General features: G+C 44.2%; 1 protein-coding gene and 1 long non-coding RNA gene across 3 annotated transcripts; both read right to left on the bottom strand.

Moving 5' to 3' along the window:
• Positions 1-12,853: 12,853 nt before the first annotated feature.
• On the bottom strand, positions 12,854-50,857 carry LOC136620519 (class I histocompatibility antigen, F10 alpha chain-like). Of its 2 annotated transcripts, XM_066595353.1 has the most exons (8): positions 50,726-50,857; positions 40,837-41,097; positions 29,748-30,026; positions 20,471-20,743; positions 18,104-18,196; positions 16,496-16,525; positions 15,033-15,078; positions 12,854-14,595 (listed from the first exon to the last, which is right to left on the bottom strand). In XM_066595353.1, exons 1-7 carry the CDS (start codon positions 50,781-50,783, stop codon positions 15,035-15,037), a joined length of 1,038 nt encoding a protein of 345 aa, XP_066451450.1. In that variant the 5' UTR covers positions 50,784-50,857; the 3' UTR covers positions 12,854-14,595; positions 15,033-15,034. The 2 variants fall into 2 exon arrangements, with proteins under 2 accessions (XP_066451450.1, XP_066451449.1); XM_066595352.1 differs by lacking the exon at positions 15,033-15,078.
• Positions 50,858-60,843: 9,986 nt separating this feature from the next.
• On the bottom strand, positions 60,844-64,689 carry LOC136619711 (uncharacterized). The gene is made up of 3 exons (XR_010791004.1): positions 64,658-64,689; positions 64,384-64,510; positions 60,844-61,022 (listed from the first exon to the last, which is right to left on the bottom strand). It is a non-coding gene; the product is annotated as an uncharacterized lncRNA (long non-coding RNA).
• Positions 64,690-72,089: the final 7,400 nt, after the last annotated feature.

Genomic DNA, 72,089 nt, shown 5'->3' with positions numbered 1-72,089 from the left:
ATGCTGTATTACCAGTAATTCAGAAACAGAACGCTGTAATTAAATGTGCCGCTTATTGGCCTGTGGTTGGAGGCTGACTTCGCTTACGGAACGCCAGGAAATTATTTGGCGCAAGCCTGCTGTAACACTTAGCTGGCTGCGTATGATTTTGTAGAACTACTACACCCAGCACACACAGACACAGAACACTGAGCACAGTGACCGGCAGGCCAAATAGATTTTTTGGCCAAATTTTTTTAGCAAAGGCCCACTGCCTATATTGAATGAATATGTCTTCTGTCCCTGCCTCCACACTTCTGTCCCTGGAGTGTGTCACAGAACTGCAGAGTGTTGCACTATGAACTGCAATACAGCGGTGATTTCAGAGCCCAGACAGAGCCAGGAAATTATTTGGCGCAAGCCTGCTGTAACACTTAGCTGGCTGCGTATGATTTTGTAGAACTACTACACCCAGCACGCACAGACCCAGAACACTGAGCACAGTGACAGGCAGGCCAAATAGATTTTTTGGCCAAATTTTTTTAGCAAAGGCCCACTGCCTATATTCAATCAATAATATTAATATGTCTTCTGTCCCTGCCTAACCAGCACTTCTGTCTCTGGAGTATTACTGCAGGGCGCAATGCTCTGCACGGCCGATATACCAAAAAAAAAAAATGTGCACCACTGCAAAAAGCAGCCTCCACACTACTGCACACGGTTAGATGTGGCCCTAAGAAGGACCGTTGGGGTTCTTGAAGCCTACAATAACTCCTAACACTCTCCCAATAGCAGCTCCAACACGATAGCACTTTCCCTCAGCTATGTCAGACCGCATCTGTGGCGAGCCGCGGGAGGGGACGATTTTTATACTCGGGTGACACCTGATCTCGCCAGCCACTCACTGCAGGGGGGTGGTATAGGGCTGGAACATCACAGGAGGAAGCTGTAATGCCTTCCCTGTCTTTCAATTGGCCAGAAAAGCGCGCTAACGTCTCAGAGATGAAAGTGAACGAGTAACGAGCATCCCGAACACGCTAATACTCGATCGAGCATCAAGCTCGGACGAGTACGTTCGCTCATCTCTAAATAAAACCCTTAGCTTTTCACCAACAGAGACCAAGATAAAGTGAGCAATAGAGCAAGAGAGAGAGAGTGAGTGCGAGGGAGAAAGAATGCAACAGAGAGAGCAATAGAGAGAGAATGTGAGAGAGAGCAAGAGAGAGTGAGCATGAAATGGCTAAAGAGAGAGAGCAAGACAGAGCGAGACAGAGAGAGCAAAGAGGGAAGAGAAGATAGCAAGAGTGGATGTGCAAAAAAGAGAAAGAGAGAGAGTGAGAGTGAGAAAGCGAGAAAGAAAGAGAAGTCAGAGAGGGAGAGGGAGAGCGAGAAAATGAGAAAGAGAAGCAAAATACCAAGAGAGAGACAGCGACAGAATGAGCGAGAAAGAGAGAGAGAGAGCATGCGAGAGTGCAAGAATGAGGGAGCGAGAGAGTGAGAACAAGACAGAGCGAGAAAGAGCGTGTGAGAGAGAGTGAGAGTAAAAGTGGGCGTGCAATAGCGATTTATAGAGAGAGCAAGAGTGCAAAGGAGCAAGAGCAAGAGAGAATAAGAAAGGCCTGAGAAAGAGATCAAGAGTGAGAGAGCAAGAGACAGAGAGCGAGAGGGAGCACAAAAAAAAAAAGAGCACGCACGCAAGAGTGAGAGAAAGAATGTGAAAGAGAAAGCAAAAGAGAGAGCATGCAAGAGTGCAGAAAAGAACAAGAGAGAGTGAGAAAGAGAGAGACTGACAGGGAGCAAGACCGAAAGCAAGCGAGAGAAAGAGAAAGTGATAGAGAGCAAGAGAGCAAAGGAGACAGAGAGAGCGAGAAACAGTGTAAAAGAACGAGATAGAGTGAGATAAAGCAAGCGAGACAGAGTGTGAGAGAAAAAGAGCGAGAAAGAGTGAGAGAGCAAGAGTTAGCGTTATAGAAAGAGCGAGAGAGAGTGAGAGCAAAAGTTAAAGCAAGAGAGAGCAAGAAAGACCAAAAGCAAGCAAGATAGAGAGCAAGTGAGAGAGAGTGAGAGATAGAGAGACCAAGAGAGAGAGATTACAAGAGAGAAAGACAGAGAGCGCGAGAGAGTGAGAGAGCGAGATAGAGCAAACAGGAGAGCAAGAGAAAAAGAGTGAGAAAGACAGCAAGAGAGCGAGAGAGCTAGAGAGCGAGAGAGTGAGAGAGAAAGAATGCGAAACGGAGAGCACTAGAGAGAGAAAGCATGCAAGAGAACCGTAGAGAAAAAGCACAAAAGAAAGCAAGAGAAAGCAAGATAGAGAGTGAGAGAGAGAGACCAGAAGTTAGCAAGAGAGCGAGATAGAGGTAGCGAGAGTGCAGGAAAAAGAGTGAGAGAGACAGCGAGAGAGCAAGAGAGAAAGGGAGAGAGAGCAAGATTGGAAGCGAGAGAGCAAGATAAAGCAAGAGAAAAAGAGCAAAAGAGAGAGTGAGAGAGAAAGAGTACAAAAGAGAGAGCAATAGAGAGACAGAGAATTCTAGAGTGTGAGAGAGAGCAAGAAACAAAGTGAGAGAGTGCTACTGAAAGCAAGAGAGAGCGAGAGAGAAAGCAAGAGAGATAGAGCAATAGAGAGAAAGCGAGAGAGAGCACAAGAGAAAGAAAGAGAATGAGAGTGAGATAAAAAAAAGAGAAAGCAGAGAGGGAGAGCAAAAGAATAAAAAAGAATAAGCAAGAGACCAAGAGAGAAAAAGTGAGATAGTCAAAAAGAGAGAGTGAGAAAAAAGAAGCAGCAAGAGTCAAAAGAGAGAACGAGAGTGAGAGCGACAACGAGAGAACAAGAGAGTGTGAGGGAGCATTAAAGAGTGAGACAGAAAGCAAGAGAGAGGGTGAAAGAGAGAACTAGTAAGAAAAAGAGAGAATGTAAGAGAGTGCATGCGAGAGTACAAGAGAGACAGAGCGAGAATGAGAGACCAAGAGAGAAAGTGAGAGCAAGACAGAGCGAGAAAGTGAGCAAGACAGAGCGAGAAAGAGAGTGCGAGTGAGAGCAAGACAGAGCGAGATAGAGAGTGAGAAAGTGAGCAAGAGAGAGCAAGAAAGAGAGTGTGAGAGCAAGCGAGAGAACAAGAGAGCAAAAGCGAAAGAGTGCAGAAGATTTTGAGAACAAAAGTGCGCGTGCAAGAGTGATCTATAGAGAGTGCAAGAGAGAAAGGCCAAGAAAGAAGGAGAGAGAGCAAGAGAAAGCAAAAGAGAGTGAAAGATAGCAAGAGAGAGAGAGCAAGATTGAGAGAGTGAGAACGAAAGAGAGTGAGAAAGAGAGCATGAGTGAGAGAGCAAGGTGAAGAGAGAAAGACCAAGAGAATGAGGGAGATAAAGCGAGAAAGAGAGACTGCGAGAGGGCAAGAGTGCAAGAGAGAGAGAAAAAGAATGAGAAAGCGGAGTAAGAGAATGAAGACTCCTTCTAGTCTTAGAATCTAGTCTTACATCTTCTGTCTTAGAAGATGTAGTCAATGTGGACCCTGTGGTCCTGAATTTAAAAGAAAGTGGAAAGTCACTCATGCAACAGAGCCTCAAGAGAGACAGAGAAGCTGCTTTCAAAGAAACCGTTCAGAGTGAACAGAAATTTACAGAAATGCAGATACGTCCAAGAGTTAGAGTTGATGTGTTGCCAGTTAGAAAGAGCTTCTACAGATGCACGTAATCAAACTACAAATTTGCCTAATCAAGTTGCAGAGTTGAAAATGTAGTTAGCAAAGAAAGATGAAGTATACAAAGCCCAGATTAAGGAGCTTGTAAGAGGGAAATATATGTGTATGTAGGTAGAAGATATGGATATGTATATATTGCTATATGTATTTCCTTTTTTATATGTGTGCTAATACTATGCAATACTATAATGCAAAAACTTAATATGGACCTTAATGATAATTGAGTCAATATTACATCAGAGTTTTGCAAGGCAGAGAGATGTAACCTGAAGCTAATAGAAGAACAGGATGCTTGACTACGTGACTTCTTGCAAAAAGACTGGAAACTGGAAGTGCCTCATCTGGATAATGATTAACTGCCTATATGATTAACCTTGCCTCAGGTGGAACTGTGGACATTACATATATGGATATGCGGTGGATTTGAGCCAATAAGACAGTCACACATTCCTAGTGACACAGCAAGATTTATAAAACAGCATATAACCTGCAATAAAGTGCGCAGTTACTCCCTGTGTGAGGAACTATACCAGACCTCCGTGTGTGGTGTTCTTTGCTTTACTGCCGGAAACGTGGCAATTGGGGTGGGCCTGATTGGTGCTGTACACAGAATTACCCTGACAACTGGCGCCTGAACGTGGGGCGGCAAAACCGGAGCCATACAGCCCAGACCGCCAGGAACCACGCCACAAGGAGGCCGTCATGCTGCAACCAAGCCTGATCAACTCACAGAACTCAAGGTAAGACTGGCATATTTTCTTATGTTGAGTCTTACGCTTAGAGTCTTGCAGCAGGAGGGACTATCTGTGCTTTGTGACCGGACGGGTTCGGTTAAGAGTTCTACACGGTAACTTGTGGGCTTTGGGGTTGCCGCCATGGACCACTGACCGTGATAAGCACACCAATCCCCACCAAGGGACTAGTCTATAGTCTATTTGTACTCTGAAGCCTGTAGCGTTTCAGCAGTAGCAGGGGTTGTTTGTTGTATCTGCAGAAGTTTTTGTCTCACAGAGGAAGGGACCCTCGGTTGTTTTGCCATACATAAGGGGCTGACAATTTGGATTAGGGGGATGCACTCTGTGAAACGGGTTCCATAGAAGAGGCCTTCGGTTGTTTTGCCATACATAAGGGGAAGATAATTTGGATTAGAAGGATACACTCTGTGGAACGTGTTGTTGTTTTAATATGCTTAAGACCTTATTAAAGAAGGCGGAACCCCTTAAGGGCCGCCGCCGAGCGAATGAACTAGTGTCGGAGAGACAAGGGTCTCAATTTGTGAAGCGTAGACACAGTAGATTACAGTATAGTGACTGGGTGGAGGTTCTTAGGACCAAGAAGGGCGCCTTGAAAGACAAACGTTTACTAGAAAGTGCTGAAATGTGGGGGAAAACGGCAGCTGCAATTGCTAAAGAGGGATGGATAGAAGAAGAACAAAGGGACAGTCAGGGAAAGTTGAGTATGTACATGTATTATTTGCCTAAGAAAGTATCTGCAAGTAAAATGTTTGAAAGTACAGTTTGTGATATATTGTGGCCGGTATCGGGAGAGTGTCTACTGAACGTTACATTGATGGTCAAGTAGTTAGAGGGATATGGGGAACAAGCATAGTGGAGAGAGAGAAAGGTTACAAGGCATATGATTTGGTGGCAGAGAGAGAGGATCAATATGTGACTGTGTCACCTATAGATATATAGGAAAAGGTGTATAATACTAGGCAGATAGATATGGATGTATGTGTACGTGTATAAATATATATATATATATATATATATATATATATATACACACAAATGGTTAACTGAGCTTGCTTTTAGTGAGAGAAAGATTGTTTGCTTGAAGCTGTGAGGTGAGACAAGCCCCCCCCCCCCCCCCTCGCCTCTGTCTTCTTCTTCTTCTTCTTCTTCTTCAAGGCCAAGAGATAAGACCAGAGAGAGATTGGGATACTTGGAAAGTAGCTTTGTTTGCTTTAATGGAATAGAAGCTTGTAATGAATCTAATGAATTATACTGTCTTAGAAGGCAGGAAAGAGGAATTTTAAGGTACATTCTTGCTTGTGTCTGAGGTCACAAATGGACACATCTTGGTCTCTTTCATACAAGTGTAAGAAAGTTATACTCCACTCACATCCTGTGGGAGCTTTTAAAAATACAGGGGTTGAAAATGCAGAACATGTTGTGTTGTCAGAAACTCCTAGCATATGTATTCTTTATAAGTTTAAATGCAGGGAATAGTTAAACTAAAACAACTTTGTTCTGTCTGTGTTTCATATTCACAGAGAGGTAACAGTCAGTTATTTTGCAAAGGTGGGGGCTGTCATTCTCAGACTTCACTCTTTGCTCAGGGTCACAGACAGAGAAGGAAAGAAAGCTGAAAGGAGCTGAAAGATACCCACGCATTCTAAAAGACACCAGCATTTAATATAGCATATAACAGCTTTAGTAAATAAGGAAGACGAAATAATCCAAGACGTACAACAAAGATTATATTACATGACATCAAGACAAACAGTGGTGGTTGTTTGTCACATGGTTGTCTGCAGATTCTCCCTGGGCTTGCTTCCTCTTCTACCGCTAATATCTCAGTCACTCAGCAAACTTTTGCACACTAATTGTCAAAAAAAGCACTCATTCACAACCTCATCTCAATAGAATCATGTACTTTGTAACATTATAACACTCACCTCAATGTTTTGCAACTGATGTATGTTTGTTTGTAACACTCCTTTTCTGTGTATTTCTATGCACTGGTACACCTTCAAATGGGGAGGGGGGGGGGGGGGTGACAGGGCAGACTTGACCGCATGGATGGATGAGAGTTGATGACCCGTGTTCAGACTGTGATGAATGTAACATGTGTGATGCAGATATTGACAGGGGATAAACGTTTCCCCCACCCTGCATAAGACTTTACTTGTTTGTGATGTGAATTTGAAGACTGTAAATTTCGAATGAACACATAAGGGGTGGAGCTAGATGATGTAAAAGTACGTAATGGGTCATCCCTCTCTTGTCCACAAGGAGGGGGTGAGAATCTTGGGCAGCAAGAAAAAGTTTTTTCTTGTCTCAAACTTGATGAGACATTGCAGGCAGATTAATAATGAATTTGTTTAAAGGATATCACATTTCAAATATGGATAGATGTTTGTAGATTATTCTACCCTGATGTAACTCATGTCTCTATTATTGGGGCTGACATCTTACAAGCCTTATCTGCATCCATCAAATTCTCACCGGATGGATCAGTACACATTGAGTCCTCAGGTGCTAGTTCAGAAGAATTTTGTAAACTAACTGTTCTCTTGGTGGATCCGGCTCATGTGTTTGTCCTGACAGCCGCTGCAGAAACTCAGTTTTCCGCAGGTCCTGACAAATTGTTGGCCACCTCCAGGACATAGGGAAATTGAATGTACCCCCTATGATGGTATATTTGAAACCAGGATACACACCCATGGGTCAAACAATATCCCTTTAGTTTCCCACAAGAAATGTTGGAGATTTGTGGGATACTTGATTCCAATGGGGTTTAGTGCGAGATACGTCCTCCAGCAAACACCCCTCTTTTTCAGTCAAGAAAAGACACAAAGAGGTGTCTATGTGGACACCTACCGCATGGTCCATGACTTCTGCGAGGGGAGCAAGGTTACAGTCCTGGACTACCCCCAAGTGGTCCTCAATCCTCATGACATCCAGAGCATATGCACACAAGTGCAACCCAAGCACTTAATCTCTGGCCTGTCAGATCCAGCCCTCTTCATGCCTCATAGCATCTTTTTCCAACATTGTACCACTTTTCCAATTGAGTATCCTGGTTCAAAGGGGGGAGGAGAAGAAATACGTGATCTAGGTATTACAGATCAGCTATTTTTAAATATTTTGCAACAAGATTCTGATGTATGTGAAATAGAATATCAGCATGATTGTCTAGCATTGATGCAACAAGAAAATTCAGGTTTTAAAAATAGTTACTGGAACCCCTCTTGACAATGCATATTTTGAGCTTTTTGTAGATGGCACCAGGGTGAGGATTGATGACGCCACACCGAATATGCAGTGGTCACACAACAAGATGTCCTAAAAGCATAAGCTCTGCCTCCGCATGTCTCAGCACAAGAAGCGGAACTGAAGGCCCTCACTGAGGCATGTAGAGTGGCAGAAGGTAAGACAGCAAACATTTACACTGATTCCCGGTATGCATTTGGTATAGCTCATGATTACGGCCCAATATGGAAGGCCAGACAGTTTCTTACCTCAGTAGGACAGCCAATTAGGAATGGTGCAGCGGTGCAGAGTCTCATGGAGGCCCTACTTCTACCTGAAAAAGTGGAGAGCTCACACCAATTCCTACACTGGAGAAGCAAGAGGCAACACCCTCACAGATCACACAGCAAAGGCAGCGGCCCTCAAGCCGTGGAAGAAAAGAAGAAATTGACAAAAACTTTGGACGTTGACAAAACTTTGGACATTGATATGCTAAGAACTTTACAGTTACAGGCCAGCAAGGAAAAAAAGGAAAAATGGACTAAAAATGGGAGCAGCAGAACAGGACAGCATATGGCGAACAGTCACAGAACTTGCCTACCACGGTCCCTGTGCCCCGTGATGGCCCAGCTGATGCACGGAAAGACGCACCTATCAAAGTAGCAATGATGTCGGCACTTGATCGAGGACAGGTGGCTCCTGGGTTCTCTGTAGCTGCTGCATGCTTTGTCCAGTCTTGCTTGATTTGTGTCATAAGCAACAGGGCAGAAGTAAATTTGCCATGCAACACTTGTCGGGGCCACTCTAATGATTTCAGGGATTGCAAATTGACTACATTCAGCTCCCACTTGTTTGGAAGTATGAATATGTGCTTGTTGTTGTTGAGGTCTTTTCAGGATGGAGGCCTACCCTGTTACCAAGGTAAAGGAGCAGGTAACCACACAGAAGCTCATGAACGAGGTAATCTGCAGAGACAGGGCATCGGAAGTGATTGAGTCAAACAAAGGTACACACTTCAAAGCTGAAAGAATGCAACATATCATGTCTGCTCTTGGTATATCCCAGGCTTTTCACACACCCTACTATCGACGGAGTAGGGGGAAAGTAGAAAAGGATGGACGGTACCCTGAAATTTGAGATACAAAAGGCAATGGAGGAAACAAGCAAATCTTGGCTTGAGTGCCTTTCATTAGTTTTTTTTTCTCAGGAGGGTACATACCACAGTAGCTGAGCTTGCGAAATGATTCTTTTGTTAATTTTGTCATAGGCCTCTCCAGGAAATTGTCAGCAAAACATTCTGCAGTCACAGCTTCTCTCCCAGGTCCTACAGTCGAGTGTCACGATCTAAAACCAGAATATGTATGTGTGGCAGCATATATGAGTGCAATCAGTTATTCAAAAAAGAAAGAACTTTATTGATCCATGTAGCCAATGCAGGCAATGTTTCGGCCACACATCGGCCTTTATCAAGCCATCTGACCAGGCAAAGAGTCCATGCTGATCTAAAACCAGGGGACCGGGTCTATGTGAAAAAGTTTGAGTGAGAAGGACTGAAAACCTGGTTTGAAGGTCCCTATCAGGTGTTACTCACCACCCCAACTGCAGTCAAGCTTGAAAGGAATCCCACTTGGATCCACGCTTTGCACTGCAAAGAGGCCCTTGGTCCCAGAACACAGAGCTCATGATCCTGCATATCCTTTCCATGCTATGGGCAGGGTGGGGGGCCTGGGCAGAAGTGGCTGTCACACGGTCAGGGACAGGAAAGGAGGGAAACTGGAACCCCTGGTCCGGGGAATATAAAGGGGAGGTGACATTGTGGTACAATTCATCTAACACACACATAGCCACATACACCTTTGACTACTGCACTCTAGCCCCCTGTTTCAGGAATCGGCACAAGCTCACACAATCAAATAGGCAATATGAATTCTATACTCAAGGAGAAATGTATATATGTGTCCCAGATGATTACTGGGGGACAGAATGCAAGAATTGGGGGGCAGTAGGTTGGAACACCAGGAAGGATTGGGGATATAATAGAAAATAATTAATAAGCAAATGACATTGCTTCGGCGAGAAAAGAGTTATAGAAATGGGGACCATGGGCATAATATGCCACTGACATTGACCATTGAGAGCCCGAGACCAGGAGATGCAGATAACTACTTAATAGGGGTGTGTACGCATGGTCCTTTAGGAAAATTTAAACTTGCAGACATAAAAGCAGACCCTAGATGGGTACAGTCATCAAAACCTGAAGGTTCAACGAATCCTCTTTCCCCCAAATTGAAAATAGAGGGCGGAGTTATGGTGATAGCTAATCCTACCTTTGAAGATACCATGGCTATAGAGACAGGTTTTTCTGACCGAAATCTGTGGCTGGAATGGATGAAATACAATGCAGACACCCATAATCAGACTGACTGTTATATTTGCGGAAGTGCTAGGCCCCAACTGGGCACGGTCCCCCTGAAGTTATCTGAAAATCATGAGACTTGTTTTATTAGTCTATATAACAATACCACCACCAAAAAGACAAAGCGTGAGAGCTGGAAGAAGGAATATCCCATCGTCACTAAGGTGCCCCGATCCGGGGAAGGTATTACAATATACCCTGGAAATTACACTTGTTTTGTTAATTATGGTATTGGCAGATTTGGGGGAAATTTTACTGATGGGTATTGCGCAAGCAGGAAGGATGGTGCCCAGGCACAGAGACAGGTCCAGTCTTTGGGAGATGTTTTCTGGATATGTGGAGACAGCAAGATATGTACCAGGTTTGTCAGAGACTGGAATGGGGAGTGTGTCTTAGCCAAAGCCTTAATGCCCTTGCACATATTACGGACAGAGTACACTGAGGGTAAGAATCCCACACCACATTGTACTAAGAGAGAAATTGACGCTCCAGGTGGCAGTTTTGATCCACATGTATACATAAATGCAATAGGAGTGCCAAGAGGGGTGCCAGATGAATTCAAGGCCAGAGATCAGGTTAAAGCAGGCTTTGAATCCCTATTTGCTATTGTCACTGTTAACAAGAATGTAGACTGGATAAATTATATCTATTACAATCAGCAGAGGTTTATAAATTACACCAGAGATGCTTTACAAGGGTTAGCTGACCAGTTAGGGCCCACTGCATCTATGACGTTCCAGAAAGGAATGGCCCTGGATATGATTTTAGCAGAAAGAGGTGGAGTATGTAAGATGATTGGTGAAACTTTCTGCACCTACATTCCTGACAAAACCAGACCGACAGGTAAAGTGACTATCGCCATCAAAAAATTGACCAGCCTGTCTGAAGAACTTAAGAGGAATTCAGGGATCACAGACCCCTGGGAAGAATACTTCTTATGGCTGAAGGGATGGCAGAAAGTCTTGATCCAAGTAGGTTTAATCCTTGGCATCGTTTTGTTAGTTCTGCTGATTTCCTGTGCTTGTATTAACCCCTTGATCAAAAAGAGTATGAGTAAGGGACTGGACAATGTGACACCAACGTTTCCCTTGTTTGAACGAGATGAAGAGCCAGTCCCGATAATGCCAACTACAGTACGTTACCAAATAAATGGAGAGATGGACTAGGACTGCGCCTGCCCCGGTCTCCTAGATGGATTGTCAGCAGATTTCCCATCTGCCCAGGGATAGTGTAGAAGGCCATAGGTTGCACTTTTTGTAAAACAGAACTATTTCTCATTAAAAAAAAGCAAAAAACATTGACGTCGATGGGGAACAAACCAGAAACCTTTAATTCCATTTTCATTTTCATTTCTCTACTCCTCAAAATGGAACAGAGAAACGGAAGTTGTTAACTGAAGCTAATGCCAGTTTGAACAAGTCCTTAAACCTCATTTGCCACTTTTATGCCCAAGCTTCCATCATATCCAGATCCATTTGCAAGAATACTCAGTCCTCTCTTGTGTTAATTACTTTACATAGTTTTGTATCATCCTCACATATTACGATTTTTCCTGTATAGTCTGTCCACAAGGTTATTAATATATTTAAAAGAATAGAGCCCAATACTGCCCCCTATGGTAGGTTACTAGCAAAAGTAACCCAATCCTAGTATACGTCATTAATATCCACACTCTGCTTTCTATCATTTTGCTAGTTACTTACCCACCTTCACACATTCTCACCCAGACCAAGCATTCTCATTTTATATACCAACCTTCTGTATCAAATGCTTTTGAACAATCAAGGTATATGACATTCAGTCTAGAACTTACTTCCGTGGAGAAGCTGATTAGATTGGTTGGACAGGATTGACCACTCTTATACCCATGCTGATATAAAGTTATACAGCTATTTTCCTCAAGGCATTCCAGGATAGCTTCTCTTAAAAACCCTTCAAACATTTCACTCACAAAAGAAAATAGTCTTACCAGCCGATAGTTTTCAGGTTCACTTTTTAACTCCTCTTTGAATATTGGTATATTTGCTAATGTGCCAATTCAGTGGAACGGACCCCATCACTATACAGTCCTTAAAAATAGGAAACAGTGGTCTATCTCTTACATTACTAGTTTTACAACCCAGGGGTGTATGCCATGAGGATTGGGCAATTTGTCTATTTTGATCTTTTTAAGGGTGCTCTGGACTCCTTGGCTTATACTGCTGACATTTAATGGAGAATATACTTTATCACTTTGCATTTCACCTGACATTTTATTTTCCTGAGTGAAATACTGGTGAAAAAACAGTTTAATAGATTTGCTGTCTCCTCAACACCCTATACAATTTTTTCCTACATTATTTTTAAAGGGCCAACACTTTTAATATTTGTTTTAAACAAAAATTAACATAAAGACAATCTCCTCCCCCTTTCAAGTCATTAACCCCTTAACGACCGCCGATACAATTTTTGACAGTCTCATCGGGTGGGCCTTATTCCACACAGCCGTCAAAAGATGGCCTCGCTGTGGACTAAGGCTCCAGCGTCTGTGAGGGTGAAAGCTCCCTGTTATCGGATACCAGAGGTAGCCAAAGGCCTGAAGCTGTCAGGAGGGGCCGCAATATCACATAAAAGTTAAAGTTGAAAAAACACTTAAAAGCTATATAATTTACGAGAGCATGAACGTCTTGTATGCCCTAGAATGCACTGAGTGTAATAAAAAATACATCGGCTGCACCACAAGAAAATTGAAAAATATAATTTCAGAACATTTACATTATATTAAACAAAAAGAGTCAGGCAGGTCAGGTGTTGCTAAACACTTTATAGACACATATGATGGTAAGATCGATATGTTAACCTTCTATGGGGTGGAACAAGTTCATAACAATAGAAAATTAAAAACTAGTTTCTAGAAGTCTTCATGCTCTCCTGAACACGACTCACTTTCTGTCACCAGAATTGCTCCCGTCCTGCCCAACCTGAGATTGTTCCTTCACAGGAGACACATAATACAACTGCTAGTAATTATTAGGAAATTACAGTGCCAATGCTTCTGATGGCACATCACACACACAGTAGCTTAATTACCACACAAGACAAACACAGCTTGTCTCCTCACATAGCAGTGACATCTCCACTTGTCCTTCAGCCCACCAGATTTCTGTGGTGGTGATAGGTCAGTGTGTTCTGTCAGGACTGCTGAGTTGTAGGAAAGTATAGCACCATTGTTTCTAGTGGCACATCACACACACAGTAGCTTGATTACCACACAAGACAAACAGCTTGGCTCCTCCCACAGCAGTGACATCACCACTGGTCCTTCAGCCCACCGGATCTCTGTGGTGGTGGTAGGTGAGTATGTTCTGTCAGGAATGCCGAGTTGTAGGAAATTATAGTACCAGTGTTTCTGGTGGTGCAAAGTGCCACACAGCTCTGCTACATGGTACATGCATTATGATCCTCACACACACACACAGCATTTTGATTACCACACAAGACAAACACAGATTGGCTCCTCCCACAGCAGTGACATCACCACAGGTCATTTAGCCCACCGGATCTCTGTGGTGGAGGTAGGTCAGTGCATTCTGTCCGGACTGCTGAGTTGTGTCTGACATAATAACAGCTTAGTTGTATTCTCATTTTGTTATTTTTGTCCTCCCCTTTTTAAGAGCCCTAACTGTGTTGTTCTTCTGTCTTTAAAAATCTTTCCACACACAGAAATTCCCCCTCCTTCTGATATGTCCTCACAGCAAAATGGATAAAGGTCCATTTACACACACAGGTGGTTGCTCAAAATTTGTCAGAAACTGACAGTTGTGAGCGATCATTTTGCATTAGCTACTAATGGGTTAATCAACCCATTAGAAGCTAATTAGCTTCATTTGCATGTATTTAGAGAACAGTGGGTGGTCTGTTCTATAAATACATCGCTATTGTTCTCCAGTGGACAGCAGCTGAAAAAATGTTATCAGCCCTGCCTGTGGAGAACACAGCATGCGGTCCAACTATGGATTATATGCTGAGCTGCACTCAGCAATGGACAAAAAGTGCCAAAAATGGTAAGTGCACAACAGGCACACATTTACAGACAACGATTATCGCTCAAAAGATGGCTTTTGAGCGAATTTTGCGCGATCATCGTTGTGTGTAAATGTACCTTAAGACCCAGATAGTGGGGACCTCCGGTGACACCCTGACGGCACATAGTGATTATTAGGAAGTCATCAGATTAATATTTCCATCAGGGCCCCATCATATCAATGACCCGTCAGGCGCCGGCTGGACGCTCAGTGAACACTAGAAATCCCAGTAGTAGAGTAACCTCTATGGGAGACAGAAGTGGCAGAACTTAGGAACTTCAACTCTCTTCAGCTTTGGGAGATGTTCCTGTGGGTGATATTGCCGGAGAGGCTGTTATATACGAGGATTGGGCTGAACAGACTGAGATTCTTGTATCCGGCAGGATCCTCTTATATCACACAAGGAAATAATGACAGATTTATAGGGGAGAATTGTTGGATCCCAGAAGAAAACTTGTCCGGTTCTGTAATGAGAGAATAGTAGAGAACATTCCCATCAGAGGTCATTGTACGGGGCTAATAATACCCTAAATGCTCAATAACCTTCTAGAACAGGAGACAATACAGTATAATATTACATGAGTGTTATTACAGCAGGAAGTGAGAACCAACATATTGTAAAGGACCCGACGGCTCAGAGCAGCGCTGTATATAGCTTATATATAATGGACAGAGCTGTAGATAGAATTATATCACATGCTTCGCACCGGTCCTGAGCTGTTATCACACTAAGCTGGTTTTTATTGGAGACGGTCAACAATCTTGTCAGCAGACGCCTCCAACAGCTGAACTTCTATACTTCAGTCACAAACATACAGCGCTTTCCTGGATATCCTACGCAGCAGCACATTCCACATCTCATTACATGGCGGCAGCGCTTATATAAGACATTATCACTCACTGTTAGGCTCTGGCGGTATTATTAGAGTCAGATGATGCGTCTGAAGCTGCAAAAATAGGAAATTATGTAAAAGCGACATTCCACATTAATGTTTCACAGCTAAAATATAAAGTTTAGAAACTTTGTAAATTCTTTGCTTTACAGTTTTTGTACAGATTGTTTGTTATTTTATTTTTTCCTCATTCATGGATGGCAGAAAATTCTTCTGGTTTTGTTTCGTCCAGACAGCGATTATCTCCGTTCTGCGGACGGTCATGTGACTTCACAAGATAAGTAAGGCAAACAATTTACAAAGTTACACAACAATTTACGTAAAATTAAAAGGGACCATATGAGATTAGAAAATATGTCTGCTTTCCTCCACAAACAGCACCGTGCCGGTCCATGTGTTGTGACTGGTATTGCAAAACAGTTTCATTGTAGTGAATGTGGCTGAGCTGCAATACCACATCCAACCTGTGGACGAGTGTGGCACTGTTTAGAGAAGAAAGCAGACCTGCTTCTCTAATCCTAAAGAACTCATGAAGACAAGTCCTGTCTACATGTCATATTGGAGAAAATGGAGTTCATAGAGAGGTTCTACACTTAGGACCCCCCTCTATGAGACACTATTGGTGGGATGAAATCTTGGGTGAATCTTTAACAAAATCATGTGTAACATGCAGATTTTTTAATGGATTCACTAGAGATTTGCAGCGGACTGAGCTGTGGTGCGAGGATAAAGACTTAAATGGCTTTCACACGGCCGAGAGAATCTTACAGGAATATGGACCCCATTCTTTTGACTGGGGCCTTACACATGAGCAATTTTTCCCTGCATTGCAGTGCAGGGCAAAAAAAAAAAAATCGCAGCATGTCCTTTCTTTGGGTCTTCCCTTGGTACGCATCGCCCATTTAATGGGGCCGGCAAAAGCATCGCACAGCATGTGAAGTGCCCACAAATGCGATGCCAGGGTTCCTTTGAAAACAATGGGAGATGTGACAGGACGACTCAAGATTGGATGTGTGGGAAAAAAAACCAAAACACTCATGTGTATAACCACATTCAAAAGAATCGGGTTCAGTCATGCAAGATTTGTGCGTCTTGCAACACACAAATCTCGCACAATTTTCTCGGCCCTGTGAAAATGGCCTTAAACTGAGGATTATTATAAAATTTCACTTAAAGGGGTATTGTCATCTCAGTCAGCCCTGGCTGATATGGGAATACCCATCTGTATGCCGCGGCCAGAGATGAATCAGATTACAGTAACAGGATGGATGTCCGATGTCTTTCGGTATCTCTCATAGACGTGAATGGAAGCCAACAATACACTTCACTGTCTCCACAACTTGGGAGTCGCAGTCACAGCCGCTCTCATATACATCATATACTGTCCTCCATACTCCATCACTAACAGCACATTAGTCATCGTCACCAATAGTGAGACCCCCCAGCGGAGCCGCAGACACAGAATACTCACTGCTGGCCGTCTTGTAGCCGGCTTTATTTCCTAAAATGAGAAGAGGAGATGAAATTAGGAAACCTGAAGAGTCCATTATAATTGGTGACAGATGAGAGAGGAATTCTGGGAATCATCAGCCAACTCTTATGGAAATGTCCGATCACCCCCCCCCCCCAATGTTGGGGGACAGATGGGGCTTTTATTCATTTAGGATATTTTCTGGATTATCTTGATCCCGAGGAATGAAGCACAAACTGGGGCTGCATTCAGACGAACGTATATCGGCTCGGTTTTCACGCCGAGCTGATATACGTTGTCCTCGTGTGCAGGGGGGGAGGATGGAAGAGCCAGGAGCAGGAACTGAGCTCCCGCCCCCTCTCTGCCTCCTCTCCGCCCCTCTGCACTATTTGCAATGGGGAGAGGCGGGCCGGGGGTGGGGGCTAATTCTCGTAACTTAGCCCCGCTCCCGGACCGCCTCTCCCCATTGCAAATAGTACAGAGGGGCAGAGAGGAGGCAGAGAGAGGGCGGGAGCTCAGTTCCTGCTCCTGGCTCTTCCATCCTCCCCCCTCCCTGCACACGAGGACAACTTATATCGGCTCGGCGTGAAAACCCAGCCGATATACATTTATCTGAATGCAGCCTAAGCCTGATGTGCGCACCGGAGTCTGAGGAGGGGCAGATTTATCACAGTGGCTCATGCGGGTGAGAAATCTGGCTCATCTTTAGACACCTTTGTCTGACCTTATAACACATATTTTGGCCTAAGGTGCGTTTAGACGGAACGACTGTCATTCCAAAAATCATTCGAATGAAGAAAAGGGAATGATAATTGTTCAGTTTAAACGGCAATCACTGAACAAAAAAACAAGAATTGGGCGCTTCTCATTCATCGTTTGGTTTCAGCCGACATAAAATCATCGTCGGCTCGTTGGCTTCTCGTTGCAGTTAAACACCGATCATTCATTATGCTTCACAGGAATGGGAAAACACTGAATGATAAGTGAATGAGAAGTTCACAATTCTCAATGATGATTTTCCTGCCTAAACAGACTGCCTGAGTGTGAACTGATGACGTCACCGGCTCGTCCGCTCGTGTAAATGGGAATCCTGAGATTCTCATTAGATGTAAAATGAACATTAGTTTATGCCACTTTGGCCACACCCCTTTGCCATAAAGCCTTTTTTGGATGAGGTCCAAAGTGTCTAAAAGGTGATAACTGTGATGCAAAGCATGCAAGACTGTTTTTTGGCACAACTTGCCCAAAATAATCGCACATTTTCAATAGTAAATCTGCCCCAATATGTATACTACATATATACACATGACCCTGTATGGGAGAGCAGCAGCACTGCATTATTACTGACACTAAGGGCCATTCAGATGACTGTATGTCCGACCCCATAACAGTACATGAGGGTATTCACTAGGCTGATGTTTCACACAGACTAATGATCTACGTGAAATCCATCTGCTTGTTGTATTCTCATCCATTTCCACAGCCTTGAATAGCGCATAATGTGAGGGATCCGTGATCATCATGGGCTTCTAAAGGGTTTTGCTCCCGGTTTTTCTTGAGCACCACATGGATCCGGCGGTGTGAATATAGCGCTATACTGATACTTACTTCTATATAGGAGAAATCCAACAACCGCAGCAACAAGAAGAGCGACGACCACCACAGCGACGACCACCGGTGTCACCCAGGAACTCGGAGGTTCTGGTTAGAAAACAGAAGGGTAACGATGAGCTGCGGACTATTCTGAGAGCTTCATGTATCAGAGATCCACACGAGAGTCTCCCCCGCTGTAGATATGACATACGTGTAGTGTAATAGTATCACATACATGTGCAGGATCTAGATTTATATCTATTCACACAACTCCCTCTTATGGCCCATTGACATGACTGTATTTTCTGGGACAACATGTGAGGGGCCCTCAGCCACATCATTCTAGTCACGGACACAATATAGAATATATGCAAGTTATTATACATAAAGGCAATTTCAAATCCCAACGTCATAGAAGAATTTGGGAGTACAAATTTATGACTATCTTTGATACTATCAAAAACTAAATGAATCTCGGAAGGGGGGGGGGGGGTTGCATCAGTGGAGAATATGAGCAGAGGTAACACGCTGGCCTGGTGACCCCCTAACACCAATTTAGAGACCAGGCAACTTTCACCTACCTTGTCACTGGACTAGGTATTTACTGTTCTGCTCATCCCTTTCTGGTATTTATCTAAGTGCTTATTAATCACACCATGTCTGTGCCCTCCCATGTGATCATGTGTATATCTATTTATATAAATGCATCTTCAGATCTGTTCCATTATGCCTGAGGAAGAACCCTGAGTAGGTTTGAAAGCTCATTATAACATCATGTTAAAGTAGTGCCTGCACTCCAAGGAGGAGAAGTAAGAATACGTAATGAATAGTTTAAATATAAAGTGCAGATGGACTCATCTGGTGTGGGGGCTGTTGGATGACCACACCTATGGTCCATGTAGGCAATCACAGAACTTCACAGACATATAATCCTGTCAAGGAAGATGACCGGGACAGCGTCAATGGAAATCCCCGGGTTGTGGGACCTCGGTTGTAGACAGCGGAATAATCACAGGGTGAACAGAGTTATAATTCACAAAGTGAGAAAAGAAAATCCAGCGCTGCTATATACTGTGTGGATACAGGGTGGAGCGGTAGTCATGTGTAAAAACAGGGATTTATCAGGTTTATGATGCTATTCTTTGAGTACATGTATCTCATGGGGTGTGAGGGGTTAAACTGTGACTGGTTTACTAGATCCTGAATCAATAACATGTTCAACAAGTACAGATTCATTGGGATATACATACAGACGGGTCTTTCTTTAGCTTCACTCTAAATGCAACTTTGAATTACTTTACAACTGACTTTGTTATGATGAGAGATCAGCCCCATTTACACGTAAAGATGATTGCCCAAAATTCCTTTCAAAAAACGGTTTAAGTGATCATTTTGCATAACTACTAATGAGCAATAATGTCCATTAGCAGCTAATTAACATCATTTGCATGTTGCTGAGCCAATCAGATGTATTAACAGAGATGTATTAACAGAACAGCAGGTGGTCTGTTCTTCAATTACATGTCCTTTGTTCTGCTGAGAGCTGCCAGCTAATAACAATCTTATCAGCACTGCCCACGGAGAACACAGCCTGCGGTCCCTGCTATAAGCAGGTAATATGCTGACCTAAAAATCATTGTTTGGCTGAAAAGCAAACGATGGCAGCATTTACATGCAACGACTATCACTCAAAAGGCATCATTCGAACGAGTTTTGAGCGATAATCGTTGTATGTAAATGGGGCTTAATGGGTAAGATAATTTTCTGCAATATCATTGCAATCAGGGTAAAATGTGTCACATCTGTATGTCTAGAACTAGGGATTATCGGACCACTAAATGGGATGTCTGACCGCTGCATTGTCGCCTCGCAGGTCCTTCTCCCCCAACACCAGTCCTATCCTCCACATGTCATTACACACTGCTGCTGGTACCGTAACCATCAGAGCTGCTCTAGAAACATCCTTACTAATGATCAAAGCAGCCACAACAGATCCAGATGACATGTGCGGCAATACGACTGCTATGTCACAAAGCAGCCGGGGCGACACGGAGGGTGACCCATGGGGCGAATAGCAGGAAGTGATGCATTCTTCTGGCCATGTGACCAAGGGATAGGGCGGACCTCGGGGTATCTTTTAGATTTCGCCTCCAGTGGGTAATTTGTTTCTCTCTTGCCCATATAAAAAAGAATCTTTTTAGGTGACCTGACGGTCCTTTAAAGGGAACCCATCACCTCCGATCACCACAAACTAAGTTATTCTCTTTACTAAGATGCCGGCGATCGATCAATAGATCATACAATTATATATCACAGTAGTGATCGCCAGTCATGACATATTCCATAGTCTTCTGTCATCCAGCCAGTAAGGATACAACTCACCCCACACAATGTTCAGCGGCGCCCCCAGGCTGCTGTGATCCAGATAACAGGAGTAACTGTCACCCTCACTGGGCATCACGTTCGCACTGACCCTGATCTGATAGGTGCCGTCAGGATTGGGGAGGACATGTGTGGTCTCATATGTGGGAACGTCGTCCACCCCGTTCTTCATCCACTTCACATCCACATGTCTGGGATGGAATCCGTACACCTGACAGTGAAGCATCAAGGTGCCATCTTTATGCTGACCGGATACCTTCACCGTTGGCTGAACTGAGAAGAAAATGAAGAATATAAGATGACAAGAATTAAGACGACGCATCTAAACATCTTCACTCGGTAAGAACGAGAGCCGACCCTCCAGTAGCTGGGCATATGAGTAACATGCATGGGGGCAGTACTGAGTCACTTACATACTGGGGACTCTTTCTTGTGTCAGGCCACATAGTACGTGTAGTGCACCAGACCTGTGTATGCCATATCTGTGTGCAGGTATAGTACTCAGCAGCGCCCCCCTCAGTATAAGGAGGGGTGTGAGTGGTTGTTCATCAGTACCTTCACCTGTGCGGTGGCTCCTCCATATAGCAGTCTGGCTGTCTGCATGTTGAGGGATGTGGTGCTTCTACCTGCCCTCTTGTATTAGTACATTGGTAATTATATGGCTGCTTCCTGTGATTGTGTTTGTTAATATATTCAGTGCCTATTAGACTGATATACTTAATGTTACACTTATCATAATTAGTCATATGGATCTCACAGAGATATATAACTCACTAGATTTGGACTAGTTACAGGCCTCTAAGTATCTGATGTCATTATCACTAAGGGGACACGGTACTTATGTCCCCCCGCCCTCTTAGAACAAGAGGTGAGTTAGCCCTTATCCCGGTAGTCTATTGGGTTTTCTGGTTTCTACATCATACATTTGTATAATGCACCCAGATGGGGGCAGAGGAACGTGACATCATCTGCCTCCAGGAGACCCTCTGTTACACCTCCTGTGCTCCTAAATATCTTCACCCCCAATATTTGTGGGTCTGCTCCTCTTTAGCTTCTATAAAACACCAAGGTGCCCCTCAGGAGGAGGGAGAAGAGCGGCCGCCTCACACTGCGATGCATAAGAGACAGAGGAGCTATAAGGGCTCATGCCGCAGCGATTTACACATACACAGCCCAGCAGAGACCGCATATGGGCCGAGTATGGCAATGCGCATGCCTGGGAATCAGATGTCACAGACATGCGCAGTATTTTAAAAAAAAATGTAATTCCCTGCTCTGAACTTGCGTATGGAAACGCTGGCTGTACGCAATGTACTGTTTATGGACAGTGTATCGATAGGCAGCCCATACAAGGGCTCCATACGATACGCAGATAATAGAGCATGCTACAATTTATTTCTCTGGCGTATTGATACGCAGTGCCCACACACCGGTGTACATGGAGCAATGAGGGTCCATTGACTTTCATTGCCTCCATTCACCACGTATCGTGCGTGCAACGTAATTCACGGTGAAAACACGGTCGTGGGCATGAGCCTTTAGGCATCTTATTCTAAAAGATGATCAGATGGCAGCCGATAACCGGGCGGTTATGGTCAAGATGGCCGACATTCTATAACTTTGCCCCAGTGAATACTTATTGAAGAGACCTGACATCTGCTGTAAGCATATATGATTGAGACGGCATTGTACAGGACCGCCATAGAGGAATAATGTGATAGCCGCTCTTTGTCATGACTGTATATCAGGAGGGGTATCATCTCTCCTTAAGGAGAGCCCCTAGGTGGGTGAATACCTCTGCAGCGCCACCTACTTCCTTATTTGCATATATTTCCCAGAGGAGCATGCATGGCCTTTAAGTCCCTGACTCACCTCTTAGGTGTCTTCACACACCTAGGGGCTCTCCTTAAGGATCCCGACCCGCATCACAGGCCTCTCACTAGCCAAACCAGGATCCTACTGCACACTGATGAGGGGCAAAAATCCTGAAACAGCTGTCTGTGTATGGATTCTGGCTTGGCTTTCAATTCCCAATCATTGTTTTAAAGACTTGCTTAAAGGGTCTAACATTGATTTGAAAGAATGCTGCCATCCAATAGGTGGCGCTACCGAGGTATTGTTCCATCTTCACAATTGTATAGACATCAGAGTCATAGGATTAATGCAGTAATAAATTGATCCCATCTAATTAGGGACAATGAGGCGGATGATGGTTGTGACATTGGGTAGTCTTGAGGTATACAATGTCTTCAAGAACTACCATCGCTCTCCCCATACAAGGGATGCGTAAGGATGAACTTCATAGCCATGGCCACAAGGGAACTGAGACCCCTCGCCCTACCATTGCTCCTCCAGAAGAGGGTAATGCGATAGAGTATAGTTGTTGTTAAAAACTGGATACGTGCCAGACCGAGGCAGGAGAGACACAGAGTCAGCCATCACTAAAATTACTCATCCTGTGGAAGGGGGTAATGTGGAGGAAGATGGCAGTCATGAATGAGTAGTTATGGGGGACCTGAGACTCACAGTCCTAGTATTAGGCCTCATATAAGAGAGGGTAATAGTATAGAGGATAACGTTCATGAGTGACCAGACCCACGATATGAGGAAGAGTCACACAGCTTACTATTACTCCTCCTATGGTTGGGGGAAATGTGATGAATGACGGCGGTCATCATTGAGCAATCATGCTGAATACTCCTCCTGTAAAAGGGGGTAATGAGACCGAGGATGATTGTCATGACCAGCTGGTAACTACTTGTCCCTGAAGTATAATTGTATAGTCATGGAGGATCTGGAGTCTCGCTGTAATTCAGTTACTTCTCCTATGGGAGTAATGTGGCTGCTTGATGCTTGCCATAACAGTGCATTGCTGGTAGGCATATACTGGCTGTGCAACTATTATTCCTACTAGTAGTGAGGGTAAAGTCTATGTGTGGTAGTCCAAGGTAATTATGGTGTACAGGGACACCTACCCGCCGGGTCCTGGGCTCATCTGATGGTCCAGCTCCGTAGTGTTCCTCTAAAATAAGAAGCATGTCCGTTAGGGCAGAGGTTACCCGGTTTAGGCCAGTGATCATCAAAATGCTGACGGTTGCTGGTGATGAGAGGTGTAAACAGAATGAGAATCCTGCTGTACCCCGTGGAGCTACCATCACTCTGATGAAGGCCTCTGAAGCTGGTGGAAGTGGTGAAGTACTGGACCCTTGTCTTATCACTAGTTGCGGCATGAGAAGACTGACCAGAAGGCGGCAAGTGTCACAAACGCTAAATGCTTTCAATGGGGCCGGCAGTAGCAGCAGCAGCGCCAGCCCCATTGAAAAAATAGGGAGTGTATCGTGGCAGGGGTTTCCTTCATGCCTGCGGGGATCACGAGGATGAAGGAATCCTCTGACACAGCTGTGGCAGAAATCCAGGATGCTATTTCATTGCTTTCAATGGGGTTAGCACTGCTGTTGCCGGCCTCATTGAAAGCAGTGGGTTGTAGGCAACTCCATAGCATGATTTTCGGGGAAGGGGTTGAAATATAAGCCCTTCGCTAAAAATCATCCCTAGCTGGTGAACAAAAAAGAAAAAAAATGATATACTCACCCCTCTGCCACTCAGGCGTGTGCTCCGGCTGGCTCCTCTGCTGTCAAGCTTTTTAAGCAGGTGGGGATTTAAAAATCCCCGACTCCTGAAAGGGCTGTGTTGATTGGCTGAGCGCTTAGCCAATTACAGGCAGCGCTCACCAACATGCGATTTTCCCTTGGATGTGAGATATTTTTAGCTCAAAACCGCCTCACATTCCTTCAGGGAAGTAGCGATCAGCCGCAGCGGAGGACCGCGGAGTTTCTCATTTTGCTTCCAATGGAGAAACCTCAGATCACACCGTGTGCACCTAGTCCTGTCATGGCAACAGGACACCAGATACAGGCATCCTGCTTTGCCATCAGTCCCAAGATTGACGAGCTCCGGCAGCGGAAGCCAGCTGTCAGTGATAGTCGGTCTCCTGCTGCATCAGCTGGGAGTGCATTGGAGCAGCAACCCCTGCAGTTAACCCCTACCTCTATGTAGATCGTGGCACGTAAGGGGTTCACAGAGGGACCGTGCTTCCCCTGTGAGGTCATTGGTCCCCCGCAATAAAAATCACGGTGGGGCCAGTGAGTTGCCATGGCAACAGGACACCATATCTATCTCTCGGCAGCTCGGTGAAGGTGTTTGTGTCCTGCAGCCAATCGGGAGTTCTGGGCGTGACCTGGGCATTACCTCTAGCTCAGCCTGGTCACGCCCACAATTCCGGTGTAGACATACTACACTAATACCATGTTGGGCCTTGCAGATTTAGAACTTACATAGTAACATAGCATGTTAGGCTGAATAAAGACAATGTCCATCTAGTTCAGCCTGTTTCAACCTCCTTGTTGATCCAGAGGAAAGCAAAAAACCCCAAGAGACAGAAGCCAATTAGCCCTTTCGGGGGGAAAAAATTCCTTCCCAACTCCATAATGGCAGTCAGATAATCCCTGGATCAACCTCTAATAGTTCCTACCTGTCTGTAAGATCCGGATCAACAACCCGCTGGTCACCTAATATTTATATCCTGTAATGACCTTCTGCTTGAGAAAGACATCTAGTCCCCTCTTAAACTCCTCTATGGATTTTGCCATCCCCACGTCCTTAGGCAGAGAGTTTCACAGTCTCACTGCTCTTACAGTAAAGAACCCCCTTCTGTGTTGGTGATGAAACCTGCTTTCTTCTAGACGTAGCGGATGCCCTCTTGTTACCGATGCAGTCCTGGGTATAAACAGATCATGGGGGGAGATCCTTGTATTGTCCCCTCATGTATTTATACATAGTTATTTGATCGCCCCTTAGCCGTCTTTTTTCCAGGGTTAATTATACCCAATCTCTCTGGGTATTCCAGTCCCATCATTCCATGTATTAATTTAGTTGCCCTTCTTTGAACCCTCTCAAGCCCTGCAACATCTGGAACAGGGAGTTCACGATGGCAGGTAGACTTGTTACCTGGCCGGTAATAAACTGTCATGGTGGCCAATAGTTGCTGCTCACCTATTCATAGGTTTACAGTCCGGCAAAATTTTGCATGCACCATGCTGCACCTCTAACTCCCAGTCCTCTGCCCATAGGGCTGCTACACCCTACTTTCCCCTTTCTTAAAGGGGTAATGTGCGCTCCTGAATCCTATCCCCCTCCAACCACCAGCTATTCCCTGTTATATTACACATCCTCCCCCCTTATGGAAAATGCCTAATAAGTTGCTGTCTAAGGGTGCGGGCAGACGAGCGCATAAACGGCGCGTTTTTGCGACCAAACATATATACGTGACCATCTGAGGCAATGGTTTCGAATGTATTCGTTCACATGGGCGATTTTACGGCGCGTAAAAACGGCAATTCGAAAAAAAACGGAACATATGCGACCGAAATACGCGCCAACGCATATTCGATCGCCGAAAAGACCGTTTGCAAAGTAGGAACAAACGAAAATACGCTTTCTAGCTCTGGTCGTGATCGGTGAAAAACGATCGCTCGGGCGATTATACGTTGCGCTCGTGCGAACGTAAATACGCCTATGCTCGTCTGCCCGCACCCTTACTGCCACTTCTTGTAAAGCCCCCATTTGTGTATATCCTGGTGCTGATCCTTGCCTGGTGCTGATCCTTGCCTGACTCTGACCATTCTGACTCTGACCATTCTGACTCTGACCATTCTGACTCTGACCATTCTGACTCTGACCATTCTGACTCTGACCATTCTGACTCTGGACTTTATTATTGCTTACTGCAGACCCTGATGTTCAGCCTGGACCTCGTTAATACACTTGTGCTGCCGGCCCTGATGTTCAGCCCAGACCTCGTTAATACATTTGTGCTGCCGGCCCTGATGTTCAGCCTGGACCTCGTTAATACACTTGTGCTGCCGGCCCTGATGTTCAGCCTGGACCTCGTTAATACACTTGTGCTGCCAGCCCTGATTATCAGCCTGGACCTCGTTAATACACTTGTAATGCCGGCCCTGATGTTCAGCCTGGACCTCGTTAATACACTTGTGCTGCCTGCCCTGATGTTCAGCCCAGACCTCGTTAATGAACTTGTGCTGCCGGCCCTGATCTTCAGCCCGGACCTCGTTAATACACTTGTGCTGCCGACCCTGATGTTCAGCGTGGACCCTGTTAATACACTTGTGCTGCCAGCCCTGATGTTCAGCCCGGACCTCGTTAATACACTTGTGCTGCCGGCCCTGATGTTCAGCCTGGACCTCGTTAATACACTTGTGCTGCCAGCCCTGATTATCAGCCTGGACCTCGTTAATACACTTGTAATGCCGGCCCTGATGTTCAGCCTGGACCTCGTTAATACACTTGTGCTGCCTGCCCTGATGTTCAGCCCAGACCTCGTTAATGAACTTGTGCTGCCGGCCCTGATCTTCAGCCCGGACCTCGTTAATACACTTGTGCTGCCGACCCTGATGTTCAGCGTGGACCCTGTTAATACACTTGTGCTGCCAGCCCTGATGTTCAGCCCGGACCTCGTTAATACACTTGTGCTGCCGGCCCTGATGTTCATCCTGGACCTCATTAATACACTTGTGCTGCTGGCCCTGATTGTAGCCTGGACCTCGTTAATACACTTGGGCTGCTGTCCCTGATGTTCAGCCTGGACCTCGTTATTATACTTGCGCTGCCGACACTGATTGTAGCCTGGACCTCGTTAATACACTTGTGCTGCCAGCCCTGATTGTAACCTGGACCTCGTTAATACACTTGTGCTGCCGGCCCTGATGTTCAGCCTGGACCTCGTTATTACACTTGTGCTGCCGGCCCTGATGTTCAGCCTGGACCTCGTTAATACACTTGTGCTGCCGGCCCTGATTGTAGCCTGTATTACTGCAAGACTCCTGTTCGGACTGTTGGGTACTGCGACTCGGCCCAGTGTAGCATCAGCAGCTCGACTACCGGGTCTATCTGGATGAGTAACGGCTTGGAGACCCTGCAACAAACACCGGATCCAGCTTGGAAGTGTCAGGGGTGCCGGACATAAACCTCCAGTGGCTGCAATTATCTTTTACCGAAAATAATTATGCCGAGGTGGGGCATGGGGCTGAATGGTGCCACCCTACCACCGAACTGCCAAGACCCACTCCTGAATGTCCAGTCAATGCTATCACAAGCAACTTCTTCTCCTACACTGTCAGTAGTACCGGACACAAGGTACTCTATGAAGAGGATAACGTCCTCCCCTCCCCCGTCTCCTGCACTAATACATGGGGGAAGAGTCAGGTTATCCTCTGCATAGATCGCACTGCGTCCGGCACTACTGACAGTGTGAGTGAGAAAGAAGCAGCTTGTAAGAATGGTGATGTCCGACCAGAGGTTTGGAGGTGTGGATGATTACTAAATGAGGCCACAGAGGGGGCACTTATTTAGTGGGGGTGGTATTACTATGATGGAATACTGAGGGAGGGAGTAGCGACAGAATGGGAAGAGTCTACAGAGAAATCTTCATGGCGATCTGAGTTCATATATAGGAAAGAAAAACCAAACCAGACGTCACCTATAACCACTGAAGGTAACCGCACTGTAATCACTATCACTGTGCAGAGCTGGTATCTGACTGGGTCTACTAGAGCTGAGCTGCTATGTCTGCTGGGTTCTACAACTTGTTTTCTAGAATAACATGAAGTTTTATTTGGTAATAATTCGGAGTTCTGTAATGGGGCCCCATGAGTTCTGTAATACCCCTGACTATAGTAGGTCATGAGGGGCCCCTGGACTACCTGTGCATTATTATGAAGGTGTCAGCAGCTACAGCCCCAATATGAGGGGCGTCTGATCCTACAAGGTGAACTGGTGACACAATACAGGAGGCAGCTGGCACTTTAATACAAGGGGCCGTAGCGGGTCCCTCCTGCCCTGCGGACATGAGCACTGAAAATAAGAATAAACTTACCTGCAGCAGACCGGGCAGGTCTTCTCTTCTTCACGGACGGATCTTCTTTCTTCGGCCGGCGGATGTACTCGACATGCCGGCAGCGTGCCGCACGCATGCGACGGGCACATCCGCCGGGCCGAAGAAAGAAGATCTGGCCGTGAAGAAGAGAAGACCTGCCCGGTCCGCTGCAGGTAAGTTATTCTTATTTTAGGTCTCCCGCGGATCCGGACGTCTTCCATAGGCTTCAATAGAAGCCTGCGGGAGACCCACGCGAAAATGGAGCGTGTCACGTTTTTTTTCATGCTCCATTTTTTTTAATTCACTTTCATTGACCATCCGCGGGTATTTATCTACCCGCGGGTGGTCAATGCATCCCTATGGGATGCGGATCCGCGTGCAGGTGATCCGCTGCGGATGTAAAATCATATTTTGCCCGTGGACATGAGGCCTTAGAGTACAGTGCCAGGATATAAGTATGGTAACAGCCATTTTGGGAAAAAGATGGCAGCCTTAGTGGGGCGTCATTTCACCTTTTTGCCTAGGACAGAAGAAAGGTCAGACTGTGTCCCGGTCTTACGCCTACATCAGTTACAGTAAGGAGAGCAGGGAGGCGGTTCTGTTACTACCATAAAAGTAGAATAGCAGAATATATCCCATACTGCACCACCAGGTGGCGCTATGATAGAGTCCGACTGTATTCTGTACTGATTGCGAGGAGAGGGGGCGGGGCGGACTGTAATATGCCTTTATAATAAATACACTATTAAACTAATATATAAATCACGCTGCAGCTCTATATCTAAGCCACAGGAGGCAGAAAAGAGCCTCGTATAGTAATCCACATTATCACACAGAGAGGACGGGCGGCTTATCCGGAGATCAGCGGTGCAGGAACAGGACGATGTTAGCTTGGGAAGAATATTCCAAAGTTCATTGGGAAACATTTATAATGCCAGTTTCTGGCATAAACAACTTGTAAATTTCTGTGCAAGTGGAAAATGAATGCAAAAATGTGCAACTTTTTAGCTTTCGTGGGAAACCCCTCTAATAAGTTATACAATATGTTTTATATGTATCCAAAATGGCGCTGTTATGGGAAAAAAAGCATCTTGCTAAAACAAAGTCCTCGTACGGCGGCGGCCGCCGGGGAATATAAGTTATGGGTCTTGGAAGGTGGGAAGGAAAAGATCTGTGACTGCACCGAAGCTGAAGATCCGCTGTGTGCACAGACGTGCGATGGCCGGAGCTCCACACATCACACACACACATATCACACACATATATATCATACATCATACACATATCATACATCACACATACATGTGACATGATGATGAGCCTCACCTCTCCTCTCCAGCTCTTCTCTCCCGTTCTCCACATATTTCTTCAGCCAGTCTATACATTCATTCTCCAGATAATTCCTCTTTCTCTCCCCCCATTGTACTTTCGGACTGTTCCATCTCTGTGTGGTGATCAGCGCCTGGCTCATGGTGGCCGTGTATGTCCAGGTCTGTGTGTCCAGCGCTATGAACTCTCCTCCATCATATCTGTACTGATTCCATCCTCTGATGCTGCTGTCATCATCCAGCTCACAGCCGGACATCAACTGGATGGAATGGAAACCTGCAGACAGAACATGTTATACAGAACACGTATGTGTGTGACATGTAATATACAGGTGTATGACATGTACTGTACATATTATATACACAGGTCACACATGTGATGTTTTACTTGTCCTTCACATGTACTATATACAGTCTATAACACAGATTATTATCAGCCGGGTGTGAACACTTGTGAGTGAACTACAGTTCCTAGCATGCCCGCCAGCTAACGGTTGTAGTTCAGTGGGCTGAAGACAGTATGTACCGCTACATCATCCCTAGTCATGTGACTGACAGGCCAGCGTAATGGTGGATGGCTCCGCCCATATACAGCACCTGGGCAGGTAACCGTCATGTTCCCTATAACTGATAGATGTAATGGAGAAACGGGGGGAGGAAGGGGTTAATGCCCCCATATTTCTACTTCTCTGTACATTATTATATAACTGCCTCACCGGCTCCTTGTACTACTGAGGAGGAGCGTAATACTGTAAGCAGACTTATTACATGCCCCGTGTCCTCACACCTATCACTCCGCATCGTACGCAGGAAATCTGCAGAATCATGGCGGCGATCACTAACTATAAGGGCCCGGAACTCGCTGCGGACGATCTGCGGTCACCACATACGGATCTGCGCTGCGACTGGACCTACCGACTGATACAATAATGGTGGATCTCATGTAGCGTCAGCGCCCGTCCTCACCGCCATATGGGCATCCGGGAAACGCACACGGTTTAGACCAAAAAGTGGCTGATTACGTAGCGTCTCACTGACCCGCAGGCCATAAGGGGTTAAATGTAGTGAAGCCGTGCGAATGTTTCTGTGCGTTTCCTATTTTTGTGGGATTGAAGCGCCGCGTTCTGTCCCCAAATACAGCGGATAATAACTGATACAATTTGTTGTTTACGTTGCAGCCAATGGGTTTAGTTTCCGCTCGTCTCGCGACGCGTTTATCTGGGATTTCCGTTTTTCTGTATTGAGTTCCAGAACTTTCTTGACATTTTATAAGGATTGCAGTAAATACGGACGCTGCTCATTTATAGCGTATTCTACCGTATATCACACAAATGATGTAATTATGCGAATACATGCGTTAAAATGCGTTGTTTACACCTTCTGTGTGTTTTCCAGTTGTAAGAAAAGTACCTGACAACGCGAGTGTGGGCGGGGCCTAAAAACTGTGCAAAATCCACAACACAAGCAGGGAACGGTGTGGGGGGTATTCTCACGGCGGAGATGCTTCCACGGACGTGTTGTGGGGTTTATTATCCCGACACAAATACACGTTTACATTCTGTTAAATCCACTGTAAAAATTACGCCCCCTGTGAGACCACCACAACGGGTCCGGGTGCCCCCCCCCCACCTGGGCTGAGACCTGCATGCAGATACCATAGACCATCCGCTGTGTGTACGGCCACCCAACGGCCGGGTCTTCACACTCCACTATATCAATGACCATGTGATGTCATCAGACCGCAGGGTGACATCACGTGTGATGTCATCGTACCTCCCACCTTCTAGTTAGTGGCACTATGGACACATAAGGTGGCTCGCACAGAGCACCTCTAGGAACGGTTTTTGTTTAGCAACGACTCTAAAATAGCTGAATATATGTGTGGGGGAATACATGTCCTTTCGCTGCACGGAGGTTTGTCCTCCCTTAGCTCACAGGCCCCCCGCGTTATGGTTACCGCTGGGAATGTCATGTGACTATACAATGCGGCAGCGGCTCACCACCATTCACATGCAGGCAACTGGGGGGAAACTGCCCGTGACATCTCTGCACCTTTCCTCCAAAACATCACTAACTGTCTGTCCGGTGTCTCTAACACCATGTCCTCTCTCTACCTAAAACTAAACCTCTCTAAAACGGACTTACTGGTATTTCCACCCTCCACTAACCGACCTCATCCTGACATCTCCATCTCAGTGTGTGGCGCCACCATAACTCCTAGACAACACGCTCGCTGCCTTGGGGTCATATTTGACTCTGATCTCTCTTTTGCCCCCTACATCCAATCTCTGGCCCGAACATGTCAGCTGCACCTCAAGAACATCGCAAGAATACGCTCTTTTCTCACTGTGGAGACGTTAAAAACGCTTATTGTCGCCCTCATCCACTCCCGGCTCGATTATTGCAACTCGTTGCTGATCGGCCTCCCCTGCTCCAGACTCTACCCTCTCCAGTCCATCCTGAATGCGGCAGCCAGGCTCATCTTCCTGTCCAGCCGCTACTCGGACGCCTCTGTCCTGTGCCGGTCACTGCACTGGCTGCCCGTTAAATACAGAATTCAATTCAAACTCGCTACCTTCATCCACAAAGCCCTCCACAGTACAGCGCCACCCTATATCGCCTCCCTCATCTCAATCCATCAACCAGCCCGGGCTCTCCGCTCTGCTAATGAAACCAGACTGAGTGCCCCTTTCATTCGAACTTCTCATTCCCGCCTCCAAGACTTCTCCAGAGCAGCACCGGTCCTCTGGAACGCACTACCAAAGGCTACCCGAGCAATCCAGGACTCGCAGAACTTCAGGCGTGCTCTAAAAACGCACCTCTTCAGGGAGGCATACCGCATTCCCTAAACAAACCTCTCTGTACTCCGCCTGATAACATGCTCCCTGACCTACTGACTGCAATCCCTGCTAGCCATCATAAACCGCTCCTGCAGTCACACCGTTTCTGCCGTCACACGGCTAAATGTCTGACCATTGTCTATGTGTATAGCATCGCTCACTCTCCACCTCGTCATACTGTGCACATCTCCAGCCCCTTTACCCTCTGTATCACCCCATTACTTGTAGTATGTAAGCTCGTTGGAGCACACACCCCTATTGTTTCCATCAACTGATTACTATATGTAACCGTGGTTCTGTAATGTTTGTATTTTGTCTTTCTGTATTCCCCCCTGTCTATGTAAGCGCTGCGGAATATGTTGGCGCTATACAAATAAAGATTATTATTATTATTATAACTGTTGTAAACCAGAGTCACAGAGGCGCTCGGAGGTCACACCCCACAGGGCGATGTTATCACGGGAACTTTGTCCTGCTGCGATATGGATGGAACTCGTACAATGAAAGCACCCATTATTTACTATGAATGTATTCACATGAGTAATATTTTTTTTTCATTCTGCATTTCTGTGTGTATTGTGTATATTAATGTATATACAGTGTAATATATATATATATATATATATATATATATATATATATATATATAGTGTATATTAGTGTGTATACAGTATAGTATATCTATTGTGTATATATAAGTGTGTATACAGTGTAGTATATACAAGTGTGTATACAGCGTAGTATATATATTAGTGTCTATACAGTGTAGTATATATATATATTGTGTGTATACAGTGTTGTGTGTGTATATATATACATATTGTGTATACAGTGTAGTATGTATCTATGGTGTATATATTAGTGTGTATACAGTGTAGTGTATATTAGTGTGTATACAGTATAGTATATCTATTGTGCATATATTAGTGTGTATACAGTGTAGTATATCTATTGTGTATATATAAGTGTGTATACAGTGTAGTATATACAAGTGTGTATACAGCGTAGTATATATATTAGTGTCTATACAGTGTAGTATATATATATATTGTGTGTATACAGTGTTGTGTGTATATATATATATATATATATTGTGTATACAGTGTAGTATGTATCTATGGTGTATATATTAGTGTGTATACAGTGTAGTGTATATTAGTGTGTATACAGTATATCTATTGTGTATATATTAGTGTGTATACAGTGTAGTATATATATTGTATATATATATATATATATTAGTGTGTATACAGTGTAGTATATATATTGTGTGTATACAGTGTTGTGTGTATATATATATATATATATATATATAGTGTATACAGTGTAGTATATATATATATAGTGTATATATTACTGTGTATACAGTGTAGTATATATATTGTGTATATTACTGTGTATACAGTGTAGCATATATCTATTGTGTATATATTAGTGTGTATACAGTATAGTATATATATATATAGTACATATATTAGTGTGTATACAGTGTAGCATATATATATAGTGTATATATTAGTGTGTATACAGTATAGTATATCTATTGTGTATATATAAGTGTGTTTACAGCGTAGTATATATTAGTGTGTATATATATATAGATATATATATATATGTGTGTGTGTGTGTATGTGTATACAGTGTAGTATATATCTATTGCGTATATATTAGTGTGTATACAGTGTAGTATATATATTGTGTGTATTAGTGTGTATACAGTATAGTGTATATATTAGTGTGTATTGTGTATACAGTATAGTGTATATATTAGTGTGTATACAGTGTAGTATATCTATTGTGTATATATTAGTGTGTATACAGTATAGTATATATATAGTACATATATTATTGTGTATAAAGTGTAGCATATATATAGTGTATATATTAGTGTGTATACAGTATAGTATATCTATTGTGTATATATGTGTGTTTACAGCGTAGTATATATTAGTGTGTATACATTGTAGTATATATATTGTGTGTATTAGTGTGTATACAGTGTAGTATATATTGTGTATATTGTGTATACAGTATAGTGTATATATTAGTGTGTATACAGTGTAGTATATCTATTGTGTATATATTAGTGTGTATACAGTGTAATATATATTGTGTATATTGTGTATACAGTATAGTGTATATATTAGTGTGTATACAGTGTAGTATATCTATTGCGTATATATTAGTGTGTATACAGTGTAGTATATATATTGTGTGTATTAGTGTGTATACAGCGTAGTATATATATTGTGTATATTAGTGTTCATACAGAATAGTGTGTATACAGTGTAGTGTATAAATTGTGTATCTATTAGTGTGTATACAGTATAGTATATATCTATTGCGTATATATTAGTGTGTATACAGCGTAGTATATATATTGTGTATATTAGTGTGTATACAGTATAGTGTGTATATTAGTGTGTATACAGCGTAGTATATATCTATTGCGTATATATTAGTGTGTATACAGTGTAGTATATATATTGTATGTATTAGTGTGTATACAGTATAGTGTATATATTAGTGTGTATACAGTGTAGTATATATATTAGTGTGTATACAGTGTAGTATATATAGTGTACGGCAGAAGTACGCTAGGGGACTGAGGCCTCATGGAATCTGGGGGCGGAAAGGGTTAATAACTTTAATAAAAGGTAGATGGAAATGGTTTGTATTGGGGATGGGGGGGGTTCTAACCTGTTTTTTATTAAGTCACTCTAGGGTCAGCTATAATATGAGGAGTCTGCTATGGAAGCTTGAAAGCCTGGCGACAGAAAATGATTGGCCAAGAAGATAATGGCAGTGACCTATCAGGAGAGAAGGTCTCTGTGAGGCAAAGGCCTAGCAACAGGCTGTGATTGGTGGAGGTTTGAGCGGGAAGAAGAGAGGAGATATCATTAAGTCAAGCTGCAGAATCCTGTCACAGTTTTCCTCACAGCATCCAAGGTTGCCCCGCCCACTCACCCAATGTTTTTTCGTGATGTGAATGCTTTGTCGCGGCAATTTAAACGGGGGATGTCGCCCGCCTCCTGCGGGGGGACAGAAAGGTTATTAAAAGGACTTTGGTGCTGTAGACTGGAGTATGCCAGACTAAGTCTACAGCTTATATTATATTTGGTAGACTTGAGGTGGACGGACTGAGTCTACGTGTTATATCAGTTATGATATTTAATATATTATATTGGATTTTATTATATTTGGTAGACTTGAGGTGGACGGACTGAGTCTACATTTTATATATTTTATGATATTTAATATGTTTTAACCCAGTTTAAATTAATGCCGCGGCCTTTTAATCCAGATTCCGATTTTGTGTATGTTATTTTCTTGGTAAGATAAAAGATATTTGTAGCCTAAGATTCCATGTCTATTAGGCCTCATGTCCACGGGGGAAAATCAGGCCCGCTACGGATTCTACATGTAGAATCCGTAGCGGGTCCCTCCTGCCCCGCGGACATGAGCGCTGAAAATAGGAATTTACTCACCTCTCACCCGCTCTGGATCTTCTCTTCGCCGCCACTTCATCTTCTCTCCGTCACGGCCGGATCTTCTTTCTTCGGCCTGGCGGATGCGCAGGGCACGTCGGTTGTGTGCCCCGCGCATGCGCCGGCCTGAAGAAAAAAAGATCCGGCCGCGACGGAAAGCATATTAGCACTTTTTGCTTAGGTTAAGCAGCGCTGCTGATTAGAGCCACCTGATTGGCTCTTCGGCACAACGCGACTACGCAGCGTGGCTCTAATCAGCAGCGCTGCTTAACCTAAGCAGAAAGTACTAATATGCCGACGAAGAGAAGATGAAGCCGGAGGGAAGCGAAGGGAAGATCCGGAGCGGGTGAGTAAATTCCGATTTTTGTCTCCCGTGGATCCGGATGGCTTCCATAGGCTTCAATAGAAGCCCGCGGGAGCCGTCCCCGCGGGAGACCCGCACGAAAATGGAGCATGATCCAGATTTTTTCATGCTCCATTTTTTTAAAAATCACTTTTATTGACCATCCGCGGGTATTTATCTACCCACGGGTGGTCAATGCATCCCTATGGGGTGCGGATCCGCGTGCGGATGAAGAGTTAAAATCCGCAGCGGATTTTAATTCTTATTTTCCCCGTGGACATGAGCCCTAAGTGTAAATCTATTGTGTCATTAGTGTGTATACAGTGTAGTATATATATTGTGTATATTAGTATTTATACAGTATAGTGTGTATATTAGTGTGTATACAGCGTAATGTATATATTGTGTATATTAGTATTTATACAGTATAGTATGTATATTAGTGTGTATACAGTGTAGTGTATAAATTGCATATCTATTAGTGTGTATACAGTGTAGTATGTGTATTGTATATATTAGTGAGCATTGAGTATACCATGTGTATATGAATGTGTATACAGTAGAGTATATCTATATATATAAAGCTGAAAGCCCTCACTGACTCACTGACTGACTGACTTGCCAAAAGTTCTCCAACTTCCCGATATCGTAGAAACATGAATTTTGGCACAAGCATAGATTATCTCCAAAATAGGAAAAGAAATTGGGTCCCAACTGGATTATTCAATTCTAGCGCAAAAGAATTGGTGTCGAAATTTAACGTATATAATCTAAATCCCTCACTTCCCAATGTTATAGAAACAGGAAATTTGGCACGAGCATTGATTATGTCATAAAAAGGAAAAGTTAATGGGTCCCAACTCGATTATTCAATTCTATGCGCAAAAGAATTGGCGTCAAAATTTTACGTACATAATCTAAATCTCTCACTTCCCAATGTCATAGAAACGTGAAATTTGGCAGGAGCATTGATTATGTCATAAAAAGGAAAAGCTAATGGGTCCCAATTCGATTTTTTAATTCTATGCGCAAAATAATTAGCGTCCAAATTTTACGTGCGGAATGTAATTTTCTCACTTTCCGGTGTCATAGAAACGTGAAATTTGGCACGAGCATTGATTATGTCATAAATAGGAAAAGCTAATGGGTCCCAACTCAATTATTCAATTCTAGCGTAAAAGAATTGGCGTCGAAATTTTACGTGCGGAATGTAATTTTCTCACTTTCCGGTGTCATAGAAACGGGAAATTTGGCACGAGCATTGATTATGTCATAAATAGGAAAAGCTAATGGGTCCCAACTCGATTATTCAATTCTATGCACAAAAGATTTAGCGTCCAAATTTTATGTGCGGAATGTAATTTTCCCACTTTCCGGTGTCATAGAAATGGAAAATTTGGCACGAGCATTGATTATGACATAAATAGGAAAAGTTAATGGGTCCCAACTCGATTATTCAATTCTATGCGCAAAAGAATTGGCGTCAAAATTTTACGTACATAATCTAAATCTCTCACTTCCCAATGTCATAGAAACGTGAAATTTGGCAGGAGCATTGATTATGTCATAAAAAGGAAAAGCTAATGGGTCCCAATTCGATTATTTAATTCTATGCGCAAAATAATTAGCATCCAAATTTTACGTGCGGAATGTAATTTTCTCACTTTCCGGTGTCATAGAAACGTGAAATTTGGCACGAGCATTGATTATGTCATAAATAGGAAAAGCTAATGGGTCCCAACTCAATTATTCAATTCTAGCGCAAAAGAATTGGCGTCGAAATTTTACGTGCGGAATGTAATTTTCTCACTTTCCGGTGTCATAGAAACGGGAAATTTGGCACGAGCATTGATTATGTCATAAATAGGAAAAGCTAATGGGTCCCAACTAGAGATGAGCGAACGCGTTCGTCCGAGCTTGATATTCGTGCGAATATTAGGGTGTTCGGGATGTTCGTTATTCGTAACGAACACCATGCGGTGTTCTGGTTAATTTAACTTTCTTCCCTGAGACGTTAGCGCTTTTTTTTGGCCAATATAAAGACAGGGAAGGCATTACAACTTCCCCCTGCAACGTTTAAGCCCTATACCACCCCCCTGCTGTGAGTGGCTGGGGAGATAAGGTGTCACCCGAGTATTGAAATCTGCCCCTCCCGCGGCTCGCTATGGATGCATTCTATATGCGCTCAATGGGGCCAGCGGCAGCAGCGCTGACCCCATTGAGAACATATAGAAGACAAATCCTTCTTCTCTGGCACAGCTGTAACAGCTGTAGCAGAGAAGAACGATGTTTGCCCATTGAATTCAATGGAGCGGCAATACAGCATGTTCCACTGAATGCAATGGGCTGCCGGCGATCGCAGGATGAATGGTCGGAAAGGGGTTAAATATATAACCCCTTTCCTGCAATTCATCCAGAAATGTGTTACACTAAAAATATATACCGGCGTATAAGGCGACGGGGCGTATAAGACGACCCCCCAACTGTCACCTTATACGCCGGTAATACAGTGGAGCAAAGAATAAAAATCATTACTTACGTTTTTAGATGATCTGCGGCGCTCCTGCAGGCTGTCACTCCCTCCTGGTCCACGGCAGAGTATTGCTTTCTCCACGAAAGACTTTAAATCCCTGCCTCCAGAAAGACACGTGCCTTCAGCCAATCACAGCCAATGACAATGATGTCATTGAATGGCTGTGATTGGCTGTGTTTCTGGAGGCGGGGATTTCAAGGCTTGAAATCCCCGCCTCCAGAAACACAGCCAATCACAGCCATTCAATGACATCATTGTCATTGGCTGTGATTGGCTGAAGGCACGTGTCTTTCTGGAGGCAGGGATTTAAAGCCTTTCATAGAGAAAGCTTGTCTACCGTGGATTAGGAGGGAGTGACAGCCTGCAGGAGCGCCGCAGATCATCTAAAAACGTAAGTAATGATTTTTATTCTTTGCTCCACTGTATTGCCGGCGTATAAGGTGACAGTTGGGGGGTCGTCTTATACGCCGGTATATATTTTTAGTGTAACACATTTCTGGATGAATTGCAGGAAAGGGGTTATATATTTAACCCCTTTCCGACCATTCATCCTGCGATCGCCGGCAGCCCATTGCATTCAGTGGAACATGCTGTATTGCCGCTCCATTGAATTCAATGGGCAAACATCGTTCTTCTCTGCTACAGCTGTTACAGCTGTGCCAGAGGAGGACGATCTTTATGCTGACAGTGGGGGGGGGGGGCACTCTTGCCGCTATTGTGGCTTAATAGTGGGACCTGTGAACTTGAGATGCAGCCCACCATGTAGCCCCTCGCCTGCCCTATCCGTCACTGTGTCATTCCCATCACTTTCCTGAATTGCCCAGATTTTCACACATGAAAACCTTAGCGAGCATCGGCGAAATACAAAAATGTTCTGGTCGCCCATTGACTTCAATGGGGTTCGTTACTCGAAACGAACCCTCGAGCATCACGGGAAGTTCGTTCCGAATAACGAACACCCGAACATTTTGGTGTTCGCTCATCTCTAGTCCCAACTCGATTATTCAATTCTATGCAAAAAAGATTTAGCGTCCAAATTTTATGTGCGGAATGTAATTTTCCCACTTTCCGGTGTCATAGAAATGGAAAATTTGGCATGAGCATTGATTATGTCATAAATAGGAAAAGTTAATGGGTCCCAACTCGATTATTCAATTCTATGCGCAAAAGAATTGGCGTCAAAATTTTACGTACATAATCTAAATCTCTCACTTCCCAATGTCATAGAAACGTGAAATTTGGCAGGAGCATTGATTATGTCATAAAAAGGAAAAGCTAATGGGTCCCAATTCGATTATTTAATTCTATGCGCAAAAGAATTAGCGTCCAAATTTTACGTACGGAATCTAATTTTCTCACTTTCCGGTGTCATAGAAACGGAAAATTTGGCACGAGCATTGATTATGTTATAAATAGGAAAAGCTAATGGGTCCCAACTCGATTATTCAATTCTATGCGCAAAAGAATTAGCGTCCAAATTTTACGTGCGGAATGTAATTTTCTCACTTTCCGGTGTCATAGAAACGGGAAATTTGGCACGAGCATTGATTATGTCATAAATAGGAAAAGCTAATGGGTCCCAACTCAATTATTCAATTCTAAGCGCAAAAGAATTAGTGTCCAAATTTTATGTACGTAATCTAATTCTCTCACTTCCTGATGTCATTTTATATGAAGGAAACGTCGCATGGTTACCTCCGCGTGGTGTTTCCTGGGTAACGCAGAGAACTATGCAAAATGCTGAACATATGTTTCTCCTCAGTATCTCTAAAGTAACCACGACTTCATAAGATTTTCCGTGTGAACACCAGATAAACACCAGTACCAAATTAACTCGGGCGAAGCCGGGTATATCAGCTAGTACTATTATATATGTCTCTCACCTCCAGTGTGGTTGAAGCGCTCCATCAGTGTCTTCACATTATGTCTGGATACAGCCTCATTTTCTTTACCAATCTGTGTACCGTCCTCCCAGTATTCGGGTTCCACTTTCTTCATCCACTCCGCTCGCGGTAACAACCTCCGGCTGACGGAGTTATAATTCACAATCTCCTGATCATCCACATATCCAACATAAGAGTACTCAGGTATCCCGGACCCCGGAGCCGAGACCCCCGTGTAATAGTAGCGCAGAGAGTGACTGTCTGAGAGATACAGAGTGTTACATATCACACATGGGGCCGACTCATACCAGCGTGTTCACATGCGCAATATGCAGAGGATATAACCCACTGATTCCAATAGGTTCATTCTCATTACTAGTTTTTGTGCGCGTGAGAAAAAAAAAAGTGCCACGCTGTATTTTTATACACTCTTGCGCACCAAAGGCCCCACAGAAGTCTGAGAGGTGCGCAAATTCACACTCAGTACTTGCGCAATATGCTGCATACCTTTGAGGGAGAAAGAACACATCTGGACCTCATTAGGCTGGGTTCACACATGGCGGTTTTTCCGCTGCAGATCCGCCCGCGGCCGCTAATCTCGGGATTAGCCAGTCACGTGGACGAGATTTCTCAAAAATCTCGTCCACACGGGACGGCTTATCCACTGCGGTAAATCCGTCTGAAACCGCGGCTGCGGCCGCCGCAGCCGCGGTTTCAAAAGAAGCAGCATGTCTATTTACCTTTTCTTTTTTATTTTCGTCGCGGCCGCACTCTCCTCTATGGGAGCGCCGGCCGCAACGGAAAAGCAAGCAGCCGGGCCGCTTCAAAGCTGCCGTGGTTCTCCCGGCGGAAATCTCGCGGTTTTTGCTGCGGCCAAACTGCGGGATTTCCGACGGGAATACGCCATGTGTGAACCCAGCCTTAGGCTAAATAGTCGTTTGCATCAGGGCACGGCTGTGACCCGTGTACATGTGAAAGATGCACTCAAATACACCGCCCTTACACTCATGTGAAGCCGCCATATACTACAATCACAGGAAGAGTTATAATGCATATATCTATAGGGGACAGGGTCTCGGTCATGTATGTATGTACAGCGTATAGGTGACAGGGTCTCTGTCATGTATGTATGTACAGCGTGTAGGTGACAGGGTCTCAGTCATGTATGTATGTACAGCATGTAAGTTACAGGGTCTCGGTCATGTATGTATGTACAGCGTGTTGGTTACATGGTCTCGGTCATGTATGTATGTACAGTGTGTAGGTTACAGGGTCTCGGTCATGCATGTGTGTACAGCGTGCAGGTGACAGGGTCTCGGTCATGTATGTATGTACGTACAGCGTTTAGGTAGTAGGCTCTCAGTCATGTATGTATGTACAGCGTGTAGGTGACAGGATCTCGGTCATGTATGTGTGTACAGCATGTAGGTTACAGGGTCTCGTCATGTAAGTATGTGCAGCGTGTAGGTGACAGGGTCTCAGTCATGTATGTACAGTGTGTAGGTTGCAGGGTCTCGGTCATGTATGTATGTACATCGTGTAGGGGACAGGGTCTGTGTACAGCGTGTAGGTTACATGGTCTCAGTCATACCAAGGAAAAGAAAAAACAGCTGTCCGCGCTCCAAAGGATACCAGGCTCTGATCCGGGATAATAAATTCCTTCTTTATTAGAAATACATAACAGGGTTCGCGAGCAACGCGTTTCAGTAGAATCGTCTTTTTTAGGAGCACGCCCAAAAATAAAACAAGTAACGATCAACAACCCCGAAACCATACCAATAAAAAAGAAAAAAATAAACAACTTAATAACCACACCCCCAACAACAAGATCCAAAATAAGTCATTATCTCCTACCGTCAGTACAAATAATATCACCCGGACAAAAAAACACAGGAGAGGTAAAAGAGGTGGCAAAAGAATCAATAACAAAAAACAAAAGGACAGCATTGACCAAAACAAGGAAATAGATAGAGCCACAGCAGCTACGCATGGTATTTTTACCCTTTCCAGTCACATGTTAGTGAAAAAAGAATTAGACTTATTAACAAAAGGACTATCATTTTGCCCATCTGCTAAATCAAATCTGTTTGAATTATTCGTTGATTTAAATAAATTTGTGTGCAAAATTACTTTAAACAAATATTATATTATGCATGAAAAAGATATTATAAAGGAAACAATAGTAGATTTTGATATTAATGAACCTATTGGCACGGATCTCAAACCAAAAAGTAATTTTTATCCAATTGAAACTAGGGGCCCTTTTATTGAATTATTTTATAATAAAATTTTAAAGGATTTAACAGATATGTGCGATAGAAGTATAGACAAATCAATATCTGCCCATAATTTAACTATATCAGAAAAAACTATTTTAAAAATTTTTAGGGATAATGATAATTTAATAATAAAACGAGCAGACAAAGGGGGTGGGATTATTTTAATGGATTATAGCAAATATGAGAGAATTAATCTTGAAATTCTAGGTAATAAAAACTAATTATAAAATAATTCCGAGTGACCCAGTAAAAGAGATTACCAGAAAATTAAAACATTTTGTCAATGAGAATATTGAATTAAAAGGGTTAAATAAAAAAGAAGGTAGTTATATTATGTCGATTGAGCCCAAAACACCGTTTATGTACCACCTCCCTAAAATCCATAAAAATCAGTTAGATCCCCCTGGCCGTCCCATAATTGCTGGAGTAGATTCCATAACTAGTAGATTAGCAGAACATGTAGATAGGATTCTACAAAAATATGTTTTAACGTTACCTGCTTATCTTAAAGATACAGGTCACCTTTTAGAGCTTCTAGAAAATTTTAAATGGGAAAGTAATTATTTTTTATGTACCCTAGACGTTGAAGCTCTATATACAAATATCCCCCATGACCTTGGCATTTCAGCTATACAAACATATCTTAATGATGATTACCTGATGCCCCCAAATCAAAAAAAATTTATTTCTAAAGCTATAGAGTTTATTTTAAAAAATAAATATTTTTTATATAAAAAAACTTTTTATTTACAGACCCATGGGACGGCGATGGGATGTAAATTTGCCCCGACCTTTGCCAATCTGTATATGGGTCACTTTGAAAAATCCTTTTTATCCCATGACCATTTAGTCTTTTATAAACGTTTAATCGACGACGTTTTAATAATATGGAAGGGCCCTTTAACTAGTCTTATTGAATTTATAGAAATTTTCAACGATAATAGCAATAATTTAAAATTTACGAGTAATATTAGTCAAGAACAGATAACTTTTTTGGATTTAGAACTAATCCCCCTAGACAAAAAGATAACCACGAGAACGCATTTCAAAAAAGTGGACAAGAACTCCTACCTTGATTATAGGAGTTGCCACGCGAAACACTGGCTAAATAACATACCATATGGCCAGCTAAAAAGAGTTCGGCGTAACTGTACTTTAAATAGGGACTATGGAAATCAAGCAGCTTTATTAAAAAATAGATTTAGAGAAAAACATTTCCCAGAAAAAATATTGGAAAATGCATATAATAAAATAGCTAAAGAATCGAATTCTATCAATGATAAAAAAAACACTAATTAAAAAGAATAAGATAAATGCTAAAAATTCTGCCTTTTTAACAAAATTTAGTGTTGATAGTTCCAAAATTAGGAATATCATAAAAAAACATTGGCCCATTTTGTTCCAAGACCCGTATCTGTCTAGGGACCTTGAAAAAAATCCTGTAATAATATTTAGAAGAAATATGACTATTCAAAACATCATATCCCCTTCAAACCCGGACAAAAAACCGATTCAATATAAACATAATCGTACCGAAACATCGGGAGTACATAAATGCTACAAAATGTAAATGCTGTCAAGTAATTACAAACAAAAGAACAGAAATTATTTATGACGAGAGTGATAAAAATAAAAAATTTTTAATTAATCAACATCTGTCCTGTGATACGACCCGAGTGATCTACCTTATTGAATGTGCATGTAGATTTAGGTATATCGGTCGTACGAAAAATAAACTGAAAACAAGGATTAACAATCACAGACTGAATATTAAAAATAATTTACGTACACATAGTGTATCGCGGCATTTTAACGATGTACATAATGCTGATTTTTTTAAATGATCGTGACCCCAGTAGAACATTTAGAAATGGACTCAGTTAGTGAATTGAGAAAGCGTAAAATGTTCTGGATCCATAGACTCAATACCCTATGCCGTTATGGCTTAAATGAAGTACTTGAAAAGATATGAAGAATAATTAATAAATATTTATTTAGTTTATAGTATATGCAATATTAAATTTAATGTAAATAATTCATTTTTGAGGGGGAGTCAATTTTATCTGTATATATGAATTAATGTGGTCTTATATGATAATTATTATTAATATAGATATAGGGGAGTACCGGTTTATACAATTTAAATAATTTAATACTGGGGGGTTAGTCAATCTTAATTGTATATATTAATTAATCTAGTTTTATATGATAATTAATATTAATATAATTGTAGAGAAGTGCCATTTTTATGTAATTTGCTTGTTCATGCGATTTACTATCTATTCATGCTGTCTATGTAGTATAGATGAAGTTAATTGTAGATAAATTATTTATACAAAGTTTATTCATTATATTTTAATTGTATATATGAATTAACTTAGTTTTATATGATGATTCAATATTAAAGGGGTTGTCCCGCGAAAGCAAGTGGGGTTCAGCACTTCTGTATGGCCATATTAATGCACTTTGTAATGTACATCGTGCATTAATTATGAGCCATACAGAAGTTATTCACTTACCTGTTCCGTTGCTAGCGTCCCCGTCTCCATGGTGCCGTCTAATTTCAGCGTCTAATCACCCGATTAGACGCGCTTGCGCAGTCCGGTCTTCTCCTTTCTGAATGGGGCCGCTCGTGCCGGAGAGCTGCTCCTCGTAGCTCCGCCCCGTCACGTGTGCCGATTCCAGCCAATCAGGAGGCTGGAATCGGCAATGGAACGCACAGAGCCCACGGTGCACCATGGGAGAAGACCTGCGGGCCACCGTGGGTAAAGATCCCGGCGGCCATCTTCGCAAGGTAAGTAAGAAGTCACCGGAGCGCGGGGATTCGGGTAAGTACTATCCGTTTGGTTTTTTTTTAAACCCCTGCATCGGGTTTGTCTCGCGCCGAACGGGGGGGCTATTGAAAAAAAAAAAAAAATGTTTCGGCGCGGGACAACCCCTTTAATATAGTTGTAGAGAAGTGCCGTTTTTTATGTAGTTGGCTTTTTCAAGCGATTTGCTATTTATTCATACTATTTTGGAATTTAAATGAAGTTATTTGTAGATAATTTATTTATGCAAAGTTTATTCACTGGTTTCTCCATGTGAATATTGTTCCCTTGAGGATGTTTATTGAAATTTTAATTTTTATGACCGAGCGCATAGCGGGTGTTCACATTTGTTGGATAGAGATTGCTGTCCAGTAGCAATCCAAATAAAGCTTTTGTTGAAGTACACGGATCGCTGAAGGACGTTCCTAGTGTTTCACCTGAATGACGTCTGAAGTTACCTGGGAGGCTTCCATCACGCCCCCCTTTAATTATGTAGCAACACAGCGAGTAGCTGTAGCTAATCCCGTGAATATGTAAGTGTCTATTTATGTTGTATGTTAGTCATAAGTGTGTAGAGCTTGAGAAAGGTAGTTGTATCTACTGAAACGCGTTGCTCGCGGACCCTGTTATGTATTTCCAATAAAGAAGGAATTTATTATCCCGGATCAGAGCCTGGTATCCTTTGGAGCGCGGACAGACGTTTTTTCTTTTCCTTGGTATACTTGAACTAAGCCCCGGTTACCCGGTGTGGCCTATCTGGATTGTCCTGCGGCTCTCCGACGAAAATCGGATGGATTAAAGACTCGGTTACAAGCTGACTTGGATTACGGTGTCAGCGAGGTGCCTTTTGGAAGGTATCCTCGCTTGACACCAGGTGAGTTAATACTCATTTCTATCTTTTCATGTTAAAATTTATATAACATGGCTTATTAAAAGCATCGAGGCGCCTCCTTATAACCTATTTATATGGTCTCATTCATGTATGTATGTCTGTATGTACAGCGTGTAGGTGGCAGGGTCTCGGTCATGTATGTATTACAGTGTGTAGATTACAGGGTCTCAGTCATGTATGTATGTACAGTGTGTAGGTTACAGGGTCTCGGTCATGTATGTATGTATGTACAGCATGTAGGTGGCAGGGTCTCAGTCATGTATGCACAGTGTGTAGATTACAGGGTCTCAGTCATGTATGTATGTACAGTGTGTAGGTGACAGGGTCTCGGTCATGTATGTATGTGCAGTGTGTAGATTACAAGGTCTCAGTCATGTATGTACAGCGTGTAGGTTACAGGGTCTCGGTCATGTATGTGCAGTGTGTAGATTACAGGGTCTCAGTCATGTATGTGCAGTGTGTAGATTACAGGGTCTCAGTCATGTATGTACAGTGTGTAGGTTACAGGGTCTAGGTAATGTATGTATGCACAGTGTGTAGGTGTCAGGCTCTCGGTCATGTATGTATGTACAGCGTGTAGGTTACAGGGTCTCGGTCATGTATGTGAGATGCAGCAGATGTTACATGATGTGGGTTCTCTGTGTTGTACATGTTATGTTCTCTTCTCTCACTGCGCCGTACAGGGAAGAACTACAGAGGGGGCTCTGTATGTGATATAATGTGCGCTCCACGGTACCTTATAGCTCCTCAAAGAGGTTCTGAGGCAGCTGGGGTTATTTACTGTCTTGCACACACTGCAACTGCTGTAGAACCTCTTTTGAAAGTTTATATCAAACCGTAATGATTTACAAGAAGCCTCTGTCTGCTTCATCAAGAAGATGTTCTGCAGCAGCTGGACCCCAGTGTCCGCTCACACAGCGGCTGATGCTGCGATTATTACATCCGGGGTCTGAGCAGTACGGACCGCCAGTTGTGGCATTTATATAACAAACTATCAATCAGCCATTATATAATGTACAGTCTGCGAGAATGATGAGGGGAGGACGCAGCCGTGTGGGACTTGTGGGGTACGGATGAGAGATATCATCAGTCTTATAAGATACATGACGTTATACGGCAGAGGATATGGCGCATGTGATATAACTGCTGCAGGTCGCTAGACATGTTAGATACATTTCTCCCCTCACACAGCCTTAGGGTGGCTTCACACGAGCGTGTTTTTGCACGTGCATACACGCGCACAAAAACACACGTCTATTAGCCCCAATGCATTCTCTAAATCCCCGCCTGCTCAAAGAACAGCATTGAAGAATTGGGGACAGCGCAGAGAGGACGTGGCTGAGCCCCGGCAGCTGAAGGAAAGTGAGTATTTTTTTTTTTAACACTAATTTGCATTATTTTTTAGGGAAGGGCATATACTTAAACCCTTCCCTGAAAAACAATTACTGGGTGCCAGCAGCTGAATCCGCTACCGCAGCTGTCATCTGTGACGGCTGTGGTAGGGAATTCTTAATTCCACGCAGGGATTAAGAATTCCTTTGTCACATCTATCACTTCTGTGATAGGTGCAGTAGGGAATTCTTTATTCCTAGCGGGGGTGTTCTTAAGCCCTGCGGGGAACACGGCAGCGGTGGACAGGTAAGTATATTTTTATAGTTTTTTTTTTTACACTAAAATGTTTGTTTTTCAGGGAAGGGCTTATATTTAAAGCTCTTCCCTGAAAAACAATTACGGGATTACGGGGTGACGGCGGACCATTGTCTTCAATGGAGCCGCCGTCAGCAGCCGCGGCTTCATTGAAGACAATGTGCAGAACTGCATACACGTGTTTTTGCGAGTACAGGGGTGCGCACCTATGTACGCACATGCTTGTGTGCAGCCACCCTTATAGCGGGTGTACATATATACCAATAACTCGCACCACAAACTGACACACGTCTTTAATAAATTTAGCACATTTTATGACTCCTAGCTGCTCCCCTATTTTCTATGTTCTGTAATATATAATATATTTGGCGCACGTCATGTGCTCTATTTTTTTCCCTCCCTTTCCTCAGTAAATCTCCCACAGTGTTTTCCAAATATTTACATGTAGCGCAGTAAGGGCTCAGTCACAGGGGCGGTTTTGACACACAAATTTTTGTGTGCATAACTGATGCACCCAACAGCGTTTATCTGCTCAAAAAGAGCGCTGCCCACTATTCCCTGCTGTGGCTGTGACACCCCTGGATGCTGTCACATCCAGGGGTTTCACTTGCGCTCAATGGGGCCAGCTGCAGCTGTGGCGACCCCGTTGACATACAGAGGACATTGCTCTCCTCTGCTACAGCTGTAGCAGAGGATTTCTTCATCTCTGCGGGGAGTCCCTTTGTCACTGAACACTGTGACAACATTGTCATGAATTCATGAATGGGTGAGTGCTGCCTCTGATTGGCTGAGGGCAGAGACCAATCAGAGGCAGCTCTCAGCTGTCATTCAATAGCTGAGAGCTGCCTCTGATTGGTCACAGTGCTCAGCAAATCAGAGGCAGCCCTTTCAGCAGGCAGGAATTTTAAATCCCTACCTGCTGAAAGCTTCTCATCGCATTGCAGGAGAAGAGACTCCTGGACGCGGCTGAGCCCCGGCAGCTGCAGAGAGGTGAGTATAGATTTTTTTTTAATTTTTACACATTTTTAGGATGGTTTTCAAGGAAGGGCTTATATTTTAAGCCCTTCCCTGAAAATTAGTGAAGAGCTGGCCGGCAGCCCATTGCTTTCAATGGAGCCGGCTGTATTGCCGGCTCCATTGAATTTATTGGGAAAACATCGCGCTCCTCTGTGACAGCTGTGACAGCTCTGGCGGAGAATCACGATCTTCACTATATGTTCTCAATGGGGTCGGTGCTGCTGCCGCCGGCCCCATTGAGCGCAAGCTGAAACCCCTGAATGCTGTCGCATCCAGGGGTTTCACATACCCAAAACACCGGTTTGCCGCACTTACATGCGTTCTGCGAATTGATGTGTCCTATAATTTCGGCTGCAGGCGTTTTCCGCATGTAAAATTCGCACACGTGACCGCTCACATTGAAGAGCATTGGTTCTATCTAGTGCGATCTTTTTTACATGCGGAGAAACGCCCGTGTGACTGAGCCCTGACACCGCCATACGGTCACACGGTGATTGCATCATCTCTAGCGACAGAAGAACAAACGCAGAGTTCATAGTAAAGAGCTGCATTTCTTCTAGGGTGCAAATTACCTCCTGCCGTTTTATAGATTACATGATATCAATATATAGACTACAGTGACATCACAACATACCAGAGAAATAATACTCATCTAATATAACATATAATCCTCCATACTACCCAGAATACACCGCAGATAAGTGATATAATAACTGACCCCCTCCATACTCCCCAGAATACACCGCAGATAAGTGATATAATAACTGACCCCCTCCATACTCCCCAGAATACACCGCAGATAAGTGATATAATAACTGACCCCCTCCATACTCCCCAGAATACACCGCAGATAAGTGATATAATAACTGACCCCCTCCATGCTTCCCAGAATACACCGCAGATAAGTGATATAATAACTGACCCCCTCCATGCTTCCCAGAATACACTGCAGATAAGTGATATAATAACTGACCCCCTCCATACTCACCAGAATACACTGCAGATAAGTGATATAATAACTGATCCCCTCCTTCCTACCCAGAATACACTGCAGATAAGTGATATAATAACTGATCCCCTCCATACTCCCCAGAATACACTGCAAATAAGTGATATAATAACTGATCCCCCTCCATACTGACCAGAAACACTGCAGATAAGTGATATAATAACAGATCCCGTACATACTACACAGAATACACTGCAGATAAGTGATATAATAACTGATCCCCCTCCATACTCACCAGAATATACTGCAGATAAGTGAAGGAGAAGCACAATGAGGGGGAACATCTTCCTCATCCTGATACATTGGAGACCCCGAGTGACGGGAACATAAAGAACTTCCTACAAACACCTGGAGCCGTCAGTCAGTGACTCCGCAGACTGGAGGCGGAGCTCAGTTCTGATTGGACGGAAGGTACCCTCTCCACCAATAGTAAAATAAATCTGCGGCTGGTCATCAGTTGCCGGGCAGAGTGAGGCCGGAGAGGTTAGACGGCGGAGAAAGTGAAAGTAAGATGTTGGGATTTTCCAGAAATAATGAAGATTTCTAGAGAAGTGTGAGGAGCTGATAATGAGGAGTAAGCCGGGCAGGGAGGTCTGCTGGGTCTGTGGGGTGTGAGGAGCTGATAATGAGGAGTAAGCCGGGCAGGGAGGTCTGCTGGGTCTGTGGGGTGTGAGGAGCTGATAATGAGGAGTAAGCCGGGCAGGGAGGTCTGCTGGGTCTGTGGGGTGTGAGGAGCTGATAATGAGGAGTAAGCCGGGCAGGGAGGTCTGCTGGGTCTGTGGGGTGTGAGGAGCTGATAATGAGGAGTAAGCCGGGCAGGGAGGTCTGCTGGGTCTGTGGGGTGTGAGGAGCTGATAATGAGGAGTAAGCCGGGCAGGGAGGTCTGCTGGGTCTGTGGGGGCCGCTGTGATCACCATGGTGATGTGTAATAATAACGCCTCTGTCCACCATTGTGTCGCTCTCCTCATCAGCTTCTCATTGCTCTGTGGAGGACAGAATGGCGCGGCGAGCTCCGCGGTTCCATCCGGCGACAACAAGCGATATGTGACCGATGATAAAGGGGAATGATGATGAATGTGACGTATCTGTGAGGACAGAAGCCTGACAGCGGTGTGACCAGAGCCGGACGGACACCGCCGTCACCACGGAGATATATTCATCGCTGGAGACGCCATTTACTGTATAATCACCGCTGACATCCATGTAATGTCCTGTACAGAGAGCAGCGGCCGTAGGAGGAGATGTCAGCGCACCGCAGTACCCAAGTACTGCAGCTAACTGCCGCTATAGAGACGGACATTATAGCAGAGCGTGTAAGAACTGCAGAATGGCGCCCTCCTCAGGCAGCGACCATACAGGGCGGGATATACAGGATATCCCCCAGAAATCTGCAGCAGCGGGAAAACATCACAAACGCCTTTGGTGAGATGTTTGTACAAAACCCCCAGCAGACCCGACCCGTATAGACGGACCCCCAGCACACCCGACCCGTATAGACGGACCCCCAGGCTGGCCTCACAGGGCAGGATTTCAATTGCGCATTTCGTAATCGCCGTCCGCACGGAGGATATGTGGTAAAACGCAGGCACACTCGCGGTTACGAATTGTGTATTTCGCAAACGTAGGGGGGAAAAAATCGCAGTATACTCTATTTTAACACAGATTCCACACGGACGGCCTCTATGGAAGTCAGTGGATGCATCCCGCTGCCGGAACACAAAAAACATGGCGTGTAAGCGGTGTAATTGCTTGGAACTCTGTATCAGAATACATAGAAAAGGAGGGAACCTCACCTATGGAATGTGCTACTCCTCTCTGGTGTCGTTTCCATGTCTGCGATCTCTCTTCCAAATGGACAATCCGTATTGAAAACCGCACGCATCTGTGATCTTCTGCAACCATTCACAATTACCTTTCACGATGGATCGCAGGTCTTCCGCTGGAGATATCTGTGATCTTCTGCGACCATTCGTGATTCCTTTTTTACGATGGATCTCTGGTCTGCCGCTGCAGATATCTACATGTGGAATCCGCCCCATCGCAGTGAGCCCGGCCTGAGGGTGTATTTACACGGCTGATTACATTACACAAGTTTTACGCGCTGCGAGACGCTCATTAACAGCCCCCATTATTTACAATGTGTCTCCTTACAGGGTTGATGTTTCTCTTGCAGACTGAAAAATCCCATCCCCTCTGGGCGGAGGACTGCCCTGGCCAGACCCCTCCTGGTATTGCCCTTGACCAGCAGGACTATGATCTTCTGGCACGTGTGGTGGCTGGCTCTCAGCCCCTGATTCTGTGTGTGTGTGTGTGTGGGGGTGGGGGGGGGGGGGGCAGGTGCGGGCACAACCCCTGAAGGGCCAGCAACGGGGGAGGGACAGGGGCTTTCCACAGGAGGAGGAAGAGGAGGAGCAGAGTCCTCTGTTGGAGGTGCTGCCCTAGCGGGTGGCTCTTGAGTGGGGAGAGGGTGCATATCGCTCTCCTCCCTCAAAGAGCCAGGACCCTGACTTATGGGCCTCGTGGGAGCAGATTCGGAGGGACTAGAAAAAAAGGATGGTGGGGTGTATGCATCCTCCTCCGAACCTGGAGCATATAGGTTAGGTGAAAAATCTGCCCTTCTAGTCATTGCATCGCGGAGCCAGCGTGCATAGGCCCGCCTCTGACGGTGCCTTCCACTGCCATTGAGGCACCACAGGTCCAGCATCCAGAACACTTCGTGTGCTGGTTCTGGCTGCAGGGCTGCCTCAAGGACGCTTTCAATGCACCTTCTCACTATCCCCTGCAGTCTCCTCTGGCTGTCTGGCTGCTCCTCCTATTCCTGCTCCTCCTCCTCACGCATCTCTTCCAGATTACTGGAACGTCTGTTTCAAGAGATAGAAAATATCAATCATTCATTTCAAATATACATAGTGTGCAAAACAAGTAAACTATAAGGTGACTACCCACTACAGTTGTTTTTGGTCGAGCGAGTATGGTTTTTTATTTCCTGCAGGGGTCAATGGGACTTGTAATGTTGAAATCACGCTCGCGCAAAATCGCACATTCCCGCGAAATTACGTTTTTTCCCAAGCGCAATTGTAACGTTCCAAGTCCCATAGATCCCTGCTGCCATAAAAGAACCATTTTCGCATTAGAAAAAAAAAGGAGTGGGTAGTGAGCCTAATAATGATAATGTTAGAAATGTTTGGAGGCTGCCCTATTAATCTAAGCAAGCTGCAACTCTAAGGCACTTTGTGTATTGGTTAGTCATGCATAGTGATCCGACAAAATGAAAGGGGACAGGACATATACATACTTTGATAAATTCATGTTAAACCACTCCAAGGGTGCCTTTTCAGTAGCCTTTTTTAATCGCTGCTTTTTGTTTTTCTTGCTATTGTCAATGGGACTTTGTAAGGTTAAAAACGCAACACAACGCAGTGCAACCAAAACGCGGTGCTGCGTGGCGTCTTTAACATTAGAAAGTACCATTGCCAATAGCGTGGAAAAATAAAGCAGCGCTTAAAAAAGACTAGTGGAAAGCTACCCAAAGCCTATTACCTCTTACACACAGCCCTGCAAGCGAGATTATGATTTAATATAAGTGCCATGCAATTACACTATATGTTGCTTGCCTACATTGTAATGGCCAATATGGTAAACTCTACAGCTTTGCCGAAGGAGCAGGTGGCAATCCTCAAACATGCTAGACATGCTACATGGACACTAAAGAGAATGTATTGCAGCATTTGGCCATAATCTCCTAAATTCTGTGGCTCAAGTTGCAACCATGGAGCAGTGCAAATGACTTGCAAACACACTTGCAAGAAGTGCCGTTGCTACACAGTATTGAAACACAACTTTCCCAGTGGCTCTACTGTTTGTAACATTTCTTCTACATATATGTTACACATATCTGTATATTAGAACTACAAAAATGCAATTATATACTTACACATTAAGGGTGCGTTCACACGAGCGCATAAATGGCGCGTTTTTGCGCCCAATCATATATACGTGACCATCTGAGGCGTTGGTTTCGAATGTATTCGTTCACACGGGCGATTTTACGGCGCGTAAAAACGGCAACCCGAAAAAAAAACGGAACACATGCGACCGAAATACGCGCCAACGCATATTCGATGGCCGAAAAGATAGTTTGCAAAGTAAGAACAAACGATAATACGCTTTCTAGCTCTGGTCATGATCGACGAAAAACGTTCTTTCCGGCGATTATACGCTGCGCACGTGCGAACATAAATACGCCTACGCTCGTGTGAACGCACCCTAAGGGTGCCCACCCACTGGCGTTTTTTTTTCCCTGCGAAATTCGCAGCATTTTTTTTCTGCAGGGGTCTATGGGACTTGTAATGTTAAAATCGCGATTTCGCGGTAAATTGCGATTTTGCGCGATCGCGATTTTAACATTACAAGTCCCATAGACCCCAGGAGAAAAAAAATGCTGCGAATTTCGCAGGGAAAAAAAAACGCCAGTGGGTGGGCACCCTTAGGGTGCGTTCACACGAGCGTCGGCGTTTACGCGCCGAAGCGTGTGCGACGTTAATGCGATATGTCGCTCGTATTTCCCGACGAGCGTTTGCCGTTGTGTCGCCCGTACACACGAGCGTCGCAGCGTTAACGAAAAAACGTCGGAAACTAATGTAGTGTTGCAAGCTGCGATGCATTATCGCTTAATGTTCTGGCCCAGCCCCTTGTCTTCTCACCTGTATTTAGTGAGTTCATCACTGCACACGTTTAGATTTTTCCAGCAAGAAACACATCTTTAAGAGGGTCTATATTCTAGCACTACTCTAGATATGTTCCCCATCAGTAGGCACGATGCTGCAGTGGCATGGTTAGTGCATCGTCGATTTTGCAGGAGGCGAAGAAGGCACCAGAGTGTCCCGGTACTGGAGCATGGGTTGGCACAGGATGCAGCGCCAAACGTTCGGCGGAGGAGAGCAAGACAGCGGCGCTTTTGGGTGCACCCGCTAATGCTGTCTGCCCAGAGTCACGTTTTTTTTCCTAGGATGTATGGAGGGTTACGGCGCTACCCTGAGCAGTTTGAGCTCTTTTGCAGGCTATCCATTTGTCAGTTTGACTCGCTGCTGTAGGATATGCGTCAAGCTCTTGGCCGGCAAAATACAGTTATGCGTGACTGTGTCTCACCAGAAGAACGTCTATTGATAACGTTGCGGTATGTAGCCTCTGAATTTTTATTTTTTTTCTTCACCCTTTGTTTGTTAAACAAGTCAGACAAATGTGTGATTTACTTCAAAATGTTTAATACTATACTTGCTAAGCTATAAATGTGTGGTAATGCAGCGGTAATTGTACTGCTTATGTTCTGATTTGATCCAAAAAACTTATGAGAGATATATATTGCAGTGTCTGCTGCCTTTTGGCCTTGCATTGGAAACGCAGTACGTTATCTCATTTATTCTGCAATGCTAATGTGTTTGAATTCTACATTACCTTCACTTGCGGTAACGCCAGTAGTTGAAAAGGCAACTACAAAATTGCATTTGCATATTTTGCAGCGAAATGTGCCGAAAGTTGCATTCTAAGGTGGCCAGTACGCTGTTAAATGGCGATGCTGTTTTCTTGGGAATGCGCTATGTGAACTATTAACTCCTTTGGAACCCGGATTGACATGCTGGTAAAAGCGCACCGCGTTCATTATACTACCATTGCAAAGATGTTACACATTGCAAAGCATACTTAACATGGGCCACAATCTTCATTGTACTTGTGTTCACTTGCAACATCAGTTCAGCAGCAAATTAATGCTTTGCACATTGTACGTTAAGTAAGAATTAAAGGGGTTGTCCCGCGAAAGCAAGTGGGTCTATACACTTCTGTATGGCCATATTAATGCACTTTGTAATGTACATTGTGCATTAATTATGAGCCATACAGAAGTTATCAAAAGTTATTCACTTACCTGTTCCGTTGCTGGCGTCCTCGTCTCCATGGTTGCCGTCTAATTTTCGCCGTCTAATGGCCAAATTAGACGCGCTTGCGCAGTCCGGGTCTTCTTCTCTTCTCAATGGGGCTCCGTGTAGCTCCGCCCCGTCACGTGCCGATTCCAGCCAATCAGGAGGCTGGAATCGGCATTGGACCGCACAGAAGAGCTGCGGTCCACGGAGGGAGAAGATCCCGGCGGCCATCTTCAACCGGTAAGTAAGAAGTCACCGGAGCGCGGGGATTCAGGTAAGCGCTGTGCGGTGTTCTTTTTTAACCCCTGCATCGGGGTTGTCTCGCGCCGAACGGGGGGGGGTTGAAAAAAAAAAAAAACCCGTTTCGGCGCGGGACAACCCCTTTAATGCTAATCTTAACAACCGTAATGCAGCAACGTGTGTTATCACAGGACAATGGACAATCTTCCATTCATGAATTAGAATTTCAAGGAACCACTGCCAGTGCACTAAAAATGCCATAGGGGCCAATGCTATTATATCGTTATGCAACGCCTGTAAAGGACAATATTTTATAGGCACAAACTGCAGGTTGTTAAGTTTTGCGAACACACTCAAACAAAAAGCACTACTGTTTATCCATATCAAGCACCTCATCTTTTCTTTGCCAATCGTTTAATAAATAATAAAATGTGTAGCCAATTGTAGTCCACGGATTGTAACGTCATGCACTTGGTTTATGTTTTATAGGTTTCTGGCAATGGGGCATTCGTATGCAAGCATGAAATTTGAGTTTCATCGTGGACGCTCCACTATTTCCACAATTGTTGCTGAAACGTGCACTCTTATATGGGAGCATCTCGTTCCAATAGTAATGGCCCCTCCATCGCAGCAAGATTGGCAAGACGTTGCGAGTGCCTTATGGGAGAGGGCCAACTTTCCAAATTGTCTGGGGGCATTGGACGGTAAACACATACGTGTTCGAAAGCCTCCCCACTCTGGCTCCAGATATTTTAACTATAGGCAATTTTTTTCAGTAGTCCTTCTTGCCGTCGCCAATAGCAACTACTGCTTCCGCATAGCTGATATTGGAGCATATGGAAGTAGTGCTGACGCACGCATTTTTAGCACTTCACGCATGAGTAGGAGGCTTTCGGCTGGCCAGCTTGCCCTGCCAGAACCACGTTCGCTTCCTGGTATGACAGAGCCAGCCATTCCTTTTGTTTTTGTGGCTGATCTCAGCTTTGGCTTGTCAAACAATGTAATGCGGCCCTTTGCTCGCAGGAACATCGACACCAGGAAGCAGGTTTTTAATTATCGGCTTACACGTGCAAGGCGCTTTGTGGAGTGCGCTTTCGGGTTGCTGTGTAACCGCTGGAGGGTGCTGCACACAGCAATTCAATTGACACCTGCGCACGTGTGTGCTGTAATTAAAGCTGCCGTGGTTTTGCATAACTTATGTAGGCGTAGTAATGTTGCATGGAATGCTGTTGATGGTCAGTTTGACGTTACAAATGCTAACTTGAACCTGATTCAGTATGCAAGGCCTGCGCCAACTGCTGTGCGAGTGCGAGACACCTTTGCCAATTTTTTTATGAGTACGCATGGACATCTTCCCTGGCAGATGGATCATGTGCAGGGAGGCAGTTAAGCACGGCTATCCTAACAACATTTTTTTTTTTTTTAAGCCGGTCATTGGAATACATTTAGACAAATTGGCATTAAAGGGGTTGTGCCGCGAAAGCAAGTGGGTCTATACACTTCTGTATGGCCATATTAATGCACTTTGTAATGTACATTGTGCATTAATTATGAGCCATACAGAAGTTATTCACTTACCTGTTCCGTTGCTGGCGTCCCCATCTCCATGGTGCCGTCTAATTTTCGGCTTCTAATCTCCAGATTAGACGCGCTTGCGCAGTCCGGTCTTCTTCTTTTCTGAATGGGGCCACTCGTGCTGGAGAGCTGCTCCGTGTAGCTCCGCCCCGTCACGTGCCGATTCCAGCCAATCAGGAGGCTGGAATCGGCAATGGACCGCACAGAAGCCCTGCGGTCCACCGAGGGAGAAGATCCTGGCGGCCATCTTCACCGGGTAAGTAAGAAGTCACCGGAGCGTGGGGATTCAGGTAAGCGCTGTGTGTTTTTTTTTTAAAGTCCCTGCATCGGGTTTGTCTCGCGCCGAACGGAGGGGCTGTTGAAAAAAAAAAAAACCCGTTTCGGCGCGGGACAACCCCTTTAATTTCTATTTTTAAACTAAAAGGCTAGGGACTCGCAAGCGTCGAGGACCCGTGAAGTGGGTTACGAGCTTAAGCATTATATGCCTTTCAATTGTCCATGTACTTCACATGCTATACGCGATGCACGGCAACAAACTGAAATGCATATCATGTGACTAATACCTCGATAAAAAAAAGGCACAAAAGACTTTCTTGATTTTCTATTTCTTAGAAGGCAATATTAAGCTTTACAACTATTATGGAAAAGAATAACAAAGTAAAACACCTTGCGGTATGTCCTTCAAATTTTCTGACAAAGATAATATAACATAGATTTCTCGGAGCACTGCCAATAGCAGTTGTAAGCTATTCACTCCGGTTTCAAAGGTTCGGTTCACATCTCACAAGGACAGGACTGTAACTTTGACGCTATGTGCACCCGCTTTCAGCTTGCAATTGTATTCTCCCTGTAACTCTGCACAGACCTGCTGCCATTACAACGGTGAATAAGAATCAACACTTATCAATTTATTCTCTCCTACACTTTCTGCACTCCCATAAACCTGCCTTAACCACTGTTACATTTTTCTTCTATATAATCAGTAATGCTGCCTGAAAATAACACAATGCAGAAACTCACATAGCTGTATACATTTTCTACATAGTGGTGTATGTGTCACACTCTAACTCTGGTTATGCATCAATAGTAGCTCGCTTTTCAAAATCTTTTCCATTTAGACCACTGTTGTTTCCAAATTTGTGACCTCATTGCTGTGTTACGCTTCTAACTATGTCTTCAGCCTATGCGCATTACTCCTTTGTGCTTCGTAACTGCTTGGGACATTGGGAGCTCCGTACAATTAATTTTGTTGTGTCTTAAACATATTTTCACTTTAAACCAACAGACCAATAACATCTTGAGCGTTGGTACAACAGTACGTGGAATAAGGCATGCTTCAGTTTCTGGACCTGCGGCCAATCACCTACATTGAACTGTATAGCAATCCGCTTAAATAACAAGCAATATATTTGCCACTTTTCTATAATTGCGCCTATAAATTCATGCTGTGTCCGCGTTAGTGTAAATATCGCGCTAGCGCTCAAACCAACAACATGCCATAATGGGGAATTGGAATGCTGGTGTGTTGCTAATCCATTGTAATCAAGCACTGTTTGACTGCTTGTACTTACATTCATGTTCATAAGAAGAATGGACCTAGTTAACACCGTGGTGTCTCTATTACACTTCCCTGCTCAGGATTTTTCTTTTATTACTGTTACCTGATTGATACGGAAATCCTTACACTGTTACACTTTGCATGTCGGTGTTGTCCTTATGCCATGCTGTTTGACCTGTTGGATTTTGCTTTGCCAAACACATTACTGTAATATTATTAGAAGCAAAATGTATGAGCCATGTGGAATTCTGCATTATACATGTCTACGAATGTAACACATGTTTTTCCCACATTTTCCAAAAAATCATCTTCTCATGTAGGTTTATAATTGCTTTGTATGCTGTGATATGACTTCTGCAGCGCAAAATAAAGGCAACGATGCTAAGCATGGCAAACAAAACAAGCCTTAATTTTTTGGGTGTCTTTTTTGAGGGGAGTGTCGCAAGTGAAATGTAGTAGCTATGTGCGCTGGCGCATACTACAAAGTGTCGACAGTTTAACATCTGCTGAACGGTAGCATGCTACATTGACTGTCTCTTAGTTGTCACACCACCAGCAAAGGGAAGCTTGGTTGAAAGGCTGTTGAGAGGCTTCTATTTGAGAGGCAGCTAAACAATTTGTGGATTTTTCGCTAAATGAGATGGAAGTTACTGACGCATTTCTTCCCCCATGATTACGGCAGAAAGGTTACAGCGCTTTGCAAACTGAAGCACAGCTATTCCACATGTTACATTGCTACTATTGCCACAATAGAAGGTGTGCAATGCACAACCATGTATGTTTTTGCCCAAAGTAACTGGCAACTGGGAGACACTGTAGCAGCCTACATGGACAGTGTGCGAAGGCCTTGCAAGTGAGGTTGCAGTGCCGCGTTACAATAGTGTATAACTCGAGAAGCAAAGTTAAAAAATCTTGTCTTAATTTGTTGCTATACTTTTAATAATCAATACCCATTTTTTCATTTACAATACACATTTACAGTCTTACAGTATTCCCTCAAGCATTAAAATTGTTAACAACATTAAAATAGTTAAAACATTTTCAACCATTGCAACAGCAATGCACAATTCTCAACATTTAAAGTCTTGTTCCAATGGTTTCCTCTCGCCATGCCTCCAGCTGGGCAAGCCGGTCAAGGGCGCAAGAAATGTTATGTTGTGCAGCAAGCAGTGAAGCCGTGCTGCTTACTATCACTTGATGCGCGTCGCTGCTTGATAAGCTGTCCGGCTGCTGGTCCGCATCTAGGCAAAGAAAAAGCCAATGTGTTAAAGGGTAGGCTCACATCGGCAACACAACAGTGATGTCGGCAATTGAACCACCGTTGGTAAGTGTATGTTCTTAAAGCTAAGAGTATGCAAATGTCCAAAAAACGTTAGGATGACGTTTATCAGTAGTAATCCCTAAGACTACCTCAATGAAGCACTATGTTTACAACATTTGTCCAGCTTACTACGACTTTTCCTTCCAGTTTGCTAAGGTAATTACGCTGTAGCTACACATGGTCTGTTAAGTGCCGTTGTGTATTTCTAGCCACGTATCATGATAATGTAACGCTGTGCCTTTAACATAATTTCACTAATTTCATAACATTAAAGGGGTTGTCCGGCCATAAACATTAGGTCTCATTACTTCTGTTTGCCCAATACAATGCACTTTGTAATATACATTGTGCATTGTAAATTAGGCAAACAGAAGTTATTCACTTACCTCTTGGCTGTCCCCCCCCCCCTGTGTTGCTCCTCGGTTGCCATGGTTCCTGGTTCCGAGAAGTCTCTAGTCCTCTTCTTGTCGGGACGACCGGGGACGCGCCTCTCCAGCACAGCTCTGCGCATGTGCAGAAGAACTTCAGCCTGGGAAGCTCAGTTCTGCCCCTGCAGGGGAGGCGTGTCTGCTGGCTCTTCAACTCCAAGGTAAGAATGAGAGGAGGGGCGGGCTCTCGTGGGGGGGAGGGATGGATGGATGGATGGATGTGTGCAAGTGGCTGTCAGAAGTCCGGGGGGGGGGGCAGCGGCAGTGATGTGTGTGTGTGCAATGTCAGGAGACCCGGCTGTCAGAAGTCCCGGGGGGAGGGGGGGCAGCGGCAGTGATGTGTGTGCAATGTCAGGAGACCCGGCTGTCAGAAGTCCCGGGGGGAGGGGGGGCAGCGGCAGTGATGTGTGTGCAATGTCAGGAGACCCGGCTGTCAGAAGTCCCGGGGGGAGGGGGGGCAGCGGCAGTGATGTGTGTGTGTGCAATGTCAGGAGACCCGGCTGTCAGAAGTCCCGGGGGGAGGGGGGGTGCTGTTAGTGTACTTGTGTGTGGGCACTGTAAAGGGGGACTCTGTGGGGGAGGTCACAGGGGGGGCACTGTATAGGGACGCTGTGGATGGGGGGCATGTGGAGGGGGGCTACTTTGGAGTGCAGTGGGGGGGACTCTGGGGGGGGGTGGCATGTGTAGGGGGGTACTGCGGAGGGCACTGTGGGGGGGAATACTGGGGGGGGGGCACTGTTGAGGGGGGACTGTGGAGAATGCTGTGGTTGAGGGGAATGAGGGGGGCTACTTTGGAGGGCACTGTAGGGGTGACTCTGGGGGCATGTGTAGGAGGTACTGTAGAGGGCACTGTTTGTGGCACTGTGGGGGATCATTAGGGGGGCACTGTGGGGGAGTGCACTGTAGGGGGGGGGTCATTGTGAGGGGGGGTCACTGTGGGAGGGGCACTATGAGGGCATGTGAGTGTGGGGAAATGTTTTGTTTCACTTTAGCAGGGTGGGGGGGGCAGTAGGTAGCCTTGCAGTGGGGGGCTGCAGGAGAGTTCTCTCTGGGCTCTCCCCAGCCCCTCTCCATTCACTATGCACAGTAATGCTGTTTACAGTCATGGCAGGATTTTATCCTGACATGAGTGTATAATGCAGTCTCCCCTGGCCACACCCCCTCTGATTATAGTATGCAGCAGGGGGCGGGGCCTGGGTGGGGAGAGACTGTAGAGCAGTTCAATAGAGGTGGGCGTGTCGTGGGCGGGGCTAGGACGTGAGCTGAGGGAGGCCATGAAATCCTGCCTTTTCATGTCTCTTACTACCATTGGGAGCGCGCACACAGAAGAGGGAGAGCGCAGAGAGGCGCCATCTTTGAAAGCTGCAGTGAAGATCAGAATCTAAGGTAAGAAACTGACATTGCAGCTGATCTGCTGGCCGGTTTGAGCCCCTGTATGCTGTCTGTTACTATCCTTACTGAAAGGAAAGCAGCAGCATTATAAAAATTTTTACCCTGTGTGGCCGGACAACCCCTTTAAGCATCAGTGTAGTTACTTGTTTAGACAATGCAAACTGCTGCCTCAGCATTACCACCTTCAGTTTGCAAGGACAATGCTTGCTAGTGGAGTACAATGCGTCGTAAATCCGTTATCCAGTGATGGGTCAATTTGGGGGACAAAAAAACCCCTTTTTTTTTTAACAACCAACAGCAATCATTGCAACGTATGCCATAAGCAATGTACTTGCTTTTGACCAAATTGGGTTACATTTATTTGTCAAATTTCAAGAGGTGACAATGTTCTGACACTTTCCTGTAACCATTTGCGCATGTTACTGCTGTCATTACACACTCAGGCAAGCAGTAGCTTCAGCTACATTTGCACAGTTTGGCAGCATTTCATTCCAATTGACAAATACACAAAGGGAACGCAAGCCCAATTTATTGGATGTGCCTTCATGGATGTTACATTCGCCTATGCAAATGTCAGTAAGCAATTATGGTCAGTAGTGCTAAATATCTGTGCCATTCTGGGCTGGATTGTGGTTACTTCGACGTTAAAGCTACATAGTTTGTAACTGTGCAGCATAGTTGGTGCACATTGGTAATCGGTTGGTGTTTCTTTCCCGAGTGTCAAGCAACTTTTGCTCCACATGAAATACGCTTTTTGGCATATTGCAGAAGCAGCAACAGAAATAATATTAGCACGATTACTTGTGTCAACACTATTTTACAAAAACTGCTATGCCTCCTGAAAGTACATGTTCAGGATATTTTTTTTCACGCTTGCAGAAGTTACCTGTGTGTAAGGTCTTATTCATCCTTGTGGTCCCATCACATGCATGGCCAACATCATTGGACCACTTTTGTAGATGTCTTACAATGATAAGACTAATTTAAAAAGAAAACGATAGGGGAGGGGATTATTTTTCCCAAAATGGGATACATTACATTGAATTACAGCACAGGAAGCGGCAATGTAAAGGTCCACGCTTTTAGGCAGAAACTTTGGGTAATGTACTAAATAAAGGGGCATTTTTATACTGAGAAATATGCTAAACATGGCTTTTGCTTTGACTGACATTCCAGGCATTGCCAACACAGAACCTGTGATGACATCCAACTGATGCACTGTGCAATGAGTTTGACATCGAGGTCACCAGCGAATAGTCTGTACATCTTATATTTTGACCAACACCATTTATTAACTACTGTTTTTTTGCGCCAAAATGCAATCAATTAACACGTCCCAACTACAATCATTAACTCAAAGCTTGTTGACGCAATGCATACATTAGCTCCAAAAGTACACCGGATAACAGCATGGCGCTCTCACAGTTCTTATCTACTCAGCATACTTAGGACAATCCATACCTTGCACCGGCCCTTGTGCTCCCAAAGTGCGAGCAGATGCTTCTGCTGATCTATGACGCCGACCACTATTCTGTCCCCCACGAGGTCTGTCCATAGTTCTGGCAGCCATCACACGTTCTATTTGTGCCTGAGATGGAGGCAAATAAATGTCAATGTATGTACATTCTAGCAAAGTAAACCTATACACCAACACTGTTGCTATTCCATATTTGTTTGCTCCTCTCTTATGCATCTCTAAAAATGCAAAACCTTTTAAATGCAGGAGAATACATACCTATTGGCATGCTTGACTGCATTCCCTCGGCGTTCTCCATTCACCTCTCAGCACGACCTGCTTGAAAATGTAAAGTGGCTATTAACATATGTAGCTGTAGAGGAGACATCCAAGGCAGGTGTGTCATTGAACTGCAGTCTTTAAGAGCGGTAATTACTGACATAGGTAGTTGTAAATGTATAAGATTACATGTAATTCACTGCCGAAAATCCGTATAAGACCAAAAACACTCCCATTCGTTTGAACGGATGTAGAAAACACACGCTACCCTTTATTAAGTTAACTCAATGCAGTGTACACCGTTCTGTACCTTTCAATGACTACGTGTCTATACAGTGTTGCTGTACGGCGGCCAAGTGAAATGTGGAGTTACATAATTGTTTAATGCTAATTTTCAGCATGCAGACTGGCCAGATACAATATGATGCAACGATGGCTAATAGGTGGCAATTGGCTGCGAAGAAGTATTGCAATTGGAGGTAAGGAATTACAATCCTTGTGTTAAACACAAATTTTTGGAAATAATGTTTCTACACCTCTAAACACGTTGTTCACCCCCTTTTCACAGGTGTCACACTGTAATCCTAACTACTAGTTAAGGAACCCTACTAATGCCTACATTTCCCAATGGCAATGCATTTAAGGAATGGTTGTGCCAAATTTTTGTACAAAAAACTTTCATAAGAAAACGACCGCGTGATAGTTACAACAACTCGTGCACCCAAGCTCAATGTGGCCCATCAGTCGTGTGTTTGAGTCACATGACCCCTTGATTTAGTAGTTCGTATCTAATCTTTGGTGCCTATCCAGATAAAGGAGTGGTTATAGGAAAAGGATCAAATGCAGGCCCTATGCGTTAAGCGAAAGCCTTTGTGGATGTGACAAAAATTGCTGACATCTCCGCACTGCACACCGCCGATGAACAGCGGTAAAGCTACAGAAAAAACCAATGCAGGCACAGTACCGCATCAGCATTCTTTACAGCCATGATTGTGAATACCGAACTAGCCACACACATAACACAGAGAATCGTACTTAGTGAAGCTATTTGCTGCGTTTTATCCTGCAGTGATACACGCGCCATAGCGCAGGCCTGCACACAGTTGCAACATGCCCGAGTAAAGTTGTGAATGTACAACCCAACACATAAGAAACCCCAAATTGTGCTTTACATTCCCACAGGAATTCCTTCCCCAAGTTCGTTTGCATCTTGTTAAGATTCGCTCGTGCGATTTCTTTTCGACTACTGCAGAGCAAATACATTCAAACATTAACATATGTTTGGCTCTTAACCACCATTACTTACCGGTTTGCCGATGACGGTTTTTGTGACGTATTTCGCGGAGTCCTGCCGGGTCTTTCCCCTTCAGGTCCGACCATTTTTTTTGCAATTGCGAGTATGACCGAACAGTGCCGTACCGACGCTGCAGTGTCTTTGTCACCTCCCTCAAAATGGCACGCTTATGTGCATTTGGACGCAGGTATGGCCCCTTTAACCCGTCATAATCGCGACGGTCCATTATGTGAACGAAAGTTAATAGCTCCCGTTTGCCCAGTGGTGAGGTGCGGCGAGCCATATTGCACGAATCTAGCGAGCAGCAGTGTGTTTTCGCGCCAAATCTCTGGTTTCCCGCCCATGAGGGTTTTGGGCGCGAAGTTGCCACGCACTTCCGCTTAGACGTCACACCCCCAACGAGAGTAAACGCCAGTAGTAGTAGCAAACACACCAAATATGCGCTGCCCTGCGAACACTTTCGAAGTATAATCGTCATTTCATCAAGGACAGGCGACTTCGAAAACGCCAATCACGCTTTCGCCGTTGGATGACATTTCGCTGAACTTGGACACTAATGCATTGGCACTGTTCGTGACGCGCATAAGCGATGCGACAACGTATTTTGATAATGTAAGTCGCACTTAAGAGTCGCAACATTTTGCCATTGGACCATTTCTATAAATAGAGAATAATGGTACATTAAAAGTTTTCCCTGTTTGAACGTGGCTTAGCCACCTGTGCGTATGCAGAGTCAGCATAATTTTACGAACTAGTAATGGTGACTAGCAATGGTTTGCATAACATCTCTCAGCTTTTCCGGCGACTACCTCAAAACCGGGCAAAACAATGTCAAGTCATCGCAAGATAACTGAATCGCATAGAAGGTGCGGCACGAATATTTTGCAGGCCCCTTTTTCAACGGCAGCCACATTGTTCGGTCAAAAGGAACGTGGCCTTGCGGGGGTTTTTTTTGGGGGGGGGGGGGACCCTTCATCTTTGTCACCTCGGGAAAAGGCCGTAAACGCGATGCAGCCAGCCATTACAAAAGTAGCCCCTTCACATTTGAAAAAGACACGATATTTTCGAAAGAGCAATAGCTTAAGCATCATCGGTACGCACATACACGAGGCGAGAGCGCTTATTTAAATGTGCAATATACTTTGTGAGTAAACATAACAACGTAATATAACAAAGATTATCATGGGTTTGTTTAATAATGCTCCCCACTTGTTCGCAGTAATGCTAAGCTTCGGGGCATTAACAGAGTTCTGGTATGCAATGTTTGGCTACATAATATTTAACGGTTGCCTAAGGTGCCGTTACATTCTTTCAAATAGACGTAGTTGTGCGAAAATGACGCGAAGCGGGCGAAAACTCCTGGCATCGCAGCGCAGTCGTTTGCCCACTCAGAAACAACAGCCATTTTCCGGTATTGTCGCGTGGAACCGCCCAAAGGGACGTGCCCTCATTAGCCACCGCCTAAAGGGCGGGCTTTTTTTGGGCCCCCACGTCAGTAGGAGAGCGCGGGAAACAACCGGAAATGACTGAGCCCCCCATTTCCGATGCTATTCACAAGCAAAACATGCCACGCAGAAGCGCACCCCTTGGCCGCCGCGAGCTTCGCCAACTCGTTCGCATTATGGATCTCCGTGACTACGACGGTAACAGAGGTCCTTATCTGCAGCCCAATTTACACACAAAAAAAATTCTAGCCGAGGTAGTCCAGACCCTTGAGCGCCGCTACGGAACGCGACGTAGTGTGATACAAATCCAAAAAAAATGGAGTGACATGAAACTGAAATCCCCCATTGCCTTAACGGACATTCGCCTGAACCTTAAAAAGCGTCATAAAGGTAAGATTTCTCTCATTGCCCTTTATAGCCGTTGCCGTCTGCTCTCGCAACAGATAGCACCTTCCATTTCGTTAGCTTCCGATTACCTGCGCACCGCCAAATCCTTAAGTGCTCCTTTCTATGGCGAATGTTTAACAAACATTTGCCCTAAGGACGCAAAGGGCTCGGCCTGTGTTCGCAAACTGCAGTAACTCTAACATGCTTGTTATTCGCAAAATGGACCGTTCTTGCCTAAGATTTTTTGCATTTCTTCGTAAGCATTGCTCCAAGGATATATTTTAATGTAACCATTACTTGTAAGTTGCACTCAGTGCAATTTACATGCGTTATCCTGTGCGCTACAATAAAGGGGGCAAGTTTTGTCCTTACGCACAGTGGCCTTGTTACACAGTCCAACTGTTAATAGTTTTGACTTAAAAAACAACAGCTCTTTGATTTGTAAATCAACGACGGTCTAAGCATTAATGTCGATTACGTTATTGGACTACCAAACTGAAGCTTAAATTGCTAACTGCAACGTTTATGTTGCAACTGTCTCTTAACAATTGGCAAAATCACAGGTTTTTTGCGTGAAAAACAACACAATCTTAGATGACCACCAAGCTCAATTCCCAACAAAACCCTTTCTGCTACTGCTACAAACATTACACCTGTAAAAAGGGCAAATCAACCAAAGCCGAGATTTACTTTTCGGGATGGCAGATTATCCCACAACTGAAAAAGGCTTGTAAACACATCCTTTTTCTTTGGTGGAGTATCCTTGTTACAAAGACAATTGTTAAATACTCACCTTGACCCAGACTGCAAAACATGACTGTCATTCAAATGTTTTCCTGATTGCCAGCAACATCTCTGTCATTTGCATTATAGTGGTTAGTGCGGCAGCTAAGATATCGAAGCGCAAGGCTGCGCGGCAAACGCAACAGCAGCAAACCAGCATGCAGACACAACGTGCCCATAGGCAACATCGCAATTGGCCAGCAGACGGTCAGTACACTTTTCAGATTACTAATGCTATTACAGACAGTAAGGGTTTACGTAGAGCTAGTTGTCCATTCACCAATCGCTTTGTTGCAGATTTGGGAACAACAGAACCACTCCCACAAATCAAACTCAATACTGAGAGTGACACGACACCACCCCGCAGGGTCAACGGCACTCGTCGCCAAACTGCTAGCAATGATGCAATTAATTGCCCAATCAGCAGCAGTAAGTAGAACACTGTGTTTATTGAAAGCATTGTAGTGTTAAGAAAACAATATAACAACATACTTGTGAGTGCTTAGTAATTTACATTATGTTTGCAAACTCCAAACCCAAAAAATCCCCCCCAAAAAAGGACAACACATCTGCTTCCGGTCACACTACTTAGGGGTTCTATAACTCTTTCATGTAATGCAGGATGGCACTTGAAGTGACTTTGTGTTCACTATTACCGAAAAGAATGGAATATTGGCCTTACATTTAGGGCAATTGTCCAACTAACGACACTGCAAGAAACTGTACAAATCCTTGCGACTAGGGAGTTCCTTCCCTTTTCCTCAAGACCACTGAAGTCTCCATGTCATTCCATGGAAATATGTGGACAGCGAGCATTAAACAAAATTGAGCCCGCAAATTTCATAACTGCCTCCATCCATTTGCACGCTCCCACTCACAGTGCCTTTGTTGCATTTGCAACTCTAGAGCATGGTTCCTACATTAACGGACTGATAAGCTGTAAAATAGTTGCGTGTTACTTCTTCCCATCAACGCTTGAATTAAAACCTACCTTTTTTTAAAGGAATACGTGGATTGGGTTTTTGTTTTGTTTTTGGTTCATTAGACACGAAACACATTTGATACTACAACGCTCTCTGTTTCTCTGCAAACATCCGTCAACATCTCATATTGAAGACTAAAATGTAGACATATGTTATTCAGAGAGAAGCAAATGCACTTGATAACTGTGACTACAGCATGTTGCTGCAAGATCAAACAAATGCAAACCCTGTGCCGCTGAACGCCAATCCTGGATGATGCAATAAACTTGACTTCTTACTGCGAGTGTGGCAATAGCTGCAGCAATAACGTTATTTTGTGTGGGTGGTGCAGCAGTAAAGCTTTAAGCGTATTTTCTAAATTTGAAGGCAGGAGAAGAAGCAGATGTAATGAGCACGGCGCAGATTGTGGCTCAGCGTTCATGTAGTTTACTACAGAGTTTGCGTTTTGTTGCAATGCTACGTTGCGGTTGTGTCGACTTGCCCAAAAACCTACAGTTCAGAATAACACAGTAATTTTTCAACGCAATGCACTGCATTACAATTTACGCGCAGCATGGAGCATTTGGTAGTGCTGTTAAAAAATTGTCTTCGGCCAGAATTCTCTAACACTTGGTCCACTTGCATAACCATGCCCAATGCCTTTTGGTAACCTTTGCAATCCAAATATCTGCACACTGTATTTCTAGATGTCTTGTCTCAGTTGCAGCTTTTTACTGCACAGCCCCTTACAGGGCTGTCCTTAGCCTTGAATGAGTATTACAAATGGCCGGATGCACTATGGACTTGCGCATTGCATCATTGGCACTGCAACCTCAGGGTATATTCGCTCTGCTCTGCGGTCCAGTAATGTTTTGCACCAAGCTGCAGCCCAGTACAGACTAATCAGCATTGCCACTTGGCAGTAACATTTATGAAAACAGTGCGGTACCATTCAGTATGCTAACACAGTCGCGGCCAATGGAAATGTAATCTAATTTTATGTACAGGTAGCGGTTCACAAAGTTTATCAACAACTCATCCTTCAATTTCTCTGTCTTCTGCAGCCAACACTGTTCAAGCTGATGCCGAAGGAGCAGAGCGACTACGGAGCCTCATAGTGTCATGCACTGCAATGTTACTAGCGCAGCAGAGATTAATAAATACTGTATTTGAGCGGCTGTATGACATAGAGGAGTGGCGACAAGAAGCAGTTGGGACATGGCTGTAAAATGCATTTTGTATGCAAACCTCTGCATTCACTATTGCCTTTATTGTTGCTACGTTCTGCAATAATGTTTGCTTAGTTAAGTAGCATTGTTGTGTGAAATATTGTGGATGCACTGAGCCTAAGCTAATGTTAATCTTAGGGATTGGCACAGGGTCCCAGGGCAAATCGGGTAATAGAAACATATGTTTTTAGACAGTGTGTTACCGGAATTTTTTGTTTGTCGCTGTGCGATACTGTTTATTCATGTTGAATGAAACGTTTGTGGTATGTCGGACGTACAACACTTGTACATTAATAAAAGTGCAATGTAATGCTGCCGTTGCGCTAATTCTTCTTGCTATGGACAGTATGTGCGATGTTTAGGTACCACAGTTTACTCTGAGGTTTCTGATTGCTGTATTGTTTGCATCATTGAAGACTGCCACGGGCCACGAAACCTTTATTTGGCCCCTGTAGACGAGCGTGCTGTATCCGGTGTTGAGCATTTAGCGCCGCGATTTAAGAATGGACCGCCTGCATAGGCGGTTGCATACACACCCGTGGACGTCTGCCTATACTCTGACCTATTTTGGCTGCTGGCCAGTGGTTCGCTTATCAGACCGGAGGCAGCGGGCGTGCAAGTGTGGTTTCAGTGTGATGCTCTGTGAAACCAGGGCAAAACAAAAGGGATGCTGCGGTTTGTATTGGGCCGCAGTGAATGTGTGTACTAACCACCAAAGCCTGCCTGCAGCGGAGTCCCTATTGTTATGCACAGCTATTCATGTTTTGCACAGAGTGAATCACGCCACAGAATTTCCGGCCGGGTACAGTCTGCCTTACACTCTCATAGCTTGCAGACCACCGACAAACGGGGAAGCAAAAGGAGTTAAACATCTCACCCAATGAGAACAGTGCTACTAATATTAACTGTATAAAGGCAACCCTGATGAACGCTGATGTTATTTGCAATGGATTGTACCGATATTTTGTTAATTCTGCTAAAGGTGACGTATTCAAACATTTTGGTCCTTTCATCAGTTCTTTACATACAAGTTTCTTGTGGAAGATTACGCAACAATGACATTGAAATGTCAAGTCGTCTTGTGTGTCAACAATGATAAGTGCTGTATTGGAGTATGTGGAGGCAATGAGGAAGAGTATAAGCATTGCTAAAATGTTAAGGCGCAATACCCCACTATCATACAAGGAACATAGTGTGATTGTGTAGTACTGTTTTGTAAACAGTAACGCATGATAAAAAACGCCTTTAAAAAAAAGAACAAACACATTGCAAAAGATTTTTGCTAAAAGCTCATTTTTGGGTAACACCAACAAAGGACAGTAGTTACAACAC

The sequence above is a fragment of the Eleutherodactylus coqui genome, chromosome 3 (assembly GCF_035609145.1).
Source record: "Eleutherodactylus coqui strain aEleCoq1 chromosome 3, aEleCoq1.hap1, whole genome shotgun sequence".
Taxonomy (NCBI): domain Eukaryota; kingdom Metazoa; phylum Chordata; class Amphibia; order Anura; family Eleutherodactylidae; genus Eleutherodactylus; species Eleutherodactylus coqui.
The sequence above is the reverse complement of the archived record's forward strand: the minus strand, read 5'-3'. Positions and strand labels throughout refer to the sequence as shown.

Excerpts from the sequence above, each read along its gene's own strand:
- LOC136620519 (XM_066595352.1), bottom strand. The coding sequence starts at position 50,783 with ATGAGGAAGATGTTCCCCCTCATTGTGCTTCTCCTTCACTTATCTGCA. Across the intron at positions 18,197-20,470 it reads GCCGCTGAACATTGTGTGGG|AACCTCCGAGTTCCTGGGTG; the intron begins GTGAGTTGTATC and ends TTTTCTAACCAG. Across the intron at positions 16,526-18,103 it reads TGGATTTCTCCTATATAGAA|GAAATAAAGCCGGCTACAAG; the intron begins GTAAGTATCAGT and ends TTCTCATTTTAG.